This window comes from Silurus meridionalis, chromosome 22 (assembly GCF_014805685.1).
Source record: "Silurus meridionalis isolate SWU-2019-XX chromosome 22, ASM1480568v1, whole genome shotgun sequence".
Taxonomy (NCBI): Eukaryota; Metazoa; Chordata; class Actinopteri; order Siluriformes; family Siluridae; genus Silurus; species Silurus meridionalis.
Genome location: NC_060905.1, coordinates 1,034,008 through 1,106,096, shown reverse-complemented (window position 1 = coordinate 1,106,096; position 72,089 = coordinate 1,034,008). Strand labels below are relative to the sequence as shown.

Here is a 72,089-nt window from a genome sequence, read left to right as displayed (position 1 = left end):
CAGTGGAAAGACAAAGCAACTTGTTGTTGGAAGGAGGGGTGGTCTTCTGTGCGTCCACGTTGTTCTGTGCTTCAAAACTGGCATAGAAGCTGTTCAGCGCATCTGGAAGGGAGCCATAAATGTCATAGGCAGGTGCCTTGCCACATGCGCCGTGGGTTGCTCCTGTCCGTGAAGTGTTTGTGGATACTCTGGCCATGTGCACACTTTGCTTCTCTGATGGCACATTTTGGACAATCGTTGTTTTTAGGGCCGCCTTGTCGTCTTGGGTCTTCAGGAGTTCACGCACCTCTCCAGTTATCCACGGTTTCTTTTCGGGGCATAAGATGATGTTCTTGAAGATGCTATGTCTTGGTGAAGCTGAGGAAAAAGCAGTCCAAAATTTTCCCCTAGAACTTCAATCTGAGATCATCCAGCTTGTTATCCAGAGACTGAACATTGGCTGGCAGTATGCGAGGCAGATGTGCATGGTGTGTACAAAACCTTAGCCTATTTCCAATGCTGGCTCATTTCCTCAGGACTGCTTATATGGGTCTTTTGTTCCTTATCAGTATCACACTCCAGGAATCCATTGTTAGGGGAGTACAATGTACACCAATACAAATTAGTTTTTTCTTCAGCGTACACTCAGGGACTTAATGGATAATATGCCTGGGAGTAAAAGACTTTCTATCCGAGTGACGCGTACTGCGTGAAAAACGGCAAGATGGCTGCCGACCTGGATGTGCGTGCCGCGAAACCCGGAAATGCTCGCCGCATAAACCTGGAAGGTCTTGACATTGATCTAGCAGGTTCCTGAGCATAAAGAGTTATAATGAACTTTAATATCTTAATGAGGGGGGGTAGTAGCTCAGTAGTTAAGGTCTCTTGGGTCCTTGAGCAAGGCCTTTAACCCTCTGTGTTCCACGGGGGCCATATCATGGCTAATCCTGTGCTCTGACCTCAGTTTCTAAACAAGCTGGGATATGCGAAGAACGAATTTCACTGTGCTGTAATGACAAATGAAGGCTATACTATTCTATGAAGAAAAACAAATTAATGGACATGGGGTCAAATTTCTCGTACACTACTATTTATAAGAACGTTTATGTGGGTGTACCATTTCATTGTTACCTCAGTATCTCCAGGGTACAGTGAGGATTCTCCAGTCCAGCTGAGAGACACTTAACTCCAGAACCTCTGAGTTTATTCCAAGACAGATCCAGTTCTCTCAGACTGGAAGATTCAGAGCTGAGTACTGGGGCCAGTGCTGCACAACCTTTCTCTTCCAGGGCAGAATTAACAACACTGAAAGCGAATACAAACAACCGGTTAAATCAGCACTAGTGTACATTATTAAACGTTATTAAATCCTCCCAAAATACAAATATTAAATATAACATACATTTAACTAGCTCAAATCACACCATGCTGCACAGATATCCTGCATCAACAGTGATATCATACAGTCATATTCAACATTACTTACTCAGCTTTTCTGGATGCTGCAACCACAGGCAGGAGCTTCAGAAGAACCTCCTCTGGTGTACAGTGTTTGTTGGTATATTTATTAAGGTCAAACACATCCTGTTTCTGTGCTGATGTCAGTAACACAAAAACACCACAGCAGACCACTGAGAAGAAGAAAGTTTGTTTTGATGTAAATTTCCAGATTGCAGGTACTGTTGGATTTCCTCAACGAGAGAATGATCTTCCAGTTCATTCAGACAGTGGAACAGATTGAGGGATTTCTCTGTTGATGGATTCTCTCTGATCTTCTTCTTGATGTAAACAACTGTTTCCTGTGTGTTGTGAGAGCTACTTCCTGTCTGTGTCATTATGGTTTGTAGTAGGTTTTGATTGGACTCCAGTGAGAGACCCAGAAGAAAGCGAAGGAAAAGATCCAGATGTCCATTTTTACTCTGTAAAGCCTGATCCACAGCACTCTTGTGAACATCTGACACTGGAATGTCTCTGAGCCGCATGGACCTTTTAGAAAACTGACTCTTTTGAAAAACATTTTTCATTTCATTTATAAAAGTCAGGTGCACATACAGAGCTGCAAGATGTTCCTGAATGCTCAGATGAACAAAACAGTACACTTTACTCTGGTGAAGCCCAAACTCCTCTCTGAAGATCTGTGTACACACACCTGAATACACTGATGCTTCTTTCACATCAATGCCACACTCCATCAGGTCTTCCTCATAGAAGATCAGGTTGCCCTTCATCAGCTGCTGAAAAGCCAGTTTCCCCAGTTTCAGTAGCATTTCTTTATCTGCCTCTTGGCTCTTTGTGTACTTTTTCTTTATGAAGTTGGTCTGAATGATGAGGAAGTGTGTGTACATTTGAGTCAGAGTCTTGGGGATCTCTCCACTCTCTGCTTCACCCAACATTCTCTCTAGAACAGTGGCTGAAATCCAGCAGAAGACTGGGATGTGGCACATGATGTAGAGGCTTCTTAATGACTTCAGGTGTGTGATGATTCTGCTGCTCAGGCTCTGATCACTGATCCTCTTCCTGAAATATTCCTCCTTCTGAGGATCATTGAACCCTCGTACCTCTGTGACTCGATCTACACACTCAGGGGGGATTTGATCAGCTGCTGCTGGTCTGGAGGTGATCCAGATGAGAGCAGAGGGAAGCAGGTTTCCTTTGATCAGATTTATCAGCAGAACATCTACTGATGCTGGTTCAGTTACATCACACACTCTCACTGTGTTCTGGAAATCCAGAGAGAAACGACACTCATCCAAACCATCAAAAATGAACAGAACTTTATCCAGAATGAAAATATTCATTTATTTTTGCTCCTTTAAAAAGAAGTAAAGAAGCTCCACCAGGCACAGTTTTTGATTCTTCATCAGATTGAGCTCTCTGAAAGGAAGTGGAAATATGAGCAGAACATCCTGATTTGTTTTCCCTTCAGCCCAGTCTAGAATGAATTTCTGCACAGAGACTGTTTTTCCAATGCCAGCGACTCCCTTTGTCAGAACGATCCTGATGGGTTTGTCTTCTTCAGACAAGGGCTCAAAGATCTCACTGCATTTGATAGGTGTTTCTGCTTTTGCTGCTCTCCTGGATGCTGCCTCGATCTGTCTCACCTCATGTTCCTTATTGACTTTTCCACTGTCTCCTTCTGTGATGTAGAGATCTGTGTATATCTTATTGAGAAGTTTTGGGTTTTCCTGGTTTGTTATCACCTCATGTACATGCTGAAAATTCTTTATCAGATTTAATTTGCATGCCTCGTAACCATGAGGTCCAGTGGTTATAGACGTATACCTGTCAAATTGTAACACGTGGCGAGAAATCAAAATCAATCAGTTTGCTTTACAACCCAAATGAGAAGTAAAATGTTTTTATATATTATATATTACACTTATACACAATTATTGGACCATTATCCACATTACATAAAATCGTAGTTTAAAATTTAATGCAAATTTCTTACAGCATTCACAGAATGCAAATGTTACTGTCCCTGGTGGATATGAACATCGTTAAAACTGATCCTCTTACAATCTTGTTTGTATTTGTATTTTGTATGTAACTTGTTTAGTGCTCTGTGTTTTATATTCTATGTTCCATGGTTTTCACACGTTCTCAATCTTGTTCTTTTTTCATTCCTTGTTCTTATTTTGTTCTCGTAGCATTGTTAGCTAATTGTCTGACCTTATCCTGTTTAACATTTTTGAATTGCTTGAATTCTTGAACATGTTTAATGCATCTTACAAGAAAAGTTAAGTCTTACAAGTTGTAAATGTTAAATAAAACTATTTGCCTTCTTCATTGTGCTGCTGCTGAGTGAATTATTGTATAACAGCATAAATGTAAAGGTGTTCCTATTAAAGTGTACAATGAGCGCATGCATATGAAAGCTATATATTTTGCAAAGTGCATTATGGATCACAACAGGTGACACTGAGATTACTTTCAGTGTGCTTTTAGGCACAATGACTACAGGAGTCAGATAGAAACCAAGAAGAAAACCATATAAAAAAAGATTTCTGGTAAATTTCAAATCTCAAACCTATATTTTATTCCCAATAGAACATGGAAAGCATATTTTGTTTAACCAGGGAATATGTACCCTTTTAAAGAAAAAATAAAGTCATTTTGTATATGCTGTCTGCAGCAGGTCTCAAAAAAGTTGGGGCAGGGCCATGTTTACCACTCTGTAGCATCACATCTTGCTTTCCATATACCCCTGAAAACAAAAAGACCATTTGCTGAAGTTTTGGGAATGCCCAAAGATCACTTGCATAAAATATAGATTTTTGCCCTTGTCCCCTGTGTAAAGATTTCTCCAGATTCTTTGAAACTGTTAATGATGTCATGTACTGTAAAAGTTTTTGATGTTGAGGAACATTATTCTGAAAATTTCCAAAGTTTGTAGACACAGTTTTTCTCAGATTGGTGAAGCTCTGCCCATCTTTACTTCTGGTCGACTTTGCCTCTCTAATATGCACTATTTATTCCCAATCCTCTCACTGACCTGCTGTCAGTTAACCTCATTAGTTGCAAGATGTTTCTGCAACTGTTTAATGTTTACAACAACTCTTGATTATATTTATATACAATAATATCTATAATGTACTGTATGAAGCACAGAATGAACTGTAAGAAGTTGTTACCTGTATCTAGGTGATGAGTCTCTCTGATCTTTAACATTGGTGGTAAAGGAAGAGACTTATCACTCTTCATAGACACACAGCTGGGAATTAGTGAGTCTGATCTTCTCATCTGGGTTTCACTGAACACGCCAATATGCACACACACTCTTCATTTAAAAATGCATGTAATGTTTTTTTAAATATTACTAAAATGCTAATATTTCTACTGATTATTTTGGTATATGGCATTTTTTTTCTGGAAAAAGCTGTAATATTTTACAGCACTGCATGATTTGTAAGAAGTTGTTACCTGTATCCAGGTGAGGAGTCTCTCTGATCTTTAAACAGTGGTGGTAAAGGAAGAGACTTAGCACTGCTCATGGACACACAGCTCTGTTGTGTTGAGTCGGATCTTTTAATTTGAGTTTCACTGTTTTCACACACACACACACACACACACACACACACACACACACACACACACACACACACACACACACACACACACAGTAATAACCTTTTATCAATTTGTCTCCTCATGGACACACATTACTCTTCAATAACAAACAACTCATTACTAAAATGATCTCCAATGATTATACTTCGGATTCACAATATGCTAAGTCCTTAATCCATTAAATGTGTAAGATACAGAAACAGTAACTTACTTCTCTATGAACTGTGAAGCTTCATCAGGTTGTTTAGGATCAGAAAGCTCTATCTTTCCCATTAGTAAAGAAACGTTATTGGTCATGGACAGACAGTTGTGAATGACCAGGTCTGATCTCTTCTGCTGTAATGGATTAAAGTCCATATAAAAACATACATAAACATATATGAAAGAAAGAGTAAAGAAATCAATTGATAATTTCACCAGATTCACATGTTCAGTAATGCAACATTAAAGACTAATAAATCTATAATTATTAAAGATTAATTATATTATGTTCACAGTGAGATGACTGGATGGCTTCCAAATTACACTATTAGATGTTTAATATCTTTAGCACTGCTCTGGTATAACAGTATTGCCACAGTCATTTAACCATTAAAACCTTGAAAAAATTTCACTTTCACTTATCTTGTGATTAAACATCAGGATACAAAGATACTGTAAACTTCTATTTATTCACAGTTTCTAAAACAAGATTAAATTTTTAATTCATTTTCAGACCTGTATTTAACCCACCCCACAGCATTCACACCCAAAATCCTAAAGCTAATTTTGGGAGAATCTTAAAGGAGTAATCTGCAAAAATGTACTTCACGATTTTCTGTAAGATTTCTTTACAAATCCCAAAGGTGAATGACTACTGCGATTCAATACACAAAGGCAACTACACAACACTGATAGCAGGATACATAGATACCGTATATTTTAATACAAAAAGGTGATTGCAGAAGGAAATAGTCCAAATATATTTACAATATATATTTGTTGAATTGCTCAATCAATTGTTCAAAGTTCAAATGAAAGAACATGTAAAAAAAAGTACATTATGAAGTAATCACACAATGTATATCAAAATATATGTCATATTTCATATAGATATACATTTTAATAAATATATTCAGATCTTTTTTCTTTACAGATATACAATATATATCTATTTCATATTTACATGCTGGATGAAACAGCATAGTTATCATAAAAAACATATTGTTTAAGATGATTCATGTTTTTTTTCTCTGTTACTCCATCAGTCTCAGACTCAGGAACTCAGGAACCTAAAAACATGAATACAGTTAATTTACAGTTACACATTATGTTTTACAATATACTTCAATAATAAAGTTATTATTGTATAAAATATATTTCTCAAAGGCATCAAACACTGAAAAAAAGTCACCAATCCTATATAGCTCACGTTATATTAAATAATATCTTACCTCAGGAGTTGTTGAGTCTCAATGCTCTAGGGTGAATTTCAGTCTGAGGTGAATTTCAGTTTGAGGTAAATTTCAGTTTGAGGTGAAATTCAGTCAGAGGTGAATTTCAGTGTGAGGGGAAAAAAATCAGTCTGAGGTAAATTTTTGCATGAAATGAATTTAGGTCTAAGGTGATTTGGGTGTGAGGTAAATTTTATTCTCAAGTTTATCCTAAAGTGAATTTTGGGTCTGAGGTGAATTTCAAAAATAGGTGAATTTCAGTCTCAGGTGGATTTTGGGTCTGAGGTGAATTTCAAAAATAGGTGAATTTTAGTCTCAGGTGGATTTTAGATTGGGATGAATTTCAGACTGAGGTAAATTTCAGAGTTAAACTTCGGTCTGAGGTGAATTTCAATAATTGGTGAATTTCAGTCTTAGGTAAATTTCGGTTGGAAATTTTGGTCCGAGATTAATTTCAGACTGAGGTTAGATGGTTTGGTCGTGTACAGAATAGGGACATGGGGTATATTGGTAGAAGAATGCTGATAACAGAGCTAGGCAGGAGGAAAGGAGGAAGATCAAGGAGGAGGTAAATTTTAGTCTAAGGTGATTTTCACTCTGAGGTTAATTTTATTTGTATTTTATCTTAATTATGTGTCTGTTTTGCGAAAACATGTTAAAATAATTTAACATTAAAATTAGAATTTTACTTCACCAAAAGTGACAAAAATTTTAAGGTCAATATTTATGCCAGAAAGACCATAAAAATATACCTCACACAAAAAGGAGAAAGCTATTGAAGAAGAAAACATGACCTTTATCTGTGACCTTGAGATTGAAGTAAATTTCAGTCTGAGGTAAATTTTGTCCAGAGGTAAACTTCAGTCTGAGGTAAATCTAAAATTCAGTCTGAGGTGCATTTCAGTCGGAGGTAAATTTCTGTACAAGATAAATTTTTATCTGTGGCGAATTTCAGTATGAGGTGAATTTCAGTATGAGGTGAATTTTTAAGTGAAATTGACACGGACGCATTTGCTACAAGTCTGCTCCTACTTAATACGAATATACAGAAATACCTATAAATATATTTCAGACAGGGTGGATGCTATTGAACACACAATACTGTGAACGTTTTACTTTTCTGTGAGGTAAATCTTGAGGTAAATTTCTGTCGGAGGTGATTTTTGATCCGAGGTAAATTTCTGTCTGGGATGAATGACAGTCTGAGGTAAATGGCAGATGCTATTTTGTATCCATTGCAGTGCAGTAAAGTGCTCATGCACGTTTTTGAATTCTGACAGGAGTATCAGTGAGCATGTGACGCAGCTGTTCTACATCCGCTTTACTCTCTGGATCTTCTTGTAAAGTGCATAAATAAGCTTTAGTTAGTCCAGAATGCAGCAGCAAGAGTCCTTGCCAGAACCAGGAAATGACCGCATCACCCCGGTTTTAATCAGTCCACACTGGCTCCCAATTAAGTCTTGCATTGATTGCAAAATACTACTACTGACATATAACGCACTGTATGGTCTTGCACTGCAGTATTTGAGTACTTATAAATTATGTTCCCCATGCCTATTTAGATCAAAATGTGCAGGCAATTTGTTGGTAGCTAAAATAATGGAGACTATGGAAGGGAAGCTGAAAACATATTTATGTAGTCAAGCCTTTTGTTGGTAGGTCTTTCTTAGTTCTTAGATCTTTCTTCTACAGAGTCCCAGTTTACACCTTGTCACACTGTATAGTCTCCTTAACATTCAAACAATGAGAATGCTTAACAAGCTTTATTTTTTCCTCTTCCTTTCACCCATTCTCTCTCTCTCTCTCTTTTTCTCTCTCTCTCTCATGCCCATGAGGTTCCAGTGACCAGTGTTCCTGTCCTTTCCTCTCTGCCCGGTTAAGCTCGATCTCCTACCTCTGGATGGAGTTCTTCTCAAATTGAGACCACTCTGTGTAGTTGGGGATGGTTCTACATCTACATCCAAAGTTCCATGAAGCAGGTGAGCAACTCAAGAATGGAAATTACTTGAGAAAGTACAGACTGTAATTAATATCAACAGTTTACTACAGTGGCTCAGGACCACAGACTGCATGAATAGTTCTGCATTTACGCACCTATTTCTGCACACCTCAATAAAGTAACTGCAATAAATGGAAGGCATAGCTGAGAGAGAGCGACAACTTATCAAAATACCAACTTATTATAAAACATATTTATAAAGGACTTGTTCCTTTAGTGGTGTAATTGTCATGATAAACCTTATATTTTACAGGGATTAGACAGAAGAATAGATTTTATGGTCATACGCTCAGAGGACAGAATCTGTTCCTGTGTGAATTCATGCCTGAAGAATTGTAAAAATTTTGACCATTGGCATAATGTTTTTTCGCAAATCTGGTTATATACAGTATGTTCTACTGATCAGTGGAAGTCTCCATCTACTGATCAACTCATTAAACTCAATAAGACATTCTGGTGCTGTGAGGGAAACCAGACCTACACTTGGATTTAAACCTCCACATTTTTGTGCTTTTGCTTTTTTCTGCATGTTCAGGTCATCATGCATGTTACATCACACCTAAACACATGGTGTTTCTGCTGAAATGTCATGCTGAAAAATATAATGAAATTAAATTTTTTTAAGAAAAGAAACAGTTTGTCATCATTAAAAAGACCTGGTTTGTTTTTCCCCAATTGTCAGGTCTGAAAACCCGGCCCAAAATTCCAAGCATTAAAACATAAAGACACATATTTAGTTATAATTCATGTTTACATTTCTTCTCCATGGTACTTATTTATTTATATTAACATAATATAATTAAAATATATGTTTATCTGCTGTTTGCTCTTAATTTGTGAAGAGGTGGAGTAACATGTGACATGGTTTACAAAGGTTTGAGTTTGGGTGATTTAGGGTGATTTTCAGTTAAATGTTTATAGAATTGTCTGTGGTCTATTTTTTACATCCTCAATTCCTGATAGGCCAGCACTGAAGAAATCCAAGCTCTCGCACATGATCACTCAGAAATGTTGATGATGCAGTAGCAGGAATGTTTTATGTCCCATGTTTGTGTTATATTCTGGTTTGCAGTTTTAATTATGTGTTCACACCCAAAACATTTATACTCAGAAAGCACAGGAAGTGCATAGGTTTAACGAGAAGGAAGTGAGAGCAGCTTTTAAGAGGATGAAGTATAGAAAGTGGGTTGGTCCAGATGACATACCGTTCCACCGGTATGTCATCTGGTCCAACCCATTTTCTATGAGATGTTTGAGAGTGATGCAGTGGACTTTTTAACAAGATTGTTTAACAGGATTTTGGAAGGTGAGAAGATGCCTGAGGAATGGAGAAGGAGTTTGCTGGTACTGATCTTTAAGAATAAGGGAGATGTGCAGACCTGCAGTAACTACAGGGGAATAAAGTTGATCAGTCACACCATGAAGTTATGGGAAAGAGTAGTGGAAGCCAGGCTGAGAGAAGAGGTGACCATCTGTGAGCAACAGTATGGTTTCATGCTGAGGAAGAGCGCCACAGATGCATTATTTGCTTTGAGAATGTTAATGGAGAAGTATAGAGAAGGTCAGAATGAGTTGCATTGTGTTTGTGGATTTGGAGAAATCAAGGATCAGCTCTGAGCCCTTTCCTGTTTGCAGGACGAGGACAGACAGGAGTCTCCATGGACTGTGATGTTTGCAGATGATATTGTGATTTGTGGTGAGAGTAGGAAGAGAGGTGGAGGTACACGCTGGAGAGGAGAGGAATGAACGTCAGTAGGAGTAAGACAGAGTGCATGTGTGTGAATAAGAGGGAGGGCAGTGGAAGGGTGCGGTTACAGGGAGAAGAGGTGGAGAAGGTGGAGGAGTTCAGGTACCTGGGGTCAGCAGTGCAGAGTAATGGAGAGTGTTTTAGAGAAGTGAAGAAAAGAGTGCAGGCAGGGTGGAGTGGGTGGAGAAGTGAAGAAAAGAGTGCAGGCAGGGTGGAGTGGGTGGAGAAGAGTGATAGCAGGAGTGATTTGTGATAGAAGAGTATCTGTGAGAGTGAAAGGGAAAGTTTATAGGACTGTGGTGAGACCTGAGATGTTGTATGGATTAGAGACAGTGGCATTGAGTAAAAGACAGGAGGTGGACCTGGAGGTAGCAGAGCTGAAGATGTTGAGATGTTCGTTGGGAGTGATGAGGATGGACAGGATTAGAAATTAGTTTATTAGAGGGACAGCGCATGTAGGACGTTTTGGAGACAAGGTGAGGGAGGTGAGATTGAGATGGTTTGGACATGTGCAGAGGAGGGACATGGGGTATATCAGTAGGAGAATGCTGAGGATGGAGACACCAGGAAGGAGGAAAAGAGGAAGACCAAGGAGGAGGTTTATGGATGTGGTGAGAGAAGACATGCAGGTAGTTGGTGTGAAAGAGGCAGATGTAGAGAACAGGGGGGGCGGTATGGAGAGGGATGATCCACTGTGGCGCCCCCAAATGGGAGAAGCTGAAAGAAGAAGAAGAAGAAGAAGAAGAAGAAGAAGAAGAACTTTCTCCTACACAATTTGCTAGGAATTTTAGGATTTTATATTGGGATTATGTTTAAGATATTTTAAGATAACCCCAATCAGAGATAGTTAACTAATTAAAACAAAATCTTGCAAAATAGCAAACTAAAACTTCACACTAACGATGGAAAGTCTTAAATTAATTCTAATGTCTGTAAAAAAATAAACATGGTAAAAAGAAAATCTTTAGTAAATAAACAAATTGGAAGGCTGCAGAGATATCTGTTCCTGTAGGGTATGACTCTGCAAGGTTTAGTAGTAGTAGTAATAATAATAATAATAATAATAATAATAATAATAATAATACAATTTTGAATGGCCTCACATTCAGTAGTTAAAACCACATTATATATATATATATATATATATATATATATATATATATATATATATATATATATATATATATATATATAAATACTTTTTTTTAAGGCATAAAACAATGTATAATACATTTTGAATTCTGCTTGTGCTTAATTGTGTTTACACTACGGAATCACAGAACTGTTTTACTGTAAAGTTCTTAAAATAAAAATTTGGAAATTGTCAGTTTTTGACCATAGGTGGCCAGTGTTACATTTTTAGGGGCATTAAGGCAAGGTCCTGAAGATAAAGTCTAGTAAGGCAAGGTCCTGAAGATAAAGATAAAATTTACCAAGGATACATCCAATCATCATCTTTCCTGCATTTGACAATCTTATGAGTGAACAGCTTTAAATATTAAATATTATTTTATTTAGATAGGCCTCAAGATGATATGAGCCAAATTTGGAGAAGATTCGACTAAAAATATGAAGTATCAATTATGTCATTTAATGGAAGAATATTTAGCATATGTTTATACACACAGGAAGAATCACATGAAGTAAGAACAGAAACAGATCTCTGCAAATCACCAAAATGTTACGTTTCCCATGTGATAAACACCACTGTGATGGAGAACGTTAAATAAAAATGTCTTCATTGGAGTCTCTATCAAACGAAGGTCTTTACACCCTAAAAATAAAAGAAAACAAACATATTAGTATTTTAAATTCAAAGCTCAGTCAAGGAGAAAAAAAACACTTACTAATTTACTTAATCTGCAGTCAGTATCTTTATAGAAATCGGATCAGATTATTTACATGTTAATATGTTTAACTCGTTGTATAACACTCCTGTCACCTACTGGGTATATAGTAATGTAGATCAATGAATAGTGACAGTGTATAAATATTTATATTCCTAATCTATTATTTTTGTTAACAATTATTTCTGAGACCACTTTTAAAAGCACAATACAAATACAAGTGAACTGTATGTTTTACATGTTGATCTGAATGAACCCACCGCAGGTTCTGTAGTTTGTAATGTTTATCATCTTTAAGGCTGAAGAGCAGCTTATGTCCCGAGTCTCCTACATTGTTAAAATATAAATCCAAGTCTCTCAGGTGTGAGGGATTTGATTTTAGAGCTGAAGTCAGAGCAGCACAGCCTTCATCTGAGACATCACAATACCACAACCTGCAGAGAGACAATAACACAATTCAATTCAATTCATTTCATTTATTTGTATTGCTCTTTTTTATGATGAACATTGTCTCAGAGCAGCTTTACACAGATAATGTGGAGATAAAAATGATGATGTTTATAAGTGTAAGTTTGTCCCTGATGAACAAGTCGGTGGAGACTGTGGTGAAGGAAAAACTCCCTGAGATGCAGAAGGAAGAAACCTTGAGAGAAACCAGACTCAAGAGGGAACCTCATCCTCATCTGGGTTCCACCGAATGTCCATTTATTACAGAAAAACATGTTGAAGCCATTAAATTCAAAATTATCTTTTTCTTTTCCTTTAAACTGTACTTTTCCTGAACAAGAACAAATGGGATGTGATGGGATTGAACACCTGCTTCACAAAAGATCTGTAGTGTAAACTGGGATTTTTTTATTCCATCTACTCACTCCCAAAAATGTGTTCAATCAGGGTTGTGTATAGTGGAGAGGCTAGAGCTTTATATCCCTGTTACCTTCTGGCTCTCTCTTTTATGATGTTACATTTGTTTTTGCAGAAGATCTCTACTTTGCACTCTGACCAAGCTGAAGATAGTCTTTTAACTATTAAACAAAAATGAGCATCCCTAATAATCTGTGTTTCCATCTTTCTCCATCACTTTCCTCTCCCTCTTCTGCCATGCTGCTCCAGAGATACCAGTGATCTTGACTTATTCTGTAAATCTGGCCCTTCATAATTCATCCTGTTGCCCTGTTTCTCTTTGGATTTCTCTTCACTTTAAGGTTAAAATGATCTTCTGTTGGGAATGTCTCCAAATGAACAGCATAAAGATTTAATGTGGAAAAAACAGACAGAATCCAAAAGAATGTCGAATTGCTACAAACATTTTGCAACCGTTTTGCACTCAAATATCCATAATTGAGTTGATCATTTAAACTAAATAAAGTTCATGTTAAAAAATGTTTATTCAAAAACTGCTCTGATGCTTACATTCATAAATTGCTTACAAGCTAATTACAATTAGCGCCTGAGTACGCATTAGCAAATGATGACTCTATTGTACATAGTTATATAAAGAGAATACTTTTTCATCAGGTTTAGGGCAGCTGCATCCAATTAGGAAGTCTCGGTTATTGCTGAAACATCCCTCATCTAAAATCTACTAATGGGAGATGGTCAAATGTTTACAGCACATGATTGTGGCAACAGTGAAAGAAAAAGAAATAGAAAGTTTGCTGAATTGCACCAATAGTCAGAATGTTTCTATAATGTGTCAACTGAAGGATAAGTGTAGAAACAAAAAGGCATGAAAAGAAATAGAGGATGAATTGCAGATTTCAGATTTGCAACTTGATATTGTGCATGCAATCACTGGCCACGTATTTTATTGATTTAACAATGTGAAAATTTTTATGCTCTCTTGCGGAGTGAAAATATTGACACATTATCAAAAACACATTACCACAGTGTTATTATTAAATTATATTCATATTCTTCGAGTGAAAAGCAATAATCATAATAGATCTCTGGAATTTTACAGTGTAAAACTGGCTTTGCTGAGGAGCAGGTCATGTGACTCTCAGGAATATGATCTTACCTCAATGTCTCCAGTTTACAGTGAGGATTCTCCAGTACAGCAGAGAGACACTTCACTCCTGAGTCTCCAAGTTTATTCCAAGACAGATCCAGTTCTCTCAGGTGTGAGGGGTTTGATCCCAGAGCAGCACAGCCTTCATCTGATACACCACAACTGCACAACCTGCAGAGCGACAATGGACACACTACTTTCTCAGTTCAGAACACAAAGAGCAGTTCAGAAAGGCATTTGTGATGTGTGCTCCATCAAGCCAAAGTTTAGTTGAGGGATATAAGACGAATGCACGGTCTACAGCACAACAATTACATTTGTTAAAAACATTTAAGGATTTTAATAATGTAAGAATTGAATGTAATTGATTGAAATCCATTATGTAATGGCTTTCTGTTAGCTGTTTAAAAAATATATAACTGTAAGTAAGGTACATTTACTAGCTATGTCTATATGTTTGTGTATCTACATACGTATCAGCACTTATAATATACACTATATTGCCAAAAGTATTGGGTCACCGGACCTTTCTGCTATATGTGCTTCTTTTCCAAACTGTTAGCACAAAGCTGGAGGTGCTCTTGTACAGGATGTCTTTAGATGGCGCTATAATAAAATGATGCATTCACTTAAACTTGAAAACCCAAATCTGTTCCAGCATGGCAATGTACCTGTGCCCAAAGTGAGCTCCCTGAAGATGTGGTTAAAATGCTTGGAAAGAAGATCTTGAGTGGCCTTCTATCGAGCTCTGATTTCATCCCTACTGAACACCTTTGGGATGAATGTGAACGCTGGCTGCACCCCAGGTCTCCTCACCCACATCAGTACCTGCCTTTCATAATACACTTGTGGATGATGAACACAAATGTCCAGAAACAATCCAAAATCTAGTGGAACTTCTTCTCAGAATAGTGGAGGGAATTAGAAGAGTTGGGACTAAATGTGGAATACAATGCACAAAAAACACATGTACAAACACGTGCAAAAAACACGTGCACAAAAAAAATACTGTACTTATGACCAGCTGACCCAATACTTTTGGCAATATAGTGTATGTTGCTACACCTTAAAAAAAAAAATAATAAATTGGACAAAAAATTTTTTTTTATAAAAAGTGATCATGACAAACAACATATCATTCTAAAGGTCTAAGCTTCAAACATTGGTTTTAGATGGATTCGTCTTCAATGGAACACTTATAAGGAATGTATTTGCTGAATTACTGTAGCCAGAACACATCAACAAATAGGCACCAAATACTTGTTTGTATGTGTATTGTGTAATGAGTCACAAATGCAAATCCCAGTTTATTTTCGAAAGGTAAGGATCCACTGAACGTGCCAAAAAGTACTTTTAATCCAATAAAACAATAACGATGTAATATACTGTGTCTCGGGGGGAAGGTTTTTTTTGTATTTGTTACGGAATAACTTAAAACACAAAAAAGAAGCATGTTTTATAGACTATAGAGCTACAAACACAATGAGACCATCCACCATCTGCACCACCCATCATTTTAAACCTATTATTTCATTATTGATGGGAAATGTAGCCAATAAGTGCAGGATTCTAATTATATATAGAAGGTTTTTATTTCCCACATGGGCAAGCTCTTTGTTTTAGAAGCTCTTAGTGGTCAAAGAGCACGTTACATACACTGTGACGCACCTGGAAGGAAGTGGATGCTTCTCTCGGCTCTTTCAAAAAAACAGGTTTGCTCGCAAAGGAAAGAAAAAGTGGACATTCAAAAAAGTTGTTTTATTGGAGATTGCATGAAGCAGCGATGCAGAAAATATTCTTGCACGAAGTGACGACAGGGACCTGGTGATCTGCAAGTGGATGGAATATCTGAGCCTATTTTACATCTGTGAGATACAATATATCTCCCTTTACAGTTTTATATGATTTGTCTGTTTGTTTTAATAATAGAAATGCTTGAAAAGTGTGTGTGTATTGATGGACACACTCCTGCCTGTTTAATGGCTGGTCATCAGTATGAATATTGTCTGTATGAATGGCCATAACTGTAAAACATTAGCTTGTCTGGCTACCTGACCAATAACATGAACGAAGTTTGTATGAATGGTCACCTGAGTCCAGCAGGTGGCTCTCAAACAGGGGGAGGAAGAAAAAGACCAGACATAGTCTCAGATAAATGTGGAACAGCTTTCCAGAAGAGTGGCGGGAAACATAAGAGCAAATTGGGACTAAATATGGAATTCAATGTTCAAAAATCAAATACCAAACTAATGACCAAGTGACCGAATACTTTGGCAATATAGTGTATGTCATAACCAGATCATCACACCAATAAAAACAATGGAACAGAATCATGAAGCAAAATCAAACATTGCTACCGAGCTCCCCGTTCCGGCTTCTAAACAAACTTTTCAGCTTGCTCCTTTGTGACATTGAGGTAGGCATGGCATTACTGTTTTGGAATGCAGGAACACCTGGACTGGTGTCTGTATGCCTAGTCCATGCAGGTTTGCTATTCCAAACACAACCCATACAATACAATCTGTGAAATATTGTTGGTTGTAACAAAAGGCTGTTTGGGTTAGAGCATCACTCGGGAGCCCACCTTCGAGTTTGCTGGGTTTTGGGTCTTGACAGGCTCATCAGTCAAACAGGTCCTCCCTAGGAAGACCATCAGGTTGAGCTTGGGTTCCTCATGTCAAAAGCAGACTGACAAAGGCTACGCCTATCCAGTATCTTTTTTTGAAACCCAAATGTCTGAAGCATGCTAAGTTTACAGTTATATGTTCGCCTCACCAGCAGTATATTTCTTTGAGGAAAAGAGAGATGGTGGATTCTGACTTTTTTTTTTTTTTTTTTGCTTTCCCACTATCCCGACAACATGTTGTATGTTGTGTGTGTGTGTGTGTGTGTGTGTAAGTGTTGAATTAATCAGTGTGTTTGTCTGAGGAGCAGGTCATGTGACTCTCAGAGAGATGATCTTACCTCAGTATCTCCAGTTTACAGTGAGGATTCTCCAGTACAGCAGAGAGAATCTTCACTCCTGAGTCTCTGATTTCATTCCAGGACATATCCAGTTCTCTCAGGTGTGAGGGGTTTGATCTCAGTGCTGAAGTCAGAGCAGCACAACCTTCATCTGAGACATCACAACCACACAACCTGTGTAGAGAGAAATACTTTTTAGATCCAGGTTGAAAAAAGTAATTATTTTCTGGGTGTTTACCTCATTATGGAGAACAAATATGTTCATATTTTCAGTAATATGTAACATTTATCAGGTGTGGGATGTATGGCCTGTACTGGTTCCACTAAATATTTAATTGCAGGTTTAATTTAAAATATATTTAGAGACAAAATATTTCCTTTAAATTACTGAGATAATAGTTGGGGTATGTGCTGTGGGACGGCTGTAGGTGCAGTTTATTTAGCTAGATTAATACATCACATTAATCAGTGTTAAAGTGATATAAAATTATTTAACTCAGGACCTAAAGCTGAACCACTGTTTCAGTCTCACTATTAGTGAATGTGTGTTACTGAGGAGCAGATCATGTGACTCTCAGAGAGATGATCTTACCTCAGTATCTCCAGGTTACAGTGTGGATTCTCCAGTACAGCAGAGAGACACTTCATTCCTGAGTCTCTGAATTTATTCCTTGACAGTTCCAGTTCTCTCAGGTGTGAGGGGTTTGATCTCAGAGCTGAAGTCAGAGCAGCACAACCTTCATCTGAGACACCACAATAACACAACCTGCAGAGAGACAATGACACACACACCACTCTCTCAACAAAATGTATGCGAATGCATGTCAGGAATGAGTATGGAATACACGTGTTTATTGTAGTGTTCTGAGGAGTCTGTAGGATCTATAAGATTTATACATTGTCAGAATGCTTTAGTTTTTCTAAAGTACACTAAAAATATTTTCACCTCTATGTGCATAAATATGGTGGGATGGCTGTGGTGATTCTGGAGCACAGTGACACATTTTATTATTTCTTATCTTTTCAAATCCTGAGACAAAGTTTTATATCTCAGCTCCAGTGAACATCTTTAGTTATAAGATGGGGAAGTGGTAGCTCAGAGGTTAAGATGTTTGGCTTCAGATCAAGAGGTTGTGAGTTCAAATCCCTGCACCAATAAGCTGAAACTGCAGAATGTAAGTTACACTAGATCAGAGTGTCTGCTGAATGCTGTAAATGTAGTTATAGGATTGGGTGATATGAAAAGAGGCAATTGTTAATATTAATTAGGGCAGTTGAGCATTCTCAGTTTCAGGGATAAACTCCCAAGTCTCATGAATGCAGTCACACTTCCTAAAATTTTTTCTTGACAATAGACCAAATCAATACACCTTTAAATTAAATGACTCCAGGTTATTATTTGTTAGGTAATTTAATAAAGTGTACTTATAAATCTGAAATAGTGTATGATGCACAACCATAAATTAAACGTCAGGTAATAGATTTTAAGGTTTGTGCTACAAGCTTCAAACTGAGGTGATGTGTCTAATACAATATAATGTAGATTGGAAGAAAGCAGACACACTGTTGGATTGAGAGCACATACTGCAAATACTTTAGTACATAATTTTGGATTCGCTAATTGAAGTAGCTGTTCAGTAGGATCATGATTTTGCACACCATTGCATGAATGACTGCTTGACATTATTATGTTTATGATTAACAATCAAATCTTACTGAAGAGCAGGTCATGTGACTTCAGATGATCTTACCTCAGTATCTCCAGCTTACAGTGAGGATTCTCCAGTACAGCAGAGAGACATTTCACACCTGAGTCTCTGAGTTTATTCTCAGACAGATCCAGTTCTCTCAGGTGTGAGGGGTTTGATCTCAGAGCTGAAGTCAGAGCAGCACAACCTTCATCAGTGACATCACAACCACACAACCTGCAGAGAGACAATGACACACTCTTAATTGTTCAAATACTTTCCTAAGCAGAAGCCGTGGATGAATTTTGAGGTCCATCTCCTGTTAGGAGAAAAAATTCTGCTTTTAAATCTGAGAACACAGAGGACTACAGCAGAGCCAGGGCCAACCTGAAAAAAAAAAGGCATTCGTAGATCCAAACACACATTCAAACTCCATATCGAAGAGCACTTCCACAACTCTGACCACAGACGCATGTGCAAAGGCATCCAGACCATCACAGACTACAAACCGACACCAACCATTCAGCGTTTAGCAGAGTGGATACACGCAAGGTAACTGGTCCAGACTGCATACCGGGACGTGTTTTCAAAACATGCGCTGGACAACTGGCACAGGTCTTTACTGATATCTTCAACCCTTTAACTGACCCAAGAGACGGTTTCTAGCTGCCTGAAGACTTTGACCATCATACCAGTGCCTAAGCATTCACCTGGAAGTTTCTAATCCTGTCCATCGCCATCACTCCCAATAAAAAACTCAACATCTTCAGCTCTGCTACCTCCAGCTCCACCTCCTGTCTTTTACTCAATGCCACTGTCTCTAAACCATACATCATCTCAGGTCTCACCACAGTCCTATAAACTTTCCCTTTCACTCTCACAGGTACTCTTCTATTACAAATCACTCCTGCTATCACTCTTCTCCACACACTCCACCCTGCCTGCACTCTTTTCTTCACTTCTCTAGCACACACTATTACTCTGCACTGTTGACCCCAGGTACCTGAACACCTCTACCTTCTTCATATCTTCTCCCTGCTACCGCACCCCTCCACTGCCCTCCCTCTTATTCACACACATGTACTTTGTCTTACTCCTGCTGACTTTCATTCCCTTTTCTCTCCAGCACATACCTCCACCTCTACAGGATCTTCTCAACCTGCTCCCAACTTTCACCACAAGTAACAATATCATCCACAAATATCATAGTCCACAGAGACTCCTGTCTGAACTCGTCCGTCAGCCTGTCGATCACCACTGCAAACAGGAAAGGGCTCAGAGCTGATCCTTGATGCAGTCCAACCTTCACCTTGAACCAGCCTGTTGTTCCTACTGCACACTTCACACTGTCCTCATACATGTCCTGCACCACCCTCACATACTTCTGACACACCAGACTTCCTCATACAATACCACAACTCCTCTCCACTTTCTCTAAATATACAAACACACAATGCAACTTCTTCTGACCTTCTCTATACTTCTCCATCAATATTCTCAAAGCAAATAATGTGTCTGTGGTGCTCTTCCTCGGCATGAAACCATACTGCTGCTCACAGAGGGTCACCTTCTCTCAGCCTGGCTTCCACTACTCTTTCTCATAACTTCATCGTGTGACTGACCAACCTTATTCCCCTGTAGTTACTGCAGGTCTGGACATCTCCCTTATTCTTAAAGATCAGTACCAACACACTCCTTCTCCATTCCTCAGGCATCTTCTCACCTTCCAAAATCCTGTTAAACAATCTGGTTAAAAACTCCACTGCATCTCTCCCAAACATCTCCATGCTTCTACCGGTATGTCATCTGGTCCTACCGACTTTCCACTCTTCATCCTCTCCACTTCCTCCTTACTAATCCTATCCACTTCCTGCTTCACATCTCCACACCATCCAACCTTCTCTCTCTCTTTCATTTTCCTCATTCATCATGCCATGTACTTCTACAAAAAGAGTGAGGAAGAAATCCCTGATACTGGTTGCTGCCACTGCTTGCTAACTTATTTATTGCTGTTCCGTTTAATAGTAACATAAAACTGTAACATGAACTAGTTAGATAGTCAAGTGCAAAAATGTTGGTAACTACTTACTGCTTACCTTAATCTTAATTCTAACATTAATTATAGATTTAGTGTCTAAGCAATGTTCAAATTGGCAATAGGAATACTGCTCTTTATTCAGAGAGAGTGGTTCTTGCAAAAAAATATGTTTTTAACTGTTTAATTGGCAAATAATAAAAAAAAATAAAAAATACACATAAAATTGAATTTGACAGAGTTTTCACAACCCTGTCCACAAACAAAATTGATAATGATTGGTTAATACTGGTTAAAAACTCCACTGCCATCTCTCCTAAATATAATGCAAATATGTTATAATTGTTAAAAATAAGAAAACTTGGCACTGCCACTTTTAGGTTAAAACTATGCTCTAGGCCCAAAGAAAAAATATTCAAACCGATAATAATTCAGGGTCATTCCACTGGGGTGGATTTAATCAGAGTGTAGTGATATTTGATGCTGAACCTAAAACCTCTGCTTAAGCATCACTAATGTAGAATGTGTGTAATTGAGATGAAAGATCTTACTTTAGTGTCTCCAGTTTACAGAGAGGATTCTCCAGTCCATTAGAGAGACACTTCACCCCTGAGTCTCTTAGATAATTTTTAGACAAATCCACTTCTCTCAAGTGTGAGGGGTTTGATCTCAAAGCTGAAGCCAGAGCAGAACAGCTTTCATCTGAAACACCACAACGATTCAACCTGCAGAAAGACAATGATACACTCTTTACTCTCTCAGTTCAGAAGCAGAAAATTGCTGCTCCACTGCCACTTTCATCTCTACCACAGCAATACATAAAGTATGGAACTACTACATGTAGAAGCAGCAAATATAATACAACCAGTTTAATAAAACATGCTTGTGGAATTTTAGCAGGTTGTTATTAGTCTTCATAATATATAATCAACTTTGTCTTTTTAATTTATATTAATGTCAAATTTCAGAATCAGAATTTATTTACGTATTTAAGTATGTTTACACACAAGGAATTTGACTTGGTGACAGAAGCACCTAAAAGGAATGTACAAATCATGTGTGTCTAGCTTCTTCAGTATCTATTTCCTCTAGCAACGCCAAAAAAACAAAAAGAAAAACAGAGCATTCGTCCATATTGTGTCTGAAATGTTATTTACTCAGTATGTATCATTTGTTCATATGTGATATTCAGTATTTGGCTTCTTAGACAATAAAGTAAAAAGGTCCCACTGTGCAAACCCTGATGATAGATGTCCTGAAGAATACCCAACCCCCCCCCACCTGCTGAGGAGCAGGTTATGCGATAATTTACCTCAGTATCTCCAGTTTAAAGTAAGGGTTCCTCAGTACAGCAGAGAGACATTTCATTCCTGCATCTTTGAGATAATTCCCAGACAGATCCAGTTCTCTCAGGTGTGAGGGGTTTGATGTCAGAGCTGAAGCCAGAGCAGCACAACCTTCATCTGAGAAACGACAACTACAGAACCTGCAAAGAGACAATGACACACACTTCACGCTCTCAGAACACACAGATTGAAACATCAAGTCTAGCTAAGCCTAGCTGACCAAATGAATTAAAAGATGTGTACAATTTTCATTTACTTTTTACATACAGTATCATGGACAAATGTTAATTAAAATACTGAGTGATTTATGAGTGATTATATATAATCTCTTGTCATTTATATTTCGGAGAAAGAATCTTACTTCAGTATCTCCAGTTTACAGTGAGGATTCTTCATACCCAGAGCAAGACCCTTCATTCCTGAATTTTTGAATCTGTTCCCAGACAGATCCAGTTCTCTCAGATTGGAGGAATCAGAGCTGAGCACTGAGGCCAATCCTGCACAGCCTTTTTCTTTCAGGTCACAATTACTAAAACTGCAAATAACAAAATTCAGGGTACAATTCCACTAGCATAACACACCAATTTAATTTAGTCATAATGAAACAGGCTACGTAATGCATTGTGTCTTCTTCTTCTTTTGGCTGCTCCTGTTAGGGGTCACCACAGCAGATCATCCATCTCCATACTACTGTCATCTACATCTGCCTCTTTTAAACCAACTACCTGCACGTCTTCCCTCACCACGTCCATAAACCTCCCTATGTAATGCATTGTGTAATGATTCTATATTGAATGTAGTATTGATGTACTGCATACAGAAAACATTTTCACTGATGATTTGTAAGAAGTATGCGATCCATCAGAGAATCTGATAAAATATTTCCATCTCCTCTGCTGCTAACATAAACAGTGTAACCGTCAAATTCAACATTACTTACTCAGCTTTTCTGGATGCTGCAACCACAGGCAGGAGCTTCAAAAGAACTTCCTCTGGTGTACAGTCTATGTTTATATATTTATTAAGGTCAAACACATCCTGTTCCTGTGCTGATGTCAGTAACACAAACACCACAGCAGACCACTGAGAAGAAGAAAGTTTGTTTTGATGTAAATCTCCAGATTGCAGGTACTGTTGGATTTCCTCAACGAGAGAATGTTCTTCCAGTTCATTCAGACAGTGGAACAGATTGAGGGATTTCTCTGTTGATGGATTCTCTCTGATCTTCTTCTTGATGTAAACAACTGTTTCCTGTGTGTTGTGAGAGCTACTTCCTGTCTGTGTCATTATGGTTTGTAGTAGGTTCTGATTGGACTCCAGTGAGAGACCCAGAAGAAAGCGAAGGAAAAGATCCAGATGTCCATTTTTACTCTGTAAAGCCTGATCTACAGCACTCTTGTAAACATCTGACACTGGAATGTCTCTGAGCCGCATGGACCTTTTAGAAAACTGACTCTTCTGAAAAACATTTTTCGTTTCATTTATAAAAGTCAGGTGCACATACAGAGCTGCGAGATGTTCCTGAATGCTCAGATGAACAAAACAGTACACTTTACTCTGGTGAAGCCCAAACTCCTCTCTGAAGATCTGTGTACACACACCTGAATACACTGATGCTTCTTTCACATCAATGCCACACTCCATCAAGTCTTCCTCATAGAAGATCAGGTTGCCCTTCATCAGCTGCTGAAAAGCCAGTTTCCCCAGTTTCAGAACCATTTCTTTATCTGCCTCTTGGCTCTTTGTGTACTTTTTCTTTATGAAGTTGGTCTGAATGATGAGGAAGTGTGTGTACATTTGAGTCAGAGTCTTGGGGATCTCTCCACTCTCTGCTTCACCCAACATTCTCTCTAGAACAGTGGCTGAAATCCAGCAGAAGACTGGGATGTGGCACATGATGTAGATGCTTCTTAATGACTTCAGGTGTGTGATGATTCTGCTGCTCAGGCTCTGATCACTGATCCTCTTCCTGAAATATTCCTCCTTTTGTGGGTCATTGAACCCTCGTACCTCTGTGACTCGATCTACACACTCAGGGGGGATTTGATCAGCTGCTGCTGGTCTGGAGGTGATCCAGATGAGAGCAGAGGGAAGCAGGTTTCCTTTGATCAGGTTTATCAACAGAACATCTACTGATGCTGGTTCAGTTACATCACACAATCTCACTGTGTTCTGGAAATCCAGAGGGAAACGACACTCATCCAAACCATCAAAAATGAACAGAACTTTGTCCAGTCCGGAAATATTCATTTCTTTTATCTCCTTTAAAAAGAAGTGAAGAAGCTCCACCAGGCACAGTTTTTGATCCTTTATCAGATTGAGCTTTCTGAAAGGAAGTGGAAATATAAGTAGAACATCCAGATTTGTTTTCCCTTCAGCCCAGTCTAAAATGAATTTCTGCACAGAGACTGTTTTTCCAATGCCAGCAACTCCCTTTGTCAGAACGATCCTGATGGGTTTGTCTTCTTCAGACAAGGGTTCAAAGATCTCACTGCATTTGATAGGTGTTTCTGCTGTTGCTGCTCTCCTGGATGCTGCCTCGATCTGTCTCACCTCATGTTCCTTATTGACTTTTCCACTGTCTCCTTCTGTGATGTAGAGATCTGTGTAGATCTCATTGAGAAGTTTTGGGTTTCTCTGATTTGTCATCACCTCATTCAAGTGCTGAAACTTCTTTATCAGATTGAATTTACATATCTCCTGAACATGAGGTCCAGTGCTTTCAGACTTACACCTGTTAAATAGTGAGATATTAAGCACAATTTTTGTAATTTTATTTTAAACAACTATGTACTTGAGAATCTAATTGTATAGTATAGTATAGTATAGTCTAGACTATCTATCTATCTATCTATCTATCTATCTATCTATCTATCTATCTATCTATCTATCTATCTATCTATCTATCTATCTATCTATCTATCTATCTATCTATCTATCTATCTATCTATCTATCTATCTATCTATCTATCTATCTATCTATCTATCTGATCTGAAAGCCATTACAGTGGTTGGAGAGAAGTTTATAATACTAGAATAATAATAAAAATAATAATAGTTATACAATAAAACATATTATAATATAGAATAATAAAACGTGTTACATTATGACAAGCAGCATTCATAAAATTCTATGTGAATGGGTCGGTACAGCTTGTTAGCTGTTATGTGGCTATTCTGTCAGATCCAGCCTTGGTGATGTTCATGCTGCTGCATTCTGAATTGGTTAAAGCTTTAAGTCATGTGGAGGGTGACCCGTGGAGCAAGGGTGGAGACGGATGAAAATTGCACAACTAATTTTAATAAAAACACCAAAAAAAAAAAAAAAAACACTGCAAAAACACAAAAACCTAGCACCGCAAAAATGTAGAGAGCTTTAACAACCAGGCCACGCCTGACATAAATATAAACCAGCTGCACAACGTGTTAACTTTCTACACTTAGCAACTGACCTACTTAACACTTTCAAAAGACTAACAGATTAGATTTAACTTTATTACTGTGACAATTAAGGTCAAATTAAAGAACTGTACACAAACAAGTAAGGAAATGGCAAAAACAAAAGTAGAAATGTAAAATCTGTTTAAAGATGTGCTCTGGGGGTCTGGAGAGAAATAACCCAAAATGAGCGTAACAAAAAGCACATTGAACACATTATTCATGCTACACCTGGAACTAGTTCCTGAGAGAACGCTGTGCTGTATAGTGTTTTAGACAAATGAGTTGAAGGGTTAAAAGTGTTAACTAAGAGGAGACATTACCTCAGTGTAGATGAGAGATCTTCCTGTTTTACTTTTTTTGATGGAGGATCTGTATTTACATCACTGCTGGCTCGAGCAGGGGCTGATTTCTCTCTGCAGGTTTTAGTAAACAAACAGATATTACTATTAAATTCTGGTCAGTAGGTAATGTTATAATAATCTTAATATAAATGGCAATAAAAAAGTAATAATCATGTGATTGTCCTTGGTGTTTCTTTATGGGCACACAGCATGATATTAGAGTTCTCTATGACCTCGTTCTTTATAACTCTCATTAAATAATATTTAATATTTAACTCGTTAAATATTTCACTATAAAATAAAGTAATAGTAGCTTTACCTCTTTTTGAATGGTGGAACTCCATCGGGTTTCAAGTGATTCATCTTTCACTATTAGTAAAGAAATTTTACAGAGATGTGAACACCAAGGTCTGAATTCTTCACCTGCAATAGGTTACAGTCCACATGAATACAATCTCATGAAAAGTGAGGATAAGTGCAAATTATGTTCAATTTCAAATACTGTATCAAAACCCCCCAAAGAAACTAAGACCATGAAACAGAACACTAAATAAACCATAAACAAAAGCATTAACATGACCATAAGCACATGCTTACCACCACTACCACAACAACCACCACTAACCACCACTACCACCACAACAACCACCACTAACCACCACAACAACCACCACTACCACCACAAAAACCACCACTAACCACCACAACAACCACCACTAACCACCACTACCACCACAACAACCACCACTAACCACCACTACCACCACAAAAACCACCACAACTAACCACCACAACAACCACCACAACTAACCACCACAACAACCACAACAACCACCACTAATCAACATTAACCACCACTACCACCACAAAAAAAGAAACAAGGCTAAAGAGCTGTGAAAGGTAAGACTTATCAAGTGGTGATTATAGACATTGTGGTTCAGGTGTGAGTGATAAGTGACATGTAGCTCGCTCATGTGAGGTTCAGTGGCTGATGGGATTTATGTTTGAGCTACTGTCGCAGTTAAAGGAATTGAAACAGCTTTCTTACTTCCTGTGTCCTTCACTTGCAGGAATAAAGTCCAAATCACTGCAATTCAACAAAGCAGCCTGCTAACAAAGAGGACTGAATACTGTAATATACTCATTATTTAATGTTTGGTAACTGTGGGAAGAGTAAATTCATGAACATATCATTTTACCTGTCAGGATTAACAGACCTGTTAGTAGTCAGAAACTTATATATATCTGTTCTCTTATTCCAATCACAGAGTTTATCATTTATTCCTCGCTTTTTTTGCATTACAATATATTTGCAATATAAGACGTATTACCAGCTACTCGTGATATTTTGCCATGTGATTATTGTCTTAAGGTGCAATGGAAATGTATATTAGAGAATACATGCATTTCTTTAAGTTAAGGCCACAGAATCTGGATAAATATGAAAACATCTTATTCTGGATGTTTGTCCTCTTAGTCCACAGTGAGACAATGTTTGTGTTTATGGTGTTCTGATATGTAACGTCACAACGGAGGACTGGATATAATTTCTCTCTGTCAGTAATCTTTGTTTATGTTTCATACTCATCCTGGTGAAAGTCATTGTTATCAGATGGAAAAGAAAACACGTGCCATCACTACGTTACAGCTGCAATCACTGAAACCACGCCCACTGACATTTGATTGGCCAGTTCAAACCGTGTGCGGTTAATGCGCGCTGTAAGTGCGCGAGGCAGAGAAGAGAATAAATGAATGGTGGTTTAGTGCGGTGTAGTGCGGTGACCGGTTTAAAGCGGTTTAGCTGAATGGCGTCGCTTCAAGTTTTCCGTAAAACAACGAAAACAGAAGCGTCCCCCGAGTTTCCGCTTTAGCGTGAGGAAGTCCTGGTTATTAAAGCGGAGAATGGACGGCGGCACCTAGCGGTCAGGGTGAAGCCCTTTAGCCTAACGCTAATACCGGCTCGCCTGCCGCGCTTCCGCTTTCTCGCACACCGTTTCCGGCTCCTTGTATCCCGGCCGGTGTTGTGCCTAATTCAGACCCCGGTCTGAAATCAACCCCCCTTCGCGTGCACGCGGACAGTACCGTCGTATTTCCTGTAGATGGCACTAAAAACACGGAAGGTTGGGTCAAATGTTTTCCTGATCCTAACGCCAAAAGATCAATTTGAAGAAAACGTGTACCGGGGGTCTGAATTAGGCACAACACCTGTAACATCAGGCAATACCGCAGTCCAGCGTGTATTTCTCCTGAGCGCTGATTCTGAAGGGTTCATGAAGTGATGATCTTATAAACGAGTCTTTATGTCGCCTTTGGTGATGGAAAAAGTCGCGTTCACTTTTATTCACTTTTCTCGGTTGATTCCTCAATAAAAGAAGCCGAAACACATTTACTCAATTCACATACATGTTTATACACAGCGATGCATTTAAAAAGTTTTACAAGTAAATAATAGTGAATATTTTACCTTCTGTTAGCGAGGCTGGTTGTGTTCACGTCGTCTGTGTTCAGACTTTTTCACTTTCACTTTCACAGTTTCTCCATGGAGCAGAGGAACAAAGCAGATTTACAGTCTTTCAGTTAAAACACTGTTAAGACCTGATGTGACCTTCAACTAAACCCAGTAACAAACTACATTATACACAATTATTAATCATTCCTTTATAAACACTTGGTATTGAATAGAGAATCTGCTCCTCTACACAATCACACAACCTTCATCTCAATAAATAAGAATATAAAGAAAAAGTTGAATTATTTTAGTAATTTAATACAAAAAGTAAAACTGGTGTATTATATAGATTCATCACACACACACACACACACACACACACACACACACTTTGATATATTTCAAGTGTTTATTTCTTTTTATGTTGATAATTGTGGCTCCCATTTAACAAAAACCCACCAATGAGAACTTCATGAGACCAATCAAAACCATTTTGAGTGAATTGTTGGTCTTCTGGAAACTGTTTATTTACTGTATCTGTACTCAATACTTAGTCGAGGCTCCTTTTGCTTTAATTACTGCCTTAATTGAGCGTGGCATGGAGGAGATCAGACTGTGGCATGGAGGAGATCAGACTGTGGCATGGAGGAGATCAGACTGGCATGGAGGAGATCAGACTGTGGCATGGACATGGGCGTAAATTTCATTTAACAGTAGGGGGGGACAATAAATATAAAATTTCTCATGAGCAATTTTTGAAGCGGGACACAAATAATACAGTCAAATTGTACTTATAAAGACTCCGTGTCCCCACAGTGTCCCCACAGTGTCCCCACAGTGAAAAACTTTGCTTTTATCATTATTATTGTAGCATGGAGACTTTATGGCGTCATTATGGTTATTACGTTTTTCTCAGGTTCAATGACAAAGCAAAACAAGGAATTAAATAAAAAAAGTTTAGAAATTGTATTTAAAATGAATGAAGACACTTAAGAACAGAATAGAAATTGATCATAAAAATACAGTGGGGTCAGTTGGGGCATAGCACAGTGCTCATTTAGTAAATGCACAGATAAACAATATGCTAATTGTGTGTTAATGTAAAATTATCATTATACCACTGCATGGGAAACGGCTTTGGTGTGTTAGTGTCTATGTATGTCTATGTGTAGCACTATGCTACAAGCTATTGTAAACAAGCTAACGTTCACTAGATAAGTCATATTTTAATCGCTAATAGAGCAGATTAATGAAAAATTACATCACTAATCAGCATTTTTGCTGCAACTAATTTATGAATGAGTCTGCATCAACTACATTAAAGAGAATCGCTTTATTTAAAGTGAATAAAATACCATAGTTAATGGAGTTGAACATTAATTGGGCTGCAGACACACACCTGACTCGTGTGTGTAGAGCAGGTGAGATGAACACACACCTGACTCGTGTGTGTAGAGCAGGTTAGATGAACACACACCTGACTCGTGTGTGTAGAGCAGGTTAGATGAACACACACCTGACTCGTGTGTGTAGAGCAGGTTAGATGAACACACACCTGACTCGTGTGTGTAGAGCAGGTTAGATGAACACACACCTGACTCGTGTGTGTAGAGCAGGTACGATGAACTGAGAACGCAGGCAGTGGGTCAAACCACTGTGAGAAAGGGGAGGGGGGAACTCAACTGTTTCTAAATGCAGTTTTTTTTTCTACTTACACAATTATTTGGGTATGCATACATATATTTTTCAAATAGAGAGTGCGATATTTTTTAAATTTTCTTTTGGGCGTAAATCCCGGGGGGAATGTCTGGAGGAGATCAGACTGTGGCATGGTTTATTCATCCTTTATTGCACTAACTTGCAGCACATTCTTCCCAGCTTGGTCCTTCTCCTACAGCTCCTCATATGTCTTCTTCTTGGCTTTCACCACATCCCTCTTTACCTGCTGCTGCATCTCCTTGTTCTCCTGCCTACTTTTTTCATCACTCTGTTGATCCCAATTCTGTTTCTCCAACCTCTTTCTCCTTCTGCTCTCCTGCACTTCCTCATTCCACCACCACGTCTCCTTGTCTTGCTTTCTATTTCCAGATGTTACACCAAGAACCTTTCTAACTGTCTCCCTCATCACTTCTGCAGTAGTTCCACAATCATCCAGCACCTCTTCACCACCACCGAGCTCCTGTCTGACCTCTTCCCTGAACCTCACACTACACTCTTTCTCCTTCAGTCTTCACCATCTTATTCTTATTTCAGTTCTTACCCTCCTCCTCTTCTTCTTCACCTCCAAAACCATCCTACAGACCACTATCCGATGCTGTCTAGCTACACTGTCACCCTGCCAACACCTTACAGTCTCCAATCTCCTTCAGGTAGCATCTCCTACATAGAACATAGTCCACCTGTGTGCACCTTCCTCCACTCCTATACGTCACCCTATGATCCTCCTTCTTCTTAAAATACGTGTTCACCACTGCCATTTTCATCCTTTTAGCAAAATCTACCACCATCTTCCCTTCCACATTCCTCTCCTTAAAACCATACCTACCCATCACCTCCTCATCACCTCTGTTCCCTTCACCTACATGCCCCTTAAAGTCTGCACCAATCACCAATCTTTCATTCCTAGGTTCACCTTCTACCACTTCATCTAACTCACTCTAGAAGTTTTTCTTCTCCTCCATCTCACAACCCAATGGTGGAGCATAGGCATGTAGTGATGTTAGTGATGTTTCCCTTCTAGGCATTGATGAATATTGCCAGCTGCACAAATATATATCGTTCTTTCACCTCAGTTGACCTGGTTATGTTTATTATCTACAGTGCAGAAGGAAAGTGGTCACAGAGCTTTACTTTTTCCACATTTTGTTATGTTACAGCTTTATTCCAAAATTGATTAAAATCATTATTTTTCTTAAAATTCTACAAACAAAACCACATAACATTTAAAATCTTTGCAAATGTATTACAAATAAAAAAAAATTAAAATAAAATCTCGTACATAAGTTTTCACAGCATTTGCCATGATACTCAAAATTGAGCTCAGGTGCATCCAGTTTCCACTAATCATTCTTGAGATGTTTCTACAACTTGACTGGAGTCCACCTGTGGTAAATGATTGGACATGATTTGGAAAGACACACACAGAAAAATATCTGCAGCATTTAAAGTCCCAATGAGCACAGTTGCCTCCATCATCCGTAAATGGAAGAAGGTTGGAACCACCAGGACTCTATTTCTACAGGGGAGCCACTAGGCCAAACTGAGCAATCAGGGGGAGAAGGGCCTTGGTCAGGGAAGTGACAGAAAACCCGATGGTCACTCTCTAAGAGCTCCAGCATTTCTCTGTGGAGAGAGGAGAACCTTCCAGAAAAACAACCATCTCTGCAGCATTCCACCAATCAGGCCTGTATGGTAGAGTGGCCAGACAGAAGCCACTCCTCAGTAAAAAGCACATGACCGCTCGCCTGGAGTTTGCCACAAGGCACCCTAAGGACTCTTAAACAAAGATAAAACTCTGGCCTGAATGCCAAGTGTAATGTCTGGATTATCAAAGTAAGTATTAATAAGCAGCACAGAAGAAATTGATCCTGTATCTCTCACATGATCACTCAGGAATGTTGATGGTGCAGTAGAAGGAATACTTTATTTCCCATGTTTGTGTTATATCCTGGTTCTCAGTTTTAATTATGCAGTCATACCCAAAGCTGTTTATACCCAAGACTCAGCAGTGCTTTAGTGGGTGAAATCACTTGGACAATGAAGTAAAAGTAAATTAGTATTTATACTGAACTCAGATTGTAGCATTAAAATATTTCATTTGTCACTTACAAGAATTATGATGAATGCTGCCCCTAGTGGCTGTATAGTATTACAATAACAGGTTGAAAAAAATCCCAAGGCATGTGCATTTAGAGACCTCACCTTTAACCTTAACCAGAACTGGAGCCCTGCTATGTGGTCTGGTTCCTGTAGGGTGTCACTGAGGAACTGTTTGTGAATAACAATTCCTTCATCTTCAGCAAGCAAATAAATTGCCACACAGTGTTTATAGTGCTGTATTAACAGTGTTTATTCTGACTAATCATTGCCGTTCTTCAGTGAATCTTCTGGTTTCGTGGCATGAACTTCCGGGTCAGTGGCCATCTTGCCATTTTTCCCACACTACCTGGTATTTAAGGACACCTAAGACATTTACACAGAACCAGATTGTAAAATGTCCACTGAGAGTCCTGATCATCACACTTCAGCTCACGTTCCCACAGAATACAATTATCTCAAGTAGCTGTTCAAGAAGAGTGGCCTTCCCAAAATTCCCAAAAAACTCCTCAGTGCCATATGCACTCCTTGTCGATTGTGAAAAACAATGCAATTTAAAAGAATATCCAAGAAGATCTCCAGAACGGTTACACGGACATTTACATTTTACGGCATGTAGTAGATACCCTTATCCTGAGCAACTTTCCATGAACACACTCCAAAATCTGGGAAACATCTTCCCAGAACAGTGGAGGTTATTATACCAGCACATGGTCCTTTAATGTAAAATGGGATGTTAAAAAGTTATATAACAATCTTATGGCCATGTGTCAACAAATGATTGTTTATAAAGTGTAATTTATTTATATAGAGCAGGGGTCACCAACGTGGTGCCCGTGGGAACCAGGTAGCCCACAAGAACCACATGAGTACCCCATGGGCCTTTTCTAAATATAGCTGTTTTCTACTTTGTTAAATTATTGTCAATAATTATTGTGAGAAATCATTAACATGATCAGTGTCTTCACATAGATGAATATCATTAATTATTAATAAAACATAATAAAATGTAAATTGAGCAAATATGTTATTTCAGATCAAACTGAAACCTCTGTGTATCAAACTGGAAGCCCTTCACAATTAAGGTTGGTGACCCCTAATATAGAGAATGTCTCACTGCTGAGAAGGTCATGTGACTCTCAAAGAGATGATCTTACCTCAGTGTCTCTAGTTTACAGAACAATTTTTTTTTAATATTGGGATTTTAAACTGGGAATGTAGTTGAGTCCATGACACTAACCGGAAGACCAACAAAACTATTGAAGGTAACAAAAAATAGCCTGCACCTTTTGATCGACTTAATCATGTACAGTATCTCAAAAGTGTTAATGTACAGGTGGGCTTTATTGTCATTTTTTATGGAATTTACAACGGAATGTTTTATACTTTACACTCACAGTCTATAAGAAAACACTGACAAATAAAAAAAATAATTACAAAACGGAAAACCAATTGTGCTTTACTAAAAAGTTACAACTTAAATGAAAATTTCTAAATAAGGAGAGCGACATGTTAAATATAGAAAAATGTTTTACACTGTACACTCACAGTATGTAAGAAACATAGTTATAGATGTACTAAATATTACAAAACGGAAAACCAATTGTGCTTTACTAGGAAGTTAAAACTCAAATTAAGATTTTTAAATAAGGAGAGCGACATGAACATGTTAAATAAAGAAAAATGTTGTACACTTTACATTCACAGTATGTAAGAAACATATTAATAAATGTACTAAATATTACAAAACGTACAAAATTTATGCTTTACTAAAAAGTTACAACTTAAATAAAAATTTCTAAATAAGGAGAGCGACATGTTAAATAAAGAAAAATGTTGTACACTTTACACTCACAGTATGTAAGAAACATAGTTATAGATGTACTAAATATAAAAAAAACGGAAAAACAATTGTGCTTTACTAGGAAGTTAAAACTTAAATTAAGATGTTTAAATAATAAACATGACAAGAACATGTTAAATAAATAAAGACATGTGCATTTAGAGACCTCACCTGGAACATTAACCAGAACTCAAGTCCTGCTATGAGGTCTGGATCCTGTAGGGTGTCACTGTGGAAATGTTTGTACATCATAATAACAATTATTTTATATTCAGTAAATGTTTAGTCCTGATATTATTTCTGCAGCACTGCTCTCTTAAACACACATGAAGAATCACACCAAGCACAGGAACACGTCTCTGTAAAACCACCAACATGGTCTTCAAAATACATGTCCAGGAAACACCTCTGTGATGGAGCACATCTAATAAAAATCTCTTCATTGGAATCTGCACCAGATGAAAATTGTTTACATCCTAAAAATAAAAAAAAAGAAGGTTTATATTGAAGCTGACAGGACGAACATTAACATTAAACATTAGTGTCATTTTAAATACAAAACGCAGTCATGAAGAAAATGACAATGACTCAGAACTGAACCTGAACCTGTTTCTAATCAAAAACTCTTTATGGAAAAAGGACCAGGCTACTTTTACTGATCTTCTGAATACACATTAACACTAAATACACATAAAATTATATTAATAGTTAAAAAAAATCTTTTGTATGTTTATCTGAAATATGTATAACTCACATCAGGATCTGGAGTTTGTAACGTTTATCATCTTTAAGACTGGAGAGCAGCTTCTTTTCAGAGTCTTTGAGTTTATTTCCAGACAGATTAAGTTCTCTCAGGTGTGAGGGGTTTGATTTTAGAGCTGAAGCCAGAGCAACACAACCTTCATCTGTCACACCACAATTACACAACCTGCAGTGAGACAATAACACACACTTCACTCTCTCAGTTCAGGAACATGACTTTCAGCACAGCTCTTCTTCAAATACACTATTAGGGAACGTGTCTTAATAAGAAGCAGGTCATGTGACTCTCAGAGAGATGATCTCACCTCAGTTTCTCCAGTTTACAGTGAGGATTCTCCAGTCCAGCAGAAAGACGCTTTACTCCTGAACTTTTGAGTTCATTCTCAGTCAGATCCAGTTCTCTCAGGTGTGAGGGGTCTGATCTCAGAGCCAAAGCTAGAGCATCACAACCTGCCTCTGAGACACCACAGTTACGCAACCTACAGAGAAACAATGACACACTCTTCACTTTCTCAGTTCAGGACACACAGGATGATCTTCATCAGCACAGTCACCACAGCCCTAAATCTGTATTACTGGATGTTTTATCGGTTTCATCATGTGCAGCAGTAAAAGACCTTGTGAGATTATTGACTATAGTCTTTTATTTGAAGCTCATGTAGATAATATTACTATAATGAGAAATATGATCTCCTAAGCTAAGTTCTTTGTTGGGTTCTTAAATAAAAAAAAATACTACAGCAGGGGCAGAGCTTTTCCTTCTAAATCACCACAGTTATGGAACAGCTCTCCAATTAATGTTCAGGACTCAGACACAGTCTGGGTGATAATGTTGAGAGTGAAACTCTCGTTGTTTTCAATAGTTTTTATCATCAAGTTGTTTTTTTAATAAATTTAGCCACGCAGTGTTTATAGTGCTGTATTAACAGTGTTTATTCTGACTAATCATTGCAGCTGTTAACATCAGTACCATCAAGTACTTACAAAAAACACTAATCAAATTGTGATCAATTAAATGATTTTCCTCCTTAAGATGCTGAACCTAAAACATCTGCTTCAGTTTCACTATAAGTGAATGTGTGTTACTGAGGAGCAGGTCATGTGACTCTCAGTGTTACAGAAGATCTTACCTCAGTATCTCCAGTTTACATTGAGGATTCTCCAGTCCAGCAGAGAGATGCTTCACTCCTGAGTCTCTGAGTGTATTTCCAGTCAGTTCCAGTTCTCTCAGGTGTGAGGGGTTTGATCTCAGAGCTGAAGTCAGAGCAGCACAACCTTCATCTGAGATTTCACAACCACACAACCTGCAGAGAGACAATGACACACACTTCACTCTCTCAGTTCAGGACATGCAGGATGATCTTCATCAGCACAGTCACTACAGCCTTTTAACTTTATGATAAATGCAAACTTTAAAGAAGAATAGAAAATGAAAAAACTGCATTGTGAGAGAGTGATGAGATTAAGCACCAGCAGATTTTATCAGTGTTACAGTGAAATAGACCTGAAATCTTTCATCAGTTTCAATATAGAACGTGTCTTACTGAGGAGCAGGTCATGTGACTCTCAGAGAGATGATCTTACCTCAGTATCTCCAGGTTAAATTGTGGATTCTCCAGTACAGCAGAGAAATGCTTCACTCCTGAGTCTCTGAGTTTATTCCCAGACATATCCAGTTCTCTCAGGTGTGAGGGGTTTGATCTCAGAGCTGAAGTCAGAGCAGCAATACCTTCATCTGACATATAAAATCGGCACAAGCTGCAGAGAGACAATAACACACACTTCACTCTCAGTTCAGGACACACAGAACAGCTCAGTAGGAACTTTTTCATCAGAGAAACACTGCAGATCTTAATCACTATAAAATACATGATTTTAATCATTAATTATGTGAGAGCAACAGATACAAATACACAGTAACAGTAAAATAAATATTTATTGTATTTCTTTTGTGCATTCTGAGGCCCCTTTCTGTCTGTGGACCAAAAAGCTCAATTTCCTTTAAATTACTGAGGTAAATGAATGCTTTGGATGCAGCAGAATAAGCAGATCTGTCTAAGTTCTGTTGGCACAAGGACAGTTCATAGGAAAGTAACGGCAAAAAAATCATGTTACTGCAAGCTGAGGTCTGCACTCTCACTCAAGCTCTTGTTGCCGGTAACCAAACCCAAGCTTCAGCCTTCCTACCTACGTGCATGCCATTCTTCAGCGAGTATTAGGCTCTTCCGGTTTCGTGGTGTGCCCTTCCGTTTTATGGCACACGCTTCCGGGTCGATGGCCATCTTGCCATTTTTCCCACGCCACCCAGTATTTAAGGACACCTAATACTTTTACTCTGGGCCAGTTTATCTCACCAGCTTCCTATGTCCCTGAGAGTACTCTTGCCACCCTGCCTGTTATTTGTTCCTGATTCTGACCCTGTTCCTGTTCCTGATCCCTGCTCTGCCTCTGCTCTGGTTTGAACTTTGGACTGTGAGTGTAACAGCTTAATACTACAATGCTCCTTTGATATAATTCATGTCCAGCACCTAGAAAATGTACCACTTCATGGACTTTCTGACAATTATTGATGGCTGTGTGGAACCAGGGTGGTGAGGTGATATCCACATTCACACGCTTTATAAAATTGTTTCTGTGTGGTTTTGACCATCTCTCCAAAGGAAGAGAGGCCAGGGAGCTATTGCTCATTTTAAAACAAGGCATTTAAGAAAATACACTTGAATTCTGTACTGCCGCTTTTAGAAACAGGTGGCACGAGATGGCTATAAAAGCAGGCTTTCCACTGCAGTTTGAATCCAAACATTTTCAAAGAAATGGCTTTCTGAGAAGAAAATTGATGCTAGATTCATAGTAATTCACCTATGTTGCTGCTAAACTGAAACTTTGTCATGCTGTCTGCTTTTACCCTAACAAAAGTGAAACTCAACAGCCAATGGGAAATCTCACCATGACTGCGTTAATTCTCCATTAACATACTTTCACACTGGAACTTATAATGCAACGTCCAGGCAGTTCTTCTGTTCCAGAAATTTCATTGATCAAAACACCATTACATGTCTCAACATTCAACAAAACCACTGCCCTCACTCATGAATATTTCATCAATTAAGGACTCAGGTCAGCACATTCTCTGGTCAGCACATTACCAGCTGGCCAGTCACCATCAGTGTCTACATTTTTCACAATAACTATGGCAAGCATGTCCACTGAGAGTCCTGATCATTACACTTTAGCTTATGTTCCCACAAAAGACAATTATCTCAGGTAGGTGTTCAAGAAGAGTGACCTTCCCAAAAACGGATCCTATGACTTGCAGTGGAAGGTCTGCCAGAAACATCAACTCCTCAGTGCCATAAGTACTCCTTTTCTATTGTGAAGAACAATGAAATTAAAAAGAATATCCAAGAAGATCTCCAAAAGGGTTACATTGACATTTTTTTTGCCATTTGGTAGATGCGCTCATCCTGAGTGACGCACTCCAAAATCATCATCCCAGAACAGTGGAGGTTATTATACCAGCACATGGTCCTTAAATGTAAAATGGGATGTTTAAAAGTTACATAACAATCTTATGGCCATGTGTCAACAATTGATTGTTTATAAAGTGTCATTATATAAAGAATGTCTCACTGCTGAGCAGGTCATGTGACTCTCAGAGAGATGATCTTACCTCAGTATCTCTAGTTTACAGTGAGGATTCTCCAGTACAGCAGAGAGACACTGCACTGCTGAATCTTTAAGTTTATTCTCAGACAGATCCAGTTCTCTCAGGTGTGAGGGGTTTGATCTCAGAGCTGAAGTCAGAGTAGCAAAACCTTCATCTGAGACATCACATCTACGCAACCTGCGGAGAGAAAATAACACACTTCACTCTTTAGTTCAGGACACACAGATTAATGAGGAGCAGGGATTAGATTAATTAAAGAAAAAAACTACAAAGTAACAGTTTATGCTGTTTTTGTGTGTCTGTGTGTATGGGAAGATGAGACGCTATGAAATATTGAGCTGAGGTTCTGTCCAGTGTTCTGTGAGTAAATATACTACCTCTGGGAGAAATTATTCATAAATGTGGTATCAGCTTACAGCTTACACCAGATGAGAGATACCAGTTTAATAAAGTTGTGTAATGTGTAAAAAATCATTGAACAGTGTATGCTTAACTTCTTCCTACTTCATTCTGCCAAAAAAGAAGTATTTTTACTAGGACCACATGCAGCTAGAATTTTCATATCCAAACTGGGAGAGTGCTATCCGGGGCAGGCGAGAGGCAAAACAGGGTAATCCAAATAAGGTCGATACCAGGAGACAGATCTGGCACAATGGCAGGATTCTCAGGAATGCATAGAATCAAAAGGTAATCAGGCAAGGACTTAAGTAAACAGCATCCTTAAATAAGGGAGAAATGGCCAAAGTCCTGGAGGCACTAGGATTGAGATGGCTGCCAACAAAAAATGAGTGCCACAATCCCAGAAGTAAGCAAGCTTGCACGCTTAGATGGGCTTGACACATGCAACATGGAATATTGGATGGACACGGTGGACCCCAGGGAGGTTGAGATGGATGGCCATAGGGTTGAGCACCCTGGAAATAGGAAAGGGTCCAACAAATCAAGATGTGAGCTCTCTACAGGCAGCCTTTAAAGGTAAGTCTCAGGTGGGCAGCCAGACCCTCTGACCTACCCAATACAGAGGTGCAGGACCCCGCTTGCGATTGAGCCATTAAGTCTGGCCATTGGTTTTTGAATGGAAAGCTGAGCACAAGCTGTTGGTAATCCCCAACACACGACAGAACTCCCTCCAGAAGTTGGTGGTTTACAGCGCCCCCTGGTTTGAGACAATTTTACAATTGAAGCCATGGAGGCGGAACACAAGCTTTTAAATGGGCAGCCTCTTTGGCAGACGGTAGCTTGGGTTGAGGATGAAGGAGGCTACCGAGAGGACGACAGTGAGGACAGTAGACAGTAACAAAATCCATGGTAAGGTGAGACCATCGGCATCTGGGCACCAGGAGTGGGTTTAGCAATCCATCGAGTGTGGCCCTTGGTTCTTTGTGCCATGCACAAATTTTCAGATGTCCTTCCTGATGGAAGGCCACCAGAAGCACTGTTGCATAGTGCCAGGAAGTGGGCCCACCACAGGTGGCAAAACGGGCGAGAGATATGCCCCCACTAAAGGACCTGGAAGTGAAGCTGATCAGGAATGAAAGGGGCATTGTTAGTATAGTCGTCAAGGACCAGTAGACCGACCGAAGCATTCTCGACCTGCCTCTTACTGCCTAGGTGGAGGGCACGTACTGTCACCAATGGAGGATGTTCAGAAGGACTCTCATCATTATCTTTGGAGTAGAGCAGGGAGAGCGCATCAGGTGTGCCATTATTTTGACCTAAGGTGCTAAGACAGGGTTAAGTTAAACCGGCAAAAAAAACAACTGCCCCCACTTCCTGATCAGAGGCATCTACCTTGATAGTAAACTGGGCTGTGTTAGGTAGGGCCAGAGGGGTAGAGGTAAACAAGAGCTTTAGTTTGTTGAAAGCCTCATCTGCTTTGAGCATGTATTAAGGTGAGTTAAGTTGATAAAGGGGTGCAACAATAGAGCTGTAGCCTCTGATGAACTCCCGGTAGAATTTGGAGAAACCCAGGAACCTCAGGAGTTGTCTACAGGATTCAGGACAGGGCCAGTCAGCAACTGCCTTTATTTGCACTGGGTCCATCTGCATGCAGCCAGATGAGAGGATAAAGCCCAATAATGAGGTGGTGAAGACATGGAATTAGCATTTTATGGCCTTAACATACAGCTGATTCTGCCAGAGGAGCTGGAGAAAGGTCCAGACATGCTGTATGTGTTCCTCCAGGGAGCGGCTGAAAATGAGAATATCCTCCATGTAGACGAAGACAAAGTGATTGAGCATACCACCAGTGCACTGGTGAGGCTGAACGGCATAAGCAGGTACTTTTAGTGGCCTGAGGGATCTCGGATCCCCACAAGGTGGAAAGCGTTGTGCATATCCAACTTGGAGAAGATAGTGGCTCCATGGAGGAGCTTAAATGTGATCAGCGTGATGGGTAAAGGATACCAGTTATTACTAGTGATGTTTTCGAGCCTGCGGTAAATCAATGCATGGGTGAAGTTTAAATACATTACACTGTGTCAGAAAGGCCCAAGATTTTCCAGGTTCACCAGAGTCTGGGTAGCGGTAGTTGCAGTTCGGGGTATGCATTGGAAAGGGGGTAGTGGGTCCAGCAGTTGCAGCTGGAGGTGCCAGTGGGGGTCAGAGTCTGCGACTTATGTCAAGTCAAGTGGCTTTTATTTTTGGAGTGCTGTGGTCAGTTCCTGAAGTTGCTGCTCATTGGAGATGAGGTGTACATGGGGTCCATAAATAGCCAGATAATTCTGTCAGGGGCGCAATATGTAGGACCCAAATGCAGGACACAGACAGAATACAATGAAAATCTTTAATGAAGACAACTACCAGGAAGCAGTGAAAAAAAAAAAAAAACAGATCCAATGCCCAAGCAGGCAAATGAACAATAGTTTTTATATATATATATATATATATATATATATATATATATATATATATATATATATATATATATAATGTTTTGCCTTTTTATACCAACTCTTTTAGGACTTTATTATCTGATAGCACAGTGCTTTATTTAAGAACGGTCTATGCAGGGCAGACAACACACGATAATCCAAACAAGGCCGGTAAAAGGAGACAGATCACGCAGAATGGCGGGGTGTATCTCAGGAAAACTTAGAACCAAGAAATAATCTGGCAGAGAGTTAGTGAAAACAGCATCCTTAAATATCGACGAAATGGCCAGCATCCCTTAAGGCACAAAACAGATGCTGAACTTAAAATAAGCATTGCAATCCCAAAAGTGCATGCCATGAAATAGAAAGTGTGTTGCTAATCCTGAATTCATGACAAAATCTGGAAATGTAAGAAGTACTTGTCTATCCTCCAAACTTCAAGATGGAAAGACAAAAAAAAACAAATGTCCAAGAAAGATATATGTTGTTGTTGATGGATGCTCAAGTAAAACAAAATGATTGGCCAATGGGACCTGGTCAGAATCGCCGTGGTACTAGGGTAGGCCAGGGAGGACTCCAAGCGGAGCGACAGCCCTGGTGGAGAGCCGGAACCGGACGAAGCCCATCCCGAAGACATGGTTCAAAACCACGCCCCCAGCGGAGGTTTGAAACGGCGTGCAGCTCACCGTGGAGGCCGGGCATGGAGCGGAACCGTCTGCAAAGACTGGAGGCAGGGCGAAGGCTGGAGATGGAAAGACGTCTTTAGCGGAGGCGGAGAGATGGGTCCAGCGTAGGACAGGGACCAAGCTGCGACCTTCATGGCAGAGACCAGAGACCAAGTGACGCCCTCGGTAGCAATCAGGGGTGGATTGACACCCACTGGGGAGGTCTGGAGTGGAGTGATGTCCAGCACGGATGACTGGAACGTAACGATGTCCACCCTGGTGACCCGGAACGGAGCGACACCTTCGGCGGAGACCTGGACCGAAGGGGTGCCAACCACGGAGGTCAGGAGCGGAGCAACGTCTGTAGCAGAGATCGGAGAATGAGTGATGCACTCGGTGGAGACTGGGCGCAGAAAAACGTCCCCGGTGGTGTCCAGAGGCCGAGTGACGCCCACGGCGGAGATGAGGAACGCTTTGACACCTTCGAGGAGTTTGTAGGCTGTGGTGCCGGCTCTGGAAGCGACCTGGGGCTGTCAGAGGAACCGTGGGTTACCATGCCACCGTCATAGGCAGTCTGTGGCAGTACGACCTCCTTATTGCGACCAGGCGGCGGTGCGACGTCCCTTTCGCGGCCAGGCGGCAGTTCAACGTCCCTTTCACGGCCAGGCGGGCGGTTGACATCCCTTTCGCGGCCAGGCGGCGGGTCGACGTCCCCTTCGCAGCCAGGCGGCGGTTCGACGGCACCCTCGGTGGGACACTGGAGCCGAGTGGAGCGCTCTGAGTAGCCCAGGAGCAGAGTGGAACTCTCGGGGGAAACTCTGGAGCGGAGCTGAGCTCACCTGGGGTCTCTGGAGTGGAACTGAGCTTTCCGGGAGGTCCTGGAGAGGAACTGAGCTCTCCTTGAAGCCCTGGAGCAGAGAGGAGCTCACGAGGACTCCCTGGAGCGGAGAGGAGCTCACCGAGATGCTCTGTGGATGTCAGAGAGGAGCTCACTTGGAGGTCCTGGGGCGGAGCTGCACTCACCTGGAGGCCCTGGGGTGGAGCTGTGCTCTCTTGGAGGTCCTGGAGCAGGGTGAGGATCTCTTGGAGACCCTGGGGCAGAGCGGGTCGACGTCCCCTTTGCAGCCAGGCAGCGGTTCGACATCCCCTTCGCAGCCAGATGACCTGTCCTGGGCCGGAGCGGAGCTCTCCGTGAAACTCTGGTGCGGAACAGAGCTCTCTGGGAAACACTGGAGCGGATCTGTGCTCTCGGGAGCAGGAGAGAGATGGTGGAGATCTGCGGTGACCATCCCTAGTTCCCTGGTGGGAAGGATGATAAACCGGGCGCATGAGCCGAATTCGCCTCCAGTCCCAAATTCGCGCTTTTGCCTGCTTCAGTGATGTAAGAGGATGAATAAACGTCCATGTACTCACCGACGCTCCGTATAAATCTGCCCCACTCTGTTATATTGCCGGAAAAGTGGGCCGAGAATTCCATCAGACTTGCAGGGGGGGCGTGGCGCGGCCGCGCTTGCACATTCCCGAGCCGGCGAGAATGAAACGGCCGTGTGCTTCTGGGTGTTTCCAGAGGCATAGCTTGGCCGTTGCTTCATCGTGGCACAGCGAATCCTCCATCCGAGGTTTGGATCGCGCTGGGACCACGGCGGCAACCCCAATCATGTCCCTGTCTTCTTTTTCCTTCCTTTTTTTAATTTTTTAAATTTTTCTTTTCAGGAGGTTCGTTATTCTGTCAGGGTGCGCGTGAAACAGGAGGCGGGAGCCGGAGTACAGCTTGCTCGGGTTTTAATGACAGGAGTGAGGGAGAGAGATATACACAAGCACACACACACGCACGCGGCAGTCCTTCGGTTGAGAAAGTCCGAGGTGCGCTTGGGGAGAAGTGTAGCTGATCCGAGATTGTGGAGTCCGAATGGAACGGATGCATAGAGTCCTGTGTGAAACCCGGAACACAAACATACAGCAGTACGTAAAGTCTAACACATACATAGAACCCACACATTCAATAACGAACAAGGGAGGGAGTGAGAGTGAGGAGCTTATGTAGAAGCGGGGTGGAGTGATGATGAGCCCCAGGTGAGCATAGTTAAGCCTGGAGCTCCAGGAGAGCGGAGGCATGAGAGCCACAAAAAGGGGCGTGGCAGGTGGATCCCTGACACTTACAAAGGTAATTTCAAGTGCTGACAGTGAAAGTATTACAGATGTACTTCTTCTTTCCTATGAGAAATAACTTAATAATCTAAACATATTTAAAATGTGAATGTTTAAACAAAACTAATATTGGTGTGACAATGTTTATGAGACAGTGTTCTGTCTATTGTCAGGTCAGGATATACAACTGCCACCAATTTGACATTTTCTGTACATGAGCAGAGCTAGTTAAGTTTGTTTAATTGTCAGTCTGCAAAATCGGTTTCAATTCACTTTGCAGACAGTGATGGAGAAAGATATGCCTGACGATCATTTGTTCATAACCTATAGGAGTGTTGTTTATTGTATTTTAGTTTTACAAAAGGAAAACGCAGTAACCATAAAACTAAACACTGGACAGCACAAATAATCTTTTAGCTTTGATATTTTTTTATTAGTGTTATATGATACAGTATTAACAGTGTGGTCAGCTATTAAAAAATACTAAGAAATTATTTCAATTGTAAATCATTATTTTGACTAATCACTGCAATCCTAAACATCAGTAACTATGATGATCTTACCTCAGTGTCTCCACTTTACAGTGAGGATTCTCCAGTACAGCAGAGAGACACTTCACTCCTTTATCTCCAAGTGTATTCCCAGTCAGATCAAGTTTTTTCACATGTGAGGGGTTTGATCCCAGGGCTGAAGTCAGAGCAGCACAACCTTCATCTGAGACACCACAACCACACAACCTGCAGAGAGACAATGACATTTTCACATTTTTTAAACGAAAATACTTTTTTTACTGTGTGTGCAGTGAATATGTGTGTGTCTGTGTGTGTGTGTGTGTGTGTGTGTGTGTGTGTGTGTGTGCGTGTGCATATGTGCGCATGTGTGTGTGCATGTGTGCGTATGTGTGTGTGTCTTTTGTCTGCTCTTCCATTGGCAGGATATGTCATATGACAGTTGAGTCCCAGTCAGCAGTGATGATGGTCTCCTGATTGTGGTCCAAGAACAACAAACCATAAACCAGAGATGTGAACTGTGCGCTTAAAACTCAGCAGAATATAAGAACTTGAAGGCTGTCACATCTGGAAAGATCTAACACAATGGCCTTCTAAATCTATACACTGGTCTATACACGTGTTACAATCATGTCAACTTGGATCAAAATCTCCTTCATGGAAAAGGAATGTTACATCTTGTGAAATCCATGTCATAAAGAATTGAGGATGTTATCAATGCAAAGGGAGACTGTTCTTAGTATTAGTTTAATGTTCCTATGAAGTGTTATTCCACTTATAGACCTTCTCAGCAAAGCCAGATAAGAAACAACAGCATTATAAAATTGAAGAAAGTGTAAAGAACAATAGACAGATGATAATTTCCTGCTTTATTATGACAAACAGAGATACTTTTACTAAACGTGCATGCAGCTAGAAATAAGGGTTCAGATTAAAGATTTTGGTGTGATTATTGACTCCAGGCTTTAGTTTGAAGTTTATGTAGATAGTTTTACTATGACAGCTGTATTATTTAAAATATTAAATATTTCATATATAAGATATCAAATGAAATGTTACTACACAGTTGAATCATTTTAGTGTTTTGCTGCCTGCATGTTCCAGGAAACGCATGAATAAGGTCCAGTTAGTCCAGAAAGCAGCAGCAAAAGCCTTACTAGACCCAGAACATCACTTCTATCTTCTCCACACTGCAATTGATCCCAATAAGATTTCACTTTCATTATAAAATAATACAATTGACAGAGTAGTAAATGATTTCAAACGACAACATTTGAGAGCAATTTTGATCTTACCTCAGTATCTCCAGTTTACAGTGAGGATTCTTCAGTACAGCTGAGAGACACTCCACTTCTGAGTCTCCGAGTTTATTCTTACACAGATCCAGTTCTCTAAGGTGTGAGGGGTTTGATCTGAGAGCTGAAGTCAGAGCAGCACAACCTTCATCTGAGACACAATCATACAACCTGCAGAGAGACAATGACACACACACTTCACTCTCTCAGTTCAGTTCCTCAGGCTTCCTCATCTTCTCACCTTCCAAAATCCTGTTAAACAATCTTGTTAAAAACTCCACTGCATCTCTCCTAAACATCTCCGTGCTTCTACCGGTATGTCATTGGGTCCTACTGACTTTACACTCTTCATCCTCTTAATTGCTGCTCTCACTTTCTCCTTACTAATCCTATCCACTTTCTGCTTCACCATCTCCACACCATCCAACCTTCTTTCTCAGTCATTTTCCCTATTCATCAACTGCTCAAAATACTCCCTCTATCTTCTCAACACACTCTCCTCACTAGTCAACACATTTCCATCTTCATCCTTTATTGCTCTAACTTGCAGCTCCTCCTTGTGTGTGATCAATATGTAACACATTTGACCAAAACACACTAAATATTTCTGCAGATTAAATGCATATTCTGCGCACACTCGGCGCAACCTCCGTATCGGGGTCTGCCTCCTTTCAGGACCTGCACATCGAGGTTTCCAAGTCCTGGGTAAAGCCATATTCGGCCCACCTCTTCTTCTAGTTCCTATACTGGTTGTCCTCCAATGTAGTGGGACTGGAAGTGTGTGATTACGGGTCGATGCCCCAGGGTAAAGAATATGCTGGCCACCTATCTCCCCGGGTGTCGCATTGTTCCTTAAGCTCTAGGCATATCAGAGATCAGTCTTGAGAGACTGATACCCTTAAGGAACTACCTGGCAGCCAGGTAAGATCTGCCAGACATGCCTCAATGAGGCTATTCAATTCAATTTGGGTTTCGTCTTCCCTACTTCACGAAATGTGTCGATGCGGTTCTGGTTCCCCTGAGACTTAGGGCATCTGCATACTCAATTATATCGACAAATTGTTGATATAAGCTCGATCAGAGCAGTTAGTGGACCGGCATAGAGTATCAATCTTGCTCACATGAAGGCTCTGGGGTTTCAGCTGAATGCCAGAAACAGTGTTCTTTCTCCATTACAGAGACCTACCTATCTTGGCGTCTTATGGGATTCGACCACGATGCGCGTGCAGCTCTTTACTGCCCGCATTGTGCCTATCCTTACGGCCGTCAGAAAGCTCAGAAAAGGCCAACCACTCACAGTAAAGCAGTTCCAAAAACTGCTAGGTCTCATAGCAGCTGCGTCCAGTGTTATTCCACTTGGCCTCCTGTACATGAGACCCTTTCAGTGGTGGCTCAGGACACATGGGTTCTCATAAAGGAGCAACCCCCTCTGTACAATCAAGGCTACGTGGTAATGCCTATGTGCCTAAGATATTTAGAGAGATTCCGAGTTCCTCCCTCAGGGCCTTTCCCGCTCGTCACATCCCGTTTTTACGACTAAAAAAATAAACTAAAAATTAAGTTTTCACAGCCTTTGCCATGACTCTCAAAATTTAGCTCAGGTGCATCCAGTCTCCACTGATCATCCTTGATTGATGATGTATTTCTACAACTTGATTGGAATCCACCTGTGGTAAATTCAGTTGATTGGACATAATTTGGAAAGACACACATCTGTCTATAGTAAATCCAAAGTTAACAGTGCGTGTCAGAGCACAAACCAAGCCATGAAGTCCAAGGAATTGTCTGCAGACCTCTGAGACAGGATTGTATCGAGGCACAGATCTGGGGAAGGGGACAGAAAATTTTCTGCAGCATTGAAGATCCCAATGAGCACAGTGGCCTACATCATCCATAAATGGAAGACGTTTGGAATCACAAGGACACTTTCTAGAGCGGAGCCGCCCGGCCAAACTGAGCAATCGGGGAGAAGGGCCTAAGCCAGGGAGGTGACCACAAGAACCTGATGGTTACTCTGAAAGAGCTCCAGCATTTCTCTTTGGAGAGAGGATAATCTTCCAGAAGAACAACTATCTCTGGAGCTTTCTCAATATTTGATGCTGAAACTTCAACATCTGCTTTAGTCTTACTATTAGTGAAAGTGACTCTTGATCTTACCTCAGTATCTCCAGTTTACATTGAGGATTCTCCAGTACATCAGAGAGACGCTCCACTCCTGAGTCTCTTAGGTAATTCCCAGTCAGATCCAGTTCTCTCAGATGTGAGGGGTTTGATCTCAGAGCTGAAGTCAGAGCAGCAATACCTTCATCTGAGACACCACAATAACACAAGCTGCAGAGAGACAATGACACACACTTCACTCTCAGTTCAGGACACACAGATCAGTTCAGCAGGAACTTTTTCACCAGAGTAACACTGCAGTTCTTAATCACTATGAAATACATGGTTTTAATAATTAATTATGTGAGAGCAACAGATACAAATACACAATATCAGTCAAATAAATTATATTTATTGTACTTCTGTTTCAGAGGAACAACAATTTCAGTTAGATGATGTTACTATACCTCAGTATCTCCAGGTTACAGTGAGGATTCCCCAGTCCAGCTGAAATACACTTTACTTCTGTGTCTCTGAGTTTATTCTTAGAAAGATCCAGTTCTCTGAGACTGGAGGATTCAGAGCTGAGCACTGAGGCCAATGCTGAACAGCCTTTTTCTTTCAGGTCACAATTACTACAACTGAAAGTGAATACAAAAATACAGGTTACATCAGCACTAGTGTACATTATCAAATGTTATTAAATCCTCCCAAAATACAAATATTAAATATAACATACATTTAACTAGCTCATATCACACCATGCTGCACAGATATCCTGCATCACTGTTGATTTTAAAGAGCTTTAAGGTCCATCAGTGCCTGCTAAAGTTCTTCCATCTCCTCTGCTTCTAACATGAACAATGTAACAGTCATAGTCAACATTACTTACTCAGCTTTTCTGGATGCTGCAACCACAGGCAGGAGCTTCAGTAGAACCTCCTCTGATGTACAGTGTTTGCTGCTATATTTATTAAGGTCAAACACATCCTGTTCCTGTGCTGATGTCAGTAACACAAACACCACAGCAGACCACTGAGAAGAAGACAGTTTGCTTTTTTGTAAATTTCCAGATTGCAGGTACAGTTGGATTTCCTCAACGAGAGAATGATCTTCCAGTTCATTCAGACAGTGGAACAGATTAATGGATTTCTCTGTTGAGGGATTTTTTCTAATCTTCTTCTTGATGTAAACAACTGTTTCCTGTGTTTTGTGAGAGCTACTTCCTGTCTGTGTCATTATGGTTTGTAGTAGGTTCTGAATGGACTCCAGTGAGAGACCCAGAAGAAAGCGAAGAAAAAGATCCAGATGTCCATTTTTACTCTGTAAAGCCTGATCTACAGCACTCTTGTGAACATCTGACATCTTGGGTTTCCTGAACAGCATTAAAATTTTATAAAACAGATTGTTCTTCAGAACATTTTTCTTTTCATTAATAAAAGTCAGGTGCACATACAGAGCTGCGAGATGTTCCTGAATGCTCAGATGAACAAAACAGTACACTTTACTCTGGTGAAGCCCAAACTCCTCTCTGAAGATCTGTGTACACACACCTGAATACACTGATGCTTCTTTCACATCAATGCCACACTCCATCAGGTCTTCCTCATAGAAGATCAGGTTGCCCTTCATCAGCTGCTGAAAAGCCAGTTTCCCCAGTTTCAGAAGCATTTCTTTATCTGCCTCTTGGCTCTTTGTGTACTTCTTTCTTATGAAGTTGGTCTGAATGATGAGGAAGTGTGTGTACATTTGAGTCAGAGTCTTGGGGATCTCTCCACTCTCTGCTTCACCCAACATTCTCTCTAGAACAGTGGCTGAAATCCAGCAGAAGACTGGGATGTGGCACATGATGTAAAGGCTTCTTAATGACTTCAGGTGTGTGATGATTCTGCTGCTCAGGCTCTGATCACTGATCCTCTTCCTGAAATATTCCTCCTTCTGAGGGTCATTGAACCCTCGTACCTCTGTGACTCGATCTACACACTCAGGGGGGATTTGATCAGCTGCTGCTGGTCTGGAGGTGATCCAGATGAGAGCAGAGGGAAGCAGGTTTCCTTTGATCAGGTTTATCAGCAGAACATCTACTGATGCTGGTTCAGTTACATCACACAATCTCACTGTGTTCCGGAAATCCAGAGAGAAACGACACTCATCCAAACCATCAAAAATGAACAGAACTTTGTCCAGTCTGGAAATATTTGTTTCTTTTTGCTCCTTCAAAAAGAAGTGAAGAAGCTCCACCAGGCTCCGTTTTTGATTCTTCATCAGATTGAGCTCTCTGAAAGGAAGTGGAAATATGAGCAGAACATCCTGATTTGTTTTCCCTTCAGCCCAGTCTAGAATGAATTTCTGCACAGAGACTGTTTTTCCAATGCCAGCGACTCCCTTTGTCAGAACGATCCTGATGGGTTTGTCTTCTTCAGATAAGGGCTTAAAGATCTCACTGCATTTAATAGGTGTTTCTGCTGTTGCTGCTCTCCTGGATGCTGCCTCGATCTGTCTCACCTCATGTTCATTATTGACTTTTCCACTGTCTCCTTCTGTGATGTAGAGATCTGTGTAGATCTCATTGAGAAGTGTTGGGTTTCTCCGGTTTGTCATCACCTCATTCAAGTGCTGAAACTTCTTTACCAGATTTAATTTGCATCTCTCCTGAACATGAGGTCCAGTGGTTACAGATGTATACCTGGCAAAAGTTAATAGACATGTGGTGAATTATTAAGCACAATTTCTGTAAAATTAAAACTACTAAATATACATTTGAAAATCTTATATAATAATAATAATGATAATAACAACAATAATTATAATATTAATAATTATTTTAATAATACTAATAATACCACTCTAATGGGCACAGTCTTGAGTTTGTTTTTACCCTGTATCTCTGATTCTGATCTTCTGTTCTGTTTTCTCTGTCACTCGCTCTAGGGCACTGTGAAAAATATTATATGATCACACACTTATACAACCATTTTTTTATTTATTATGCTACATGATTTAGCGACTGTTTTTGCAGAATGAAAAGTTCACTGCTCCTGTTGGATATATTTTAAAACTGATTTTACTAGATGAGAAGAAACCCCCCTCAAACACTCAATCAATCAATTAAGTCAATCCCTACATTGAAATGCAGCCTGCCAAATTTCCCACCAATCGCTCCAAGGTCACGTTTCTTATTTTGCTGTTAACAGTGAAGGCTCTGTCATGGGCTAGAGCGATATGGAACCCCAATAGTGCCATTACCACCTCCTACTCCAATTTTACCAGTCACTTCGCTGAGGTGTTCAGTGTAGCCACAGGGGCACTCACTACAGCCGACAAACTTTTTAATCTCCACCAAGGGTCTTTCTCACTAATGGAGTATAGCCTCCAATGTGGCATGCTGGCCGGCACTAGCGGCTGCAATGAAACCGCCCTACTCGGCGTGTATCATCAGGGGCAAAACCAGAACATCAAGATGGCTACGGGAATATATGACGAAGAGCTGGGAATAGAAGCATTTATCCATTGAGCTATACGTGTCTCCCAGTGGCTGGCCGCCAGTCATTCCTGTGAGGCTGAACCATCACTCCACCCCACCGTTCCTTTCATTTTAGAACCAAAAACCATGCAGATCGGTACCAAAAAACGGCTATCGAGAAGAGAGAGAGAGCGCGACCTCGCGGCTGGAGCATGCCTATATTGTGGTGATTTTATACAAAAGTGCCTTGTCAGACTCCCACGTCCATTGGTGAGTACCGTAAACCTCACCTCTGAGAAAACCACATATCAAAATTGCCTAACAAAATCAATACTCTTACACTATCACTACTAGTTTTGGCCCTTGTAGATTCGGGCTCCTCAGGAAAATTTAATCTTCCAAGAATGCATAGGGCACTTTCAGCTGGCCCGTGAGAGAGGGGCTCAGGAGCTCGACATACAGACTGATACAGGGGAGGCCTTTAGGACGTGATTGGGTGAGATCCCTACAAATAGGATTGTTCCATCTAGATTTCTGTTCCTAGAACACAAGGAAAACGGCCTTCATCACCCCCTTGGGGCACTATGAATACTGGGTCATGCCATCAATTCAAGTCAAGTAAAGTAAAGTAAAGTCAAGTCAAGTTTATTTCTATAGCGCTTTTCACAACAGACATTGTCTCAAAGCAGCTTTACATAATTTAACAGTTAAGGTGAACGATGTGTATTTACCTCTGATGAGCAAGCTATGGCAACTGTAGCAAGGAAAATCTCCCTTAGATGGTATGAGGAAGAAACCTTAGAAGAACCAAACTCAAAAGGGGAACCCATCCTCATTTGGGTGATATCAAGAGTGTGATTATGAATCTTTAAACGATACATGCCATATAAAATCTTCATTTCTCCAGTGGTGTTCCAGACTTTAATGAACAAAGTGTTTAGACAGTTGCTCCATCAATTCGTAATCGTATACATCGATGACATCATTATATACTCTTGAGGTCTGACTGAACATTGGTGCCATGTCACCCAAGTCTTGAAACGATTACAGGAACACCACCTCTACCTGAAGCTGGAGAAGTGATGATGCCACCAGGATCAGAACAGCTGGATCCGATTCCTTCCCGTGGGCCAAGTACACACAGAAGTCCCTATGCCAAGAAACCACTGGCCCAACTCCCTTCCAGGGTGTACTCAGCTTCCAACCTCCACTTTTTTTCCCTGGACAAAAGAACCGTCCCCGCGGTTGATGAAAGAGCAAGAGAGTCTGAAAATCTGCACATACCCAGCTACAAAGAGCTCTTAGGACCAGGAAAGGTTTGCAGATCCTCGGAGATTGGAGGCTCCTCTCTACCAACCAAAGAGACAATGTATGATTGTCGACCCGTGATCTACACCTCCGACTGCCATGCAGAAAGCTCAGTCCTCGTTACATAGGGCCGTTCACTATACTGAGGCGTATTAACGATGAGTCCTATCGGCTCGACCTCCCTCCCAGGTACAGCATTTCATGTGTCACTCCTAAAACCCTTTTCTCCCTCTGCCACAGATAACCACAGAATTACTAACAATCCGCATCCCCCGAAGTGCTGGACCAACCCTCCATATACTCCAGAGGATGCAGGCCTCCCCAGAACCATGTTAGGGCATCAAAAGCCATCCCTGGAGGAGGGGGTAAGGTCAGAGAACCACCAACCACCATATATATATATATATATATATATATATATATATATATATATATATATATATATATATATATATATATAGTTCTGACAAACATAACCATTCATGCTGTCCTTTATTATATAACTCTCAGGTTATTGTTCTGGCAATAACCCACGCCATAGAGAACCCGCCACAAACTGCTGCTTACTTTCTTCCTGAGATTGCTCTCCCTCTCCACACCCCTTGCCACACCCCTTGCTGTCATGGTAGACAGTCCGGATAGAGCTAAGATCAGGTTGAGGCTCCTGACGTGACGGGACAGGTGCAGGGCTGGTTGGGTTGAGACAGCGGGTCTGGCAGGGCACCCCCTATTCTAAGACTCTTTCACTGTTCCAATCAAGATGGGGGTTGTGTTTTTCTGGAAACAGGGAAAACCAAGCATGACACGAGCATGGGACGAGGAGATGATCAGGAACAAGAGCCACTCCTGGTGTTCAGAAATAATAACTAGCAGTGGCTTGGTACAGCGAGATGCCTGGTAAAGCGTGTGCCCATCTAAGGCCTGGACCTGCAGGGGGGCGAGCAGTGATTCAGTCTCGATGCCCAATTGACGGACCAGGTTCTCATCCAGGAATTCAGAGTCTGCTCCGGAATTCACGAATGCCGCCAATTCGTGGGTCTGGTCTCTAATGCAGATCTTTACTTTAAGAAGTGGTTTGGAGGAGACAGGCAGTGGTTGGCTCAACGTGGGCTCCCCTTTCAACGGTCCCTCTGAGCGGCGTCTCTCCTTCTCTGTGAGCGATAAATGGCGGTGCCATATCTCCATAGGTGAAGTGAAGTCAGAGGTTCTGGACAGAGGGCTGTTCATGGAGGGGTCTTCCGATGAGCCGGGAACTGAGGACCTTGATCAAAGTGTTGGAACTGCTTTTCATCGCGTTGCTCCCGAATCCTCCGATCAATCCTGGTGGCCAAAGTGATTAGACCATCTAAGTTAACTGGTAAATCCCAGGCAGCCAGCTCATCGTTTACCTCCGTAGCAAGGCCTCGCAGGAAGGTGTCGTACAACGCGGTGCAGTCCCAACTGCTGTCGACGGCATCTGTGCAGAAATCCACAGCGTATTTGCCAACCGAGCGACTACCCTGAAGAGAACCAAAGCTAAGAGAAGAGACCTCCCTGGCAGCATCTTGCCAGGGAGTGGAAGTATCAAAGGTCTTATGGAGCTCCTCCGATAAGGCGGTAGAAGAAGAACAGAAGACGGACTGGCTCTCCCATTTGGCAGTAGCCCATCGCAGGGCCTTTCTGGTCAGCAAGGATATTACATACGCCACCTTGGCTTGCTCGGTTGGAAATGAAGAAGGCTGAAGCTGGAAGATGACATTGCATTGCGTGAGGAAGGAGCGGTAAGTTCCAGGTTCCCCAGAGAAACATGCAGGCGGGACTAGGTGAGGCTCTCAAGGGGTAACCGTAGCTGGGGCTGGTTGGGACTGTGGAACTGCCAATAGCTGCTGTGAGGTGCTCTCATTCGGCATAGCCACCACAGCCGGGGTTTACACCAGTCCAGGCGTTGCATGAGCTCCCGGAGTGCTGAGGCCTGATCCTGGAGTTGTTGGTTGTGGGAAGCCGATACCTAAGCCAAGGTGTTTAGATCAGTTCTCATATCCTGAGCATCTGCGGGGTCTATTTTGGCCGAATTATTCTGTCAGAAGGCTGGCTGGAGGGACCCAAATGCAGGATGCTGACAGAGGGCTTTAAAAAGAGTATTTTTTTTTAGAAAAACTGTGCAAATCCCAACAAACAATACAGGAAACAAACACCCCACAAAAGTCCAAAAACACATCTAATAGTCCAAACATGCAGCAAAGAAATTCAGGCAAAAACACAGAACAAATATAATCAAAATCAAAAGGCAAAGCAGGGAAACAAAACAGAGAGAGAAACCAAAAAAAACATCCAAAAAACAAACAGGCAAAACCAGGAAAAAAGGGCAGGAGAATCTCCAACAAAATCTGGGCAGAGCAAAGAGATAATCCGGCAAAGAGGGAGAGTTCATAGAGTCCTTAAATGCAGGGCAGCATGGAAAAACCTCAAAATGGCCACCGACCCGGAAGCGCATGCTGCGAAACCGAGGACCGTGACATGCGCTGCCTTTACTGGCTTCCAGTAGCTGCACGTATAAGATTCATAACAAGTTTGTAATCTGGTGTACCAGTGTAGAATTATTTATTGCTAGACACTGAAAGCGGCAGAAGTAATTTTTGATAGAAGGGTATGTGCGAGAGTTAAAGGAAAAGTTTATAGGAGTGTGGTGAGACCTGAGATGTTGTATGGATTAGAGACAGTGGCATTGAGTAAAAGACAGGAGGTGGAGCTGGAGGTAGCAGAGCTGAAGATGTTGAGATGTTTGTTGGGAGTGACGACGATAGGCAGGATTAGAAACAAGTTTAATAAAGGGACAGATTATGTAGGATGTATTGGGGACAAAGTAAGAGATGTATCTGCAGTCATAAACATTCCTTTTGTACTATGACATGTCCACAAGGTGGCACTTTCACAATTAAGTATTCATATATTTTGGTTATTTTCTTGTTAGTTTAACTTCTTTATTTTTATAATTCAAAATTTTTTATAATGTGTATATTTGTCTGGGTTTTTTAATTTTTCAAGATTTATGTGATGGTTTTTTGTCTTGGGTTATATTAATACATATCCTATCATACTTGGTGGTACAGGTCACTTCCTGTTCACCGCATGCAAGAGAAAGCCACGATGAGCATTGAAAGCTGCTATGCTTATTGTTAAGAAGATATGTTTAATTAAAAGTTTTCGCAAGAAGTTACCACTCTTAGTCTATAAGCAGGCAAAGTGGTATGTAAGTTTATTTTCTGTTTAAATTTAATGTTTTTCTTTGTAACTGAATGTATTTTGTATATTTATCCTTTTTATTCAGTTCTACGGTGTGAATTCTACAGTGTTGATGTCGGTGTTGATGTCAAGCTTAATAAACATCAGTAAAAGAACCTCGGCCTTCGGATTGTGACTAAGGGCGGCATAAGAGAAGCCAGATTGAGATGGTTTGGACATGTGCAGAGGAGGGACATGGGGTATATCAGGAGAAGAATGCTGAGCATGGAGTGTATGGGTGTCTAAAAATTGGTGTGCTAATGTGGCATGTGTTTGCACCCATATCAGCACAGCAGCCAGCAAAAGGAAAAAGCTAAGATGGGCTGTGTATGTATGTGTATGCCAGTGCTGCAAGAGCAAACAGGGACAGGTCACCCTGTTACATCCTAGGATTCCTCACCAGCCTCACCTGAAACGGTTCACTACCTATTGCTCTTTTGTTGAACACTTAACTCTCTTGCCAGCAACCCAAATTTTAGCCACAGTTTCAGCACTTCCCAGGTCTGTGAATTTCACCTTCTTGCTCCCTCCCTTGTGGCCCTCGAAAACTACCTCAACTCTCCTGCTGGATATTTGGTTTTGATTTCCACCTCTGTCCAAGACTACTTCACATAATCTTATATTCTCTCATCATCACTCTTTCCCAATGACCTTAGAAAAAACTCTGTTCACTGCAGTCCTGTGTGTGAGTCCTGCTTCTGGGTCCTCTACTAGTGTGCATTTTACAGATCATTTAAACTTTTATCCTCTTTAATAACTCCAGCCAATTACTAAGCAATGCCCCCCCCCCCACTGTTCAAAATTATTACAAGCACACATTTGACAATTTAACTTGTCGTTGTACTTATAAAACTATCACAACTTTAAAGGGTTAATCAGACATATTTGTCATAGAAGGATTTGGTCCCTCATTCTGTGTCCAAAACCATCAGCTTTGAAATCTGGAGAATGATAAGCAAATGCCTCACTCTTCAGGAAAACACAGTGGCTGGTTGAGGGTGAGTCTGAATTTTGTAACTGGGTTTGACTGCATACACAACAGCATTTACACAAAATATCAGTAATCTGATATCTGAAGTCCTACTACAGGCCTTTATTTGAATACTGGACCATAACTACTGATTTCATTTTGTAATACAATAAACTTAATTACATCTATTCAAATTCATAGTCATATTTTTAAAGCCACATCAGATCTCATACCTCAGGGATCAATACACATAATTCACTTAGATTTAAATTCAAAGCTACTTTGACACAATATCCAATATTAAAAGCGCTAAAGAAATAAACTTGAACTTGAGGTCTGTCAGTGACTAGTTCTGTTCCCTTGTTTCCGAACGGTAGACTGAAAGTCTGCTGGAAAGACTAGCTTAGCACTTTCCCAAAATTGTCTTATGTATAAAACACATACAGAATTAACGAAAAGTATTTAAAAGTAATTACCTGTGTCCAGATTGGGGATCTCCATCCTTGAATTCTAGAGGAGAATTCATAGATAATTCACTTTTCATGAAGACACGGTGGCTGTCTAACAGTAAATCAGATCTTGTTAGCTGGGTTTGACTGCATACACAACAACATACACACAAAATAACAGTAATATTAGTCATTTCAGGAATATCAGCATTATTTGCTTTGAGAATGTTGATGGAGAAGTATAGAGAAGGTCAGAAGGAGCTGCATTGTGTGTTTGTGGATTTAGAGAAAGCGTACGACAGGGTGGAGAGAGGAGTTGTGGTATTGTATAAGGAAGTCTGATGTGTTAGAGAAGTATGTGAGGGTGGTGCAGGACATGTATGAGGACAGTGTGACAGCAGTGACGTGTGCAGTAGAAACGACAGACTGGTTCAAGGTGGAGGTTAGACTGCATCAAGGATCAGCTCTAAGCCCTTTTCTGTTTGCAGTGGTGATGGACAGGTTGACGGACATGGTCAGACATCGGGCTCCGTGGACTCTGATGTTTGTGGATGATTTGTGGTAAGAGTAGGGAGCTTGTTGAGAAGAGCCTGGATAGGTGGAGGTATGCATTTAGAGAAGGGAATGAAAGTCAGTAGGAGTAAGACAGAGTACATGGTGGAGGAGTTCAGGTACCTGGGGTCAACAGTGCAAAGTAATGGAGAGTGTGTTAGAGAAGTGAAGAAAAGAGTGCAGGCAGGGTGGAGTGGGTGGAGAAGAGTGATGGCAGGAGTGATTTGTGATAGAAGAGTATCTGTGAGAGTGAAAGGAAAAGTTTATAGGACTGTGGTGAGACCTGAGATGTTGTATGGATTAGAGACAGTGGCATTGAGTAAAAGACAGGAGGTGGAGCTGGAGGTAGCAGAGCTGAAGATGTTGAGATGTTCGTTAGGATTGACAACGATGGACAGGATTAGAAATGAGTTTAATAAAGAGACAGATTATGTGGGATGTTTTGGGGACAAAGTAAGAGAAGCCAGATTGAGATGGTTTGGACATGTGCAGAGGAGGGACATGGGGTATATCAGGAGAAGAATGCTGAGCATGAAGCCGCCAGGAAGGAGGTAAAAAAAAAAAAAGGACAAAAAGGAGATTTATGGATGTGGTGAAGGAAGACATGCAAGTAATTGGTTTAAAAGAGGCAGATGTAGAGGACAGAGTAATATGGAGACGGATGATCCGCTGTTTCAACCCCTACTGGGAACAGCCAAGAGAAGAAGATCATCTCACTGCTAAGTAATAACAAAAGAATTATAATTAATTATTATTAATTATAAGAATTAGTGGCTATCAGGGAGGCAACATGGAAGTGTATGGGTGTCTAAAAATTGGTGTGCTAATGTGGCATGTGTTTGCACCCATATCAGCACAGCAGCCAGCAAAGGAAAAAGCTAAGATGGGCTGTGTATGTGTATGCCAGTGCTGCAAGAGCAAACAGGGACAGGTCACCCTGTTACATCCTAGGATTCCTCACCAGCCTTACCTGAAACGGTTCACCACCTACGTCTCTTTTGTTGAACACTTAACTCTCCTGCCAGCAACCCAAATTTTAGCCACAGTTTCAGCACTTCCCAGGTCTGTGAATTTCACCTTCTTGCTCCCTCCCTTGTGGCCCTCGAAAACTACCTCAACTCTCCTGCTGGATATTTGGTTTTGATTTCCACCTCTGTCCAAGACTACTTCACATAATCTTATATTCTCTCATCATCACTCTTTCCCAATGACGTTAGAAAAAACTCTGTTCACTGCAGTCCTGTGTGTGAGTCCTGCTTCTGGGTCCTCTACTAGTGTGCATTTTACAGATCATTTAAACTTTTATCCTCTTTAATAACTCCAGCCAATTACTAAGCAATGCCCCCCGGTTCAAAATTATTACAAGGACACATTTGACAATTTAACTTGTCGTTGTACTTATAAAACTATCACAACTTTAAAGGGTTAATCAGACACTGTCAGCCCGCTTGAGCACTTCAGGCATTACCGCCTCAATCACAGAGGAAACGCCCACTCCCAACCAGCTGCACGGATATGGTGTATGATTTTCTGGCACTTATAAGGACGCCTGAATCCTCCAGTCAGTGCCAGATTGTCTTTAGGCTTGCCCTGATCACTCTCCAGCGTATTCTGTTTTGCTTGTTTGTTCTTTTGTTTGTTCTTTGTCTCTGACCTGACCATTCTGTCCTCCGGCTCGGCTCTGCTCTGCTCGCGCTGGACGTGCTCCGGTTTCCGGCTCGGCTCTGCTCGCGCTGAGCAGCGTTCGGTTTCCGGCTCTGCTCTGCTCGCGCTGAACGCGCTCGGTTTCGGCTCTGCTCTGCTCGCGCTGAGCAGCGTTCGGTTTCGGCTCGCGCTGAACGCGCTCTGGTTTCCGGCTCGGAATCCTCACCCTCCGCGCACATCAGCTCCGTGAATCGGCTCCCTGAATCGGCTCCCGGAATCGACTCCCGGAATCGACTCCCGGAATCGACCCAACTGCAGATCGTTCGCCGCCTTTTCTGCCGAACTCCGGAAGGTCTTTGGCACGTCTACGCCACGCCAAGATGCCGCCCGCTCCCTGGTCTCGGCCGCACAGGGGCATCGCTCTGTTGCGGAGTTTGCGGCTGAGTTCCGGACCCAGGCCACTGACAGCGGATGGGATCGCATCGCGCTTTATGACACTTTCCTCCAGGGCCTCTCCTCTGCTGTTAAGGACGAACTTGCCGCTCGTGATCCACCCCAGGATCTGGATTCACTGATCTCACTGGCTACACGCATCGATCGGCGCATAAAGGAACGCCGCCGGGAGCGTGGTTACCCCGCTCAGAGCCTAGATCCTCACAGTCCTTTAACTGCGAGCGGTTCCCCTCCTCGTGTTTCGGGTTCTGGCACCCGTTCTCTCTCTCCGCCGCAGGCCATGGAGATAGGACGCCACCACCTGACCCCCGCTGAGAAGGAGAAACGTCGGTCTCTAGGTCTATGCCTCTACTGCGGAGGTAAAGGGCATATGGCCGCATCCTGCCCAGTAAAAGGCAAGGCTCGTCGGTAAAGGAGGGAGCACCCACGAGCCACGCCTTCCCCACTCCCTCCAAACCCACTATCTTGGTCCACCTCCAGGTTGGCCCCGAAGGCACGGAGTTGGCTGCCTTCGTTGACTCCGGGGCTGATGCCGAATTCATCGATCTCAAGCTTGCCCAGCAACTGCTGGTTCCCATGGAACCCCTGCCTGAAGCTCTGCTGATCAGAGCCCTGGACGGCAGCCTTTTGGGCCGGGCCACGCACCGCACTAAGCCTCTGCTCATGTCAGTGGGGGAACGACATCGGGAGTGGCTTTCCTTCCTGGTTATCTCCTCTCCCCAAGCCCCCATTATGCTCGGGTTCCCTTGGCTTCAGAAACACAACCCACGTGTTGATTGGATGACAGGGCGTATTCTTGATTGGGGTGTGCATTGCTTCGGCCACTGCCTTGCTCTTCCTCCACCCAAACCACTGCCGGCTGTCACTCCCGAGCACTCCGATATCGCGTCGGTTCCTGAGGTCTATCATGGCCTTGCACGCGTGTTCAGTAAGGCCTTGGCTACCTCCCTGCCTCCCCACCGGCACTTCGACTGTGCCATCGAACTGCATCCCGGAGCCAGTCCCCCTAGGGGGCGCCTGTATCAGTTATCAGCCCCGGAGAGGACTGCCATGAACCGGTATATCCAGGAGTCCCTGGCAGCAGGTATCATCCGACCATCCTCCTCCCCAGCTGGTGCGGGTTTCTTCTTTGTTGGAAAGAAGGACAAGTCCCTACGCCCATGTATTGACTACCGGGGTCTTAACGCGATCACTATCCGGAACCGTTACCCCTTGCCGCTTATGGCCTCGGCGTTCGAGCTCCTGCATGGTGCCACGATCTTCACTAAGCTGGATCTGCGCAACGCGTACCACCTGGTGCGTATCAGGGAGGGGGATGAATGGAAGACCGCCTTCAATACCCCAGCCGGTCATTACGAGTACCTCGTCATGCCGTTCGGCCTAACCAACGCTCCGGCCGTCTTTCAGGCTTTGGTCAACGAGGTCCTCCGTGACATGCTCAATACGTTTGTGTTTGTCTACCTGGATGATATCCTGATCTTCTCCCATTCCATGGACGAACACGTCCGGCAGGTGCGTCAGGTCTTGGAGAGACTTCTCAAGAACGGGCTCTACGTAAAACCCGAGAAATGTGAGTTCCACACCTCACAAACCTCGTTCCTGGGATACCTGCTTTCGGCCGGTAATATCCGGATGGACCCTGCCAGGGTCCAGGCAATCCGGGACTGGCCGACCCCCACCTCCCGCCGCCATTTACAAAGGTTCCTGGGCTTCGCCAATTTTTATCGCCGCTTCGTAAAGGGCTATAGTTCGGTGGCGGCACCCCTCCACCTCCTGACGTCTTCCCTCCGCTCGTTCTTCTGGGGCCCTGAGGCTGAGGAGGCATTTCTGGAGCTTAAGCGGCGATTCACGGAGGCGCCCATCCTCATCTTTCCTGACCCGGCTCGGCAGTTCGTTGTTGAAGTTGACGCCTCCGGTGTGGGAGTGGGGGCGGTGCTCTCCCAGGTCTGCCCTGAGGATAACCGCCTGCATCCTTGCGCTTTTTTTTCCAGGCGCCTTAGCTCCTCTGAACGTAACTACCCGGTGGGTGAGAGGGAGCTCCTGGCTGTCAAACTGGCCTTGGAGGAATGGCGCCATTGGTTGGAGGGTGCGGAGGTCCCCTTTCTGGTCTGGACGGATCATCGCAACCTGGAGTACCTCCAATCGGCTAAACGACTCAACCCCCGACAGGCTAGATGGGGCCTTTTCTTTGGCCGCTTCCGGTTCTCTCTTTCGTACCGGCCTGGGGCCGGAATGTCAAGCCTGATGCGCTCTCTAGGGTTCATGCCCTGGAGGAGGAGCCATGCCCAGAGACCATCCTTGCCAAGTCTGTGTCGGTCCACACCCTTAGTCTCGCTTTGGAGGAGGCGGGTCAAGAATGCCCAAGACAGGGGCCCTGTCCCGAGGTTGCCCCACTGGTCACCTGTTCGTCCCGAGGGTCTCCGCCCTGGAGTTCTTCAGTGGTGTCACAACTCCCTGTTCTTCTGTCACCCCGGTCAGCCTCGCACCTTGTCTCTGGTCAAGGCACGCTTCTGGTGGCCTTCCGTAGTAAAGGACACCCGGGACTTTGTCGCAGCCTGCCCCGACTGTGCCCAACACAAGAACCCTCGTGGCCGCCCCAAGGTCTTCTTCGGCCCCTTCCTATCCCGAAACGCCCGTGGTCGCACATTGCCATGGACTTCGTTACCGGGCTGCCCATTTCCAGTGGCAACACGGTTGTCATGACGGTCATTGATCAGTTTTCTAAGATGGGCCACTTCATCGCTCTACCCAAGCTGCCATCTGCCAAGGAAACCGCCAAGCTGGCCCTCCAGCACATATTCCGCCTCCATGGTTTCCCCAGAGATATCGTCTCGGACCGCGGACCCCAGTTCTCGGCGCAGTTTTGGAGGGAGTTCTGCCGCCTCCTGGGCATCTCGACCAGCCTCTCATCTGGGTTTCACCCCCAGACGAACGGACAGACCGAGAGACTCAACCAGGATCTTGAAACCGGTCTCCGCCTCCTTTGCAGTCGGGAACCCTCCTCCTGGTCGGACAAACTTTTATGGATTGAGTATGCCCATAACACTCTTCCCACTGCTGCCACAGGACTTGCGCCCTTCCAGGTGGTCCACGGTTTTCTGCCGCCAGTTTTCTCCAACCAGGAACCCCGGTCCGCCGTTCCTTTTGCCGCCCTTTTCTTCCGACGCTGCCGTCGAGGCTGGAGAATGGCCCGAGCAGCCCTGCTCAAGAATGGCATAAGGCTTTGCCAGGGGGCCAACCGTAGGCGGTGCCTAGCCCCCGCCACCGTGCCGGGCAACGTGTGGCTCTCTACTGGGACCTTCCCTTAAGGCCACCTGTCGGAAGCTCGCCCCGCGCTTCATCGGCCCCTTCCCCATTTCCAAGGTCATCAATCCCGTGGCCCTCCGGCTCAGGCTCCCCAGGGCGCTCCGGGTCCACCCTACGTTTCATGTGTCTAGGGTTCGGCCCGTTCAGGCCTGCTCCCTGGTGCCCTCCGCCAGGCCCCCTCCGCCCGCCCGGGTCATTGATGGGGGTCCTGCTTACACCGTGCGCCGCCTGCTCCGCTCCCGTCGTCGTGGTCGGGGCCTTCAGTACCTTGTGGATTGGGAGGGCTATGGTCCTGAGGAGCGCTCCTGGGTCCCCTCCCGCTTTATCCTGGACCCTGACCTGATTGCTGGCTTTCATCGGGCCCACCCGGGGCAGCCTGTTGGGGCGTCCGGGGCCGCCCTGGGCGGGGGGGTACTGTCAGCCCGCTTGAGCACTTCAGGCATTACCGCCTCAATCACAGAGGAAACGCCCACTCCCAACCAGCTGCACGGATATGGCGTATGATTTTCTGGCACTTATAAGGACGCCTGAATCCTCCAGTCAGTGCCAGATTGTCTTTAGGCTTGCCCTGATCACTCTCCAGCGTATTCTGTTTTGCTTGTTTGTTCTTTTGTTTGTTCTTTGTCTCTGACCTGACCATTCTGTCCTCCGGCTCGGCTCGGCTCGGCTCGGCTCGCGCTGAACGCGCTCCGGTTTCTGGTTCGGCTCTGCTCTGCTCGCGCTGAACGCGCTCCGGTTCGGCTCGGCTCTGCTCTGCTCGCTGGACGTGCTCGGTTTCGGCTCGGCTCTGCTCGCGCTGAGCAGCGTTTGGTTTCCGGCTCTGCTCTGCTCGGGCTGAACGCGTTTGGTTTCGGCTCGCGCTGAACGCGCTCTGGTTTCCGGCTCGGAATCCTCACCCTCCGCGCACATCGGCTCCGTGAATCGGCTCCCTGAATCGGCTCCGGGTATCGACTCCCGGAATCGACTCCCGGAATCGACTCCCGGAATCGGCTTCCCGATTCAGCTCTGCACAGCTTTTCTCCCCTGCTCCTTTTGCATCTGCCTTGGATCCTATAACCTGAACTTTCTGACAGACATATTTGTCATAGAAGGATTTGGTCCCTCATTCTGTGTCCAAAACCATCAGTTTTGAAATCTGGAGAATGATAAGCAAATGCCTCACTCTTCAGGAAAACACAGTGGCTGGTTGAGGGTGAGTCTGAATTTTGTAACTGGGTTTGACTGCATACACAACAGCATTTACACAAAATATCAGTAATCTGATATCTGAAGTCCTACTACAGGCCTTTATTTGAATACTGGACCATAACTACTGATTTCATTTTGTAATACAATAAACTTAATTACATCTATTCAAATTCAGTCATATTTTTAAAGCCACATTAGATCTCATAACTCAGGGATCGATACACATAATTCACTTAGATTTAAATTCAAAGCTACTTTGACACAATATCCAATATTAAAAGCGCTAAAGAAATAAACTTGAACTTGAGGTCTGTCAGTGACTAGTTCTGTTCCCTTGTTTCCGAACGGTAGACTGAAAGTCTGCTGGAAAGACTAGCTTAGCACTTTCCCAAAATTGTCTTATGTATAAAACACATACAGAATTAATGAAAAAGTGATTACCTGTGTCCAGATTTGGGATCTCCATCCTTGAATTCTGGAGGAGAATTTATAGATGCACAGACACTTCTGTGTACCAGTGAGTCGACTGTTTTTAGCTGGGTTTGACTGCATACATACACACAAAATAACAGTAATATTAGTAATATCAGTAATATTTGCTTTGAGAATGTTGATGAAGAAGTATAAAGAGAAGGTCAGAAGGAGTTGCACTGTGTGTTTGTGGATTTAGAGAAAGTGTACGACAGGGTGGAGAGAGGAGTTGTGGTATTGTATTAGGATATCAGGTGTGTGAGAGAAGTATGTGAGGGTGATGCAGGACATGTATGAGGACAGTGTGACAGCAGTGAAGTGTGCAGTAGGAACGACAGACTGGTTCAAGGTGGAGGTTGGACTGCATCAAGGATCAGCTCTAAGCCCTTTCCTGTTTGCAGTGGTGATGGACAGGTTGAAAGATAAGGTCATATTCTTTATATACCTGTGTCCAGATGAGCGATCTCCATCCTTGAATTCCGGAGGAGAATTCATAGAGGATTCACTCTTCATGGAGACACAGCTGTCTAACGGTGAGTCTGGTCTTTTTAGCTGGGTTTGACTGCATACACAACAGCATACACACAAAATATCAGTAATCTGGTAGCTGAAGTGCTTTCACAGTCCTTTATTTAAATACTGATTAGATGTTTTGTTACAATAAAACTTAACTGTCACATTTTAAAAGACACCTCAGATCTGTTAGTAACAAGTTCGCTCCCGTTGTTTCTAAAGAGAAACTGGAGGCCTGCTGCATAGCCCATGTTCACATAAGGGCTTTTCTACTTTGAATTTGTGAGGATCTTAGATTCATTCCTGTTTATGGAGACTGGTCTTTTTGTCTCAGTTACAGTGAACAACAACATACACACAATGTTAACAGCTTTATTTCTTTCGTACCTTTTATTCAACAAAGTATGTAAGAGCAATGAGCTGACTTGAAAGAAATTGATCTTTTAACATCTTTCCATTTAAAGTCTATGTCCTAATAAGGGTTTAAAAAACATGGTCTGTTAAAAGAGTGTTTGAAATACATCATGAATACAATTATGGAACTGGAGGATCACTGTATTTTGAAAAGATTATTTAAATAGATTTTTCTATTATTGTTTCAAGTACAGACTTTTGCCAGTGAAACTTTCTGTCCTGTAAGAACAGCAAAAATTCTAAAGATCTTGTAGATCCCTCCTGTGTTGACTCCTGAAGAACCCCTGTCAGAGGTGGCGGAGTGTCCTGGATACCCTGAAATGCCCTTGACTCAATTTGTTTTCTCATGCCTCTCTCTTCTCACAATGTCGGCAAACCTCAACAGCACAAATGCGGTAAGACAAAGTGTCAGTGTTTGTGTGGCGAGACCCAGTTCTATGAGCCACTGTGAAGTTGAAAGACTGAAGTTCTTCTAGCCATCTAGCCAATTGCCCCTTAGGTTCCTTAAAAGGCACCAACCACTGAAGTGCCACATGGTCTGTGCAAATCCTGAAAGGAGAACCACATAGACCAATTTCAAATCTGCCATTTATGTCTAAGATTTTAGAAAAGATTGTCGCTGCTCAGTTATGTTCCCACTTGCAAGAGAACAATATCTTTGAAGAGTTTTAGTCAGGTTTTAGGCCCCACTATAGCACAGAATCTGCCCTAGTTAAAATCACTAATGACCTGTTTTTAGCTTCAGACCAAGGCTTCATCTCGCTGTTAGTTTTACTAGATCTTAGTGCTGCGTTCAACACTATAGATCATGATCTTCTCCTGGATCGCTTACAGAATTACATTGGCATTCAGGGACAGGCATTAAGCTGGTTTAAATCCTACCTGTCTGATTGTTACCATTTCGTAGATTTAAATGGAGAGCTATCCAGGCTAATGCTAGTGAACTATGGCGTGCCACAAGGTTCAGTTCTAGGACCCCTGCTCTTCACAATATACATGCTTCCCTTAGGAAATATTATTAGAAGGCATGGAATTAGCTTCCATTGTTATGCTGATGAAACTCAGCTATATATCTCATCTAAACCAGGCGATACAGCTCAATTAACCCGGATAACTGAGTGTGTTAAGGAAATAAGAGATTGGATGACCCATAACTTTCTACTTTTAAATTCTGATAAGACTGAAATTTTGCTCATCAGCCCAAAAACCAGTACACAGAAGCTCAAGCATTTCAATCTGCATTTAGACGGATGTTCTGTAACCACTAGTTCAACAGTAAAAGACCTGGGAGTTATTTTAGAGCAACTTGTCTTTTAAAAATCATATCAACCAAGTTACAAAAACAGCTTCTTCCACCTTAATATTTCTAAGCTAAGAAATATGTTGTCTATATCTGATGCAGAGAAGCTCGTCCATGCGTTCATGACCTCCAGAATAGACTACTGTAATGCGTTACTAGGTGGATGTCCTGCATCATTAATAAACAAGCTTCAGTTAGTCCAGAATGCAGCAGCCAGAATTCTCACAAGGTCAAGAAAATATGATCACATAACCCCGATCTTATCGTCCCTACATTGGCTTCCGGTTAAGTTTCGAATAGACTACAAACTACTGCTACTCACTTATAAAGCACTAAATGGATTGGCCCCCATGTATCTCTCCAGTCTTCTAACATGCTACAATCCGCCACGCTCCCTGAGATCTCAAAACTCTGGGCTTCTAGTAGTTCCTAGAATAGCAAAGTCCACTAAAGGTGGTAGAGCATTTTCACATTTAGCTCCTAAACTCTGGAATAGTCTTCCTGACAGTGTTCGGGGCTCAGACACACTCTCCCAGTTTAAGTGCAGATTAAAGACGTATGTTTTTAGCGAGTTCTACACATAACACACATCACATCATAACCTTGTGCTCCAGAACATCTTATCACATGCACATTATCAACTTGTGCTGTTAATATCATGAACAGCAGCTACACTAATTCCTCTTCACTGCTTCTCTTTCTCTCTCCGTCCTGAGGCTTCCTGAGGTTGCTCCATCTCCAGTCACGTCCCACCTCATGAAGATTATGGACTTTAAAGAAGTAGATGCCGAACTCGCAAACATCCTGAACCATCTAGAGACGTACCAGTGCCAATTGGATCTCACTACATGTGTGGAGTTTTGACATTGGACTTCCTGAAGTGTTTAAAGGCTCTGGCATGGAGAAGCTGATGCTGGATCTGTGATGATCACAAATGTTGAGCTCAGTAGCTCCTACTTTTATACCAAAGACTGTTGAAAGAACATTTACTTATAATCTTACACTCCAGTGCTCATGTTAGTTCTCTCTCTCCACCCAAATGAGGACGGCTCTGAGCCCTTTCCTGTTTGCAGTGGTGATGGACAGGTTGAAAGATAAGGTCATATTCTTTATATACCTGTGTCCAGATGAGCGATCTCCATCCTTGAATTCCAGAGGAGAATTCATAGAGGATTCACTCTTCATGGAGACACAGCTGTCGTCCGGTGAGTTGGATCTTTTTAGCTGGGTTTGACTGCATACACAACAGTATACACACAAAATATCAGTAATCTGGTAGCTGAAGTGCTTTCACAGTCCTTTATTTAAATACTGATTAGATGTTTTGTTACAATAAAACTAAACTGTCACATTTTAAAAGACACCTCAGATCTGTTAGTAACAAGTTCGCTCCCGTTGTTTGAAAGAAATTGATCTTTTAACATCTTTCCATTTAAAGTCTATGTCCTAATAAGGGTTTAAATAACATGGTCTGTTAAAAGAGTGTTTGAAATACATCATGAATACAATTATGGAACTGGAGGATCACTGTATTTTGAAAAGATTATTTAAATAGATTTTTCTATTATTGTTTCAAGTACAGATTTTGCCAGTGAAACTTTCTGTCCTGTAAGAACAGCAGAAATTACAGCAAAAGCAGAATATTATATTGAGATGTCAGTTCACTGAAGTTAATTCTCCAAACACAGTGACTGTATCCTGATATTCGTTTATGCAGCAACACTTACCTGTCTCCAGGTAATGTGCCAGCATTTTCGATTGTAGGGTCCATGGTTGCACGCACTCTTCATGGAGTCACAGCTGTGTATTGGAAATCCAGATATTGTAATTATTTACCAATTGTATTGTAGTTTTACCATCAAACCACATCTTATCCACAGGTCAGTAGCAGACTAGGACATCTTTGGGTCAGACGACTCAATATAGCATCACCTACTGTACTATTATGTGATCATAATTTAATAAAAATAACCTTTCACAACAACAGAAATCACCATCTACTGGCGCTACTGAGCAACAGGGGGCATTTTACAAAATTGGGAACTAACATTAATTTATACTCAAGCTCTGGATTGAACTGAGGAACCTGATAGCCACACCCAACCCTTAACAATACATAATAGGGTTAAAATAATAATAATAATAATAATAATAATAATAATAATAATAATAATAATAATAATAATTTTCATGTGTTTTTATGTTTTAATACTCGTGCTGCTACTGGGCCCTCATACACATCCACAAGGGGACAAAATAGCTCTCTGTCAATGTCTACAAACTACAGCTGACACGTTATGTTGCATTATTACAGAGACGTCTGTGGAAACTGGATTCATGGTTTAGCAAGAGATTGGGGAAATAAACGAATGAATGTAGGTCTGAATCACACAAATACAAATACTAATAAATACTCAACTCCGTCTAACTCACGGATAAACTTTATCTGCCCTTCATGCTCTATATATGTTGGGTTTCTTCTAAATATTGTGTATATTTGAAATATTCACACAGCTGAGGTATACAGTATATCAGGGAATATCTGTTATTTCTGTTGCATGTGTGAAGAAAATAATTGTATTTACTTTATATGCACTTTATATATTTACCTTCAAAACATTGTTGTTTTTGTTGTTTTTGTGACGCTGCTCGACCCTGCAGCAGCCCCCAGTGATGTTCTGCACAGTAACTCAGAACTTCAGGCTGAATTCACTTCCTTCCTGCTTCCTTCTCAGCTTCTGTTTGTGAGACGCTCATGAGGTGTAGAAAAGCTCTGAACGAGTCATGTTTCACATCTAAATCAAATATTTCAGATGGTTTGTCAAATAAAGAACAGGATGAAGAACATGTTCCAGCAATGTTTATTGAGATGATAGAAATAATGAGACGCAGAAGAAGCTTTATACCTGCAGCAACTGCACCTGTTTCCTTTTTCCGGTTTGTTCAAGAGAATTTACTGCAGTTTAACTCAAGAACTCATTTCTTTTCAGTATTGCTGTTTTACACATAATATACACACATTTACACACATTCTTCTCTTTTTTTCTAAAAGAGAGAGAGGGAGAGAGAGCGAGAGAGGAAGAGAGAGGGAGAGAGAGTAAGAGAGGGAGAGAGAGAGAGAGAGAGAGAGAGAGAGAGATACTACTTACCGTTAAAAAACCGCTGCTTCTGCAAAATGTCGTCGAGGAAAAAAAACAAGTACTTTCACTTTGTCATTTCAGATTCTTGAACTTGGATATTAAAGTCTACATGGAATCAAATTCAAATATACAGCCTGATAAAAAAGTGTGTGTGTGTGTGTGTGTTTAACAGATGATGTAATTTGATATTATTGTATAATTTATAGAATTGTATAATAATTATTATCATCATTTAAATAAACATCAGAACTTTTTCATTAAAATATTTTGTAAATAATATATATATATATATATATATATATATATATATATATATATATATATATATATATATATATATCATATATCATTTTTATTTTATTTTTTTGTATGTATTTATTTGTGAGCTGAAGAAGTATTCTGAAGTGTTTATCTGTCAAACCTTCTGTTAGAACGCTTTGGGAACGCCTCCGAGTGTTCACGCTCTGAAATAATGTGTGTAATCAGTCAAAAATTGGACGCTGGTCAACTCCAGCGGGGTGACATCATGACCCGGAAGTTTAAAATGCACATGGAGCGAGGCAAGCGCCAGCTTCTGCTTGTTTACGAAGCGCTCTGTGTGTATGTGTTGAATTGCCTGTCAAATGTTCGTCTGAAAAAAAAGAGCAAAACAAATTCCTAACGCTAAGTCTGTTCCCGAGAGAGCCGGCTGCATGTCAGTGCCATCGCTCCACTCCCGAGCGGCAATCTCTGAGGACAGAGCTTGCACTCCTCGCAGTTCTCGCTGAGGCTCCTGAGGCTCACAAATATACCTCACAGAGGGTTTCAAGACGGGGGTTGTGACCTGCGCCGTGTTTACCACTGTCAACAACCGGTTGCTCAGGTTTTATGTTGTCCCATTCTTGCCTGATATTGGAGTCTACCTGCTCAGCAGTCCTGGGTCTTTATTGGCGTATTTTTCGTTTAATGATGCGCCAAATATTTTCAAAATGCTGAAAGGTCTAGACTGCAGGCAGGCCAGTTCAGCACCCGGACTCTTCTACTACAGAGTTATGCTATTATGTTGGACATTATTTGAAAAATTGTAGAACCAGGCCTCTAGCGCGCAGAGGTCGCATAGCTATTGCCGCAGATCATCGATTGTTGTGTTGTTGGGGTTGTTTCTGTGTTCCTGGACTGTTGTTCCTACCACGACGGTGGAATACAAGGACACCGGTTGCTCCGACGTCCATATCTTAAGTAAGGCGGGCTACAAAGTAAAAGTAGCACTATTTTTGATCTGGAGCAGCTGCTGCGAGCTGCTGCCACGCCACCGTTTTGGACCGTTATTCAGCCAGTTTCAGTAAAACACAAAGCAGCAGAGTTCGGGGAGAAGTTCGTCTTAAAGTGTTTGAAGAGCACCGCGGCTTCGCCAACTACAATGTCCAGCAAAACGTCATCATCAAAAACCAGTAAAAGATTGTGTGGTGTATTCTGCCGAATGTTCAGCTAACAGTACAAACAGTAAAGCAACTGGAGAGTTCCACACCTAAAGAAAATTGTTTAATTACAGGTAAACAACAAAATTAACCTTATTTTACTCATTAAACAAATGGTATCAACAACAAATGCGTATTCTAAATAAGGAAAAAGTTAGGACACCCTACCCCC

General features: G+C 41.6%; 2 protein-coding genes and 1 pseudogene across 7 annotated transcripts; all 3 read right to left on the bottom strand.

The window, feature by feature from the left end:
* LOC124376352 overlaps positions 1–4,882 on the bottom strand; it is a 33,819-nt pseudogene extending 28,937 nt beyond the window's left edge.
* Positions 4,883–11,798: 6,916 nt separating this feature from the next.
* LOC124376416 (NACHT, LRR and PYD domains-containing protein 12-like) lies at positions 11,799–28,477 on the bottom strand. The gene is made up of 13 exons (XM_046835495.1): positions 28,366–28,477; positions 26,221–26,324; positions 25,881–25,973; positions 23,060–24,853; positions 22,481–22,654; positions 22,086–22,259; positions 21,325–21,498; positions 18,802–18,975; positions 17,643–17,816; positions 17,051–17,224; positions 14,096–14,257; positions 12,336–12,509; positions 11,799–12,002 (listed from the first exon to the last, which is right to left on the bottom strand). The coding sequence occupies exons 2-13, from the start codon at positions 26,262–26,264 to the stop codon at positions 11,996–11,998; spliced, it is 3,318 nt and encodes a 1,105-aa protein (XP_046691451.1). The 5' UTR covers positions 26,265–26,324; positions 28,366–28,477; the 3' UTR covers positions 11,799–11,995.
* Positions 28,478–33,510: 5,033 nt separating this feature from the next.
* On the bottom strand, positions 33,511–70,579 carry LOC124376415 (NACHT, LRR and PYD domains-containing protein 12-like). Of its 6 annotated transcripts, XM_046835490.1 has the most exons (20): positions 70,470–70,482; positions 70,227–70,248; positions 69,930–70,115; positions 69,048–69,120; positions 68,438–68,554; positions 65,539–65,655; positions 65,064–65,168; positions 57,507–57,626; positions 50,907–50,963; positions 48,921–50,714; positions 48,496–48,669; positions 48,086–48,259; positions 45,929–46,099; positions 44,688–44,861; positions 38,442–38,615; positions 36,356–36,529; positions 35,902–36,075; positions 35,077–35,250; positions 34,764–34,937; positions 33,511–34,485 (listed from the first exon to the last, which is right to left on the bottom strand). In XM_046835490.1, the coding sequence occupies exons 4-20, from the start codon at positions 69,089–69,091 to the stop codon at positions 34,479–34,481; spliced, it is 3,924 nt and encodes a 1,307-aa protein (XP_046691446.1). In that variant the 5' UTR covers positions 69,092–69,120; positions 69,930–70,115; positions 70,227–70,248; positions 70,470–70,482; the 3' UTR covers positions 33,511–34,478. The 6 variants fall into 6 exon arrangements, with proteins under 6 accessions (XP_046691446.1, XP_046691445.1, XP_046691444.1 ...); XM_046835489.1 differs by lacking the exon at positions 70,227–70,248 and having other exon boundaries at positions 70,470–70,579; XM_046835488.1 differs by lacking the exon at positions 70,470–70,482 and having other exon boundaries at positions 70,227–70,384.
* Between the last annotated feature and the right edge of the window lie 1,510 nt (positions 70,580–72,089).

What these genes read in the sequence shown, in the direction of transcription:
- LOC124376416 (XM_046835495.1), bottom strand. Translation starts at nt 26,264, where the DNA reads ATGAATCACTTGAAACCCGATGGAGTTCCACCATTCAAAAAGAG. An exon ending in TGTAAACTGGAGATACTGAA is followed by an intron (nt 22,260 to 22,480) that starts GTAAGATTCTTT and finishes GTCTCTTTGCAG; the next exon opens with GTTCTGTAGTTGTCGTTTCT. An exon ending in TGTAAACTGGAGATACTGAG is followed by an intron (nt 14,258 to 17,050) that starts GTAAGATCATCT and finishes GTCGCTCTGCAG; the next exon opens with GTTGTGCAGTTGTGGTGTAT.
- LOC124376415 (XM_046835489.1), bottom strand. Translation starts at nt 69,091, where the DNA reads ATGGACCCTACAATCGAAAATGCTGGCACATTACCTGGAGACAG. An exon ending in GATCCCCAATCTGGACACAG is followed by an intron (nt 50,964 to 57,506) that starts GTAATTACTTTT and finishes TATTTTTCACAG; the next exon opens with TGCCCTAGAGCGAGTGACAG. An exon ending in TGTAAACTGGAGATACTGAG is followed by an intron (nt 46,100 to 48,085) that starts GTAAGATCAAGA and finishes GTCTCTCTGCAG; the next exon opens with GTTGTATGATTGTGTCTCAG.